Raw genomic sequence first — 70,829 nt, 5'->3', positions numbered from 1 at the left:
AGAAAACAAAAACACTAGATTTAGGGGCGCCTGGGTGGCTCAGTCAGTTAAGCATCTGCCTTCGGCTCTGGTGTGATCCCAGGCTCCTGGGATCAAGGCCCGCATGGGACTCCCTGTTCAGCGGGGAGTCTGCTTGTCCCCCTGCCTCTGCTTCTCCCTGCCAGCTCATGCTCGATCTCTCTCTCTCTGTCTCAAATAAATAAAATCTTTTTAAAAAACACTAGACTTATATTCAAATAGATATATTCACCATTATGTTTATTGCAGCTTTATTTACAATAGTAAAGATATGGAAGCAACCCAAGTGCCCATCCATAGATGAATGGATAAAGAAGATGTTTCACTCATATGTGGAATCTAAAAAACAAAACAAATAACAAACAAACAACCAAAACACCAGACTCTTAAAAACAGAGAACAGACTCATGGTTGCCAGAGGGAAGGTGGGTGGGTAGATGGATGAAAGAGAAGAAGGGTAAAATTAAGAGGTACAAACTTCCAGTTATAAAATAAATAAGTCACTGAAATGAAAAGAGTAGCGTACGGAATATAATAACAATATTGTAATAATGTTCTATGGTGACAGATTGTGACTACACTTAACATGGTGAGCACTGAGTAATATATAGTAATGTATTACTGAATCAATATGTTGTATACCTGAAACTAATATAAGATTGTATGTTAATTATACTTCAATATTTTAAAAAGGCAAAAAAAAAAACCCTGATATGCCACAAACCATGATAACTAATCATAATTTATTAAAATTAGAAATCAATAATAAATATGGTTTTTTTTGGTTTTTTGTTTTTAAAAACACATATATCTAGAAATTTAAAAGTATACGTCTAAATATCATTGGCCCAATAGAAAAGCATAATGAAAGCTTTGAAATATTTCTAACTTAACAGAAAGAACTGTATTTTTAAAAACTTGTGGAAAACCCTTAATGCAGGATGTAAAGGGAATTTATACCTTATATGCATTTATGTAAAAACATGAAAGATTAAAAATAAGCACAATAAACTGTGGAAAGGACAAGAGAACAAATGCAAAGAAAGCATTAGGAAGAGCGCCTGGGTGGCTCAGTTGGTTAAGCAACTGCCTTCGTCTCAGGTCATGTTCCTGAAGTCCGGGGATCCAGTCCCACGTCTGGCTCCCTGCTCGGCAGGGAGTCTGCTTCTCCCTCTGACCTTCCCCCCTCTCGTGCTCTCTCTCTCTCTCTCTCTCTCTCTCACATTTTCTCTCTCTCTCTCAAATAAATAAAATCTTTAAAAAAAAAGTAGTAGGAAGAAAGTAATATAGATAAGGGTAAAAGTAATGAAATAAAGAATGTAAAAACCATAGACAATCAACCCAATAAAAGCTGGTTCTTCACAAGGACTATAAAATAGACAAACTCCTTGCAAAATTGATAAGAAAAGAAAAACAAGTTACAAATAGGCAAATTTAGAATGAAAAGCATGACATACCTACATATTCAGTAAAGTTGTTTAAATCCTAGGAGAATACTACAATTTTTATATCATTAAATCTGGAAACTTCAGTGGAATAGAATAATTCTTAGGTATAACTTACCAAAATTGACCAACGAATGAATAGAAAGAATGGAAGAAAAACAGAAGAAATTGACTCAGTACTTGTAAATATTCCACCTAATAATGATATCAGGGAATAAATGAATAAATGGGGAAAATAGATAAATCTCCCATACAGAAGCCTTTCAAATAATTTATGTAGCTACTCCATCCTCAGGAAAATGAAGCATAACTCCTCACTCCTTAAGTGCAGGCTGTACATAGTGATTTTCTTTCAAAGAGTACAAAATGGGGTGCCTGGGTGGCTCAGTTGGTTAAGCGACTGCCTTCGGCTCAGGTCATGATCCTGGAGTCCCGGGATCGAGTCCCACATCGGGCTCCCTGCTCGGCAGGGAGTCTGCTTCTCCCTCTGACCCTCCCCGCTCTCATGTGCTCTCTCTCATTCTCTCTCTCTCAAATAAACAAATAAAATCTTAAAAAAAAAAAAAAAAGAGTACAAAATGGATTGCACGGGTGTGAGTGGGGAGAGTAGCCTTCCCATGGACAAATCTAGCAAGCACTCCCTCAGCCAAGTGAGAAAGGTCAGTATCAACAATGATAAATCATACTGAATGTATATACATTTGATTTGATATGATGAGAACAGCAATTCACCTTTATGGTCTTCTTCCCCAAAACCCATAACCCAATATAATAATAAGAAAAACAGGGGCACCTGGGTGGCTCAGTCGTTAAGCATCTGCCTTCGGCTCAGGTCATGATCCCAGGTACTGGGATCGAGCCCCGCATCAGGCTCCCTGCTCTGCAGCAGGCCTGCTTCTCCCTCCCCCACTCCCCCTGCTTGTGTTCCCTCTCTCGCTGCGTCTCTCTCTGTCAAATAAATAAATAAAGATCTTTTAAAAAAGAAAAACATCAAAGGGAACCCTCATGCACTGTTGGTGGGAATGCAAGCTGGTGCAGCCACTGTGGAAAACAGTATGGAGGTTTCTCAAAAAGTTAAAAATAGAGCTACCCTACGATCCAGCAATTCCACTTCTGGGTGTTTATTCAAAATGATGAAAACACTAACTCAAAATGACCGCACTTATATGTGGAATCAAAAAACAAAAACAAAGCAAAACAAAAACCCAAACTCATAGATACAAAGAATAGATTGGTAGTTGCCAGAAGCAGGTTGGGAGGTGAGTAAAATGAGTGAAAGGGGTCAAAAGTACAAACTTTCAGTTAAAAAATAAGTAAGTCCTGAGGATATATTGTACAGGATGGTGACTACAGCTATTAAGACTGCATTATAGGGCGCCTGGGGTGGCTCAGTCGGTTAAGCGTCTGCCTTCGGCTCAGGTCACGATCCCAGAGTCCTGGGATCAAGTCCGCATCGGGCTCCCTGCTCTGTGGGGAGCCTGCCTCTCCCTCTCCTCCCCACTTGTGCTCTCTCTCTCACTCTCTGTCTGTCTCTCTCAAACAAATAAAATCAAAAAAAAAAAAAAAAAAAGACTGCGTTATATATTTGAAAATTGCTGAGAGTAGATCGTAAAAGTGCTCATCAGAAGAAAAAAAAAATTTTAACTGTGAGCGGTGATGGATATTAACTACTCATGGTGGTGATCATTTCAAAATATATACACATAAAAACCACTCTGTTGTACACCTGAAATTAATATAATGCTATATGTCAATTTTATCTCAATTTTTAAAATAAATAAATAAGTAAATATTTTTTAAGAAGAAAAGCATCGGATGGATTCCAACCGAGGGACATTTTGCAAAATACCTCGCCAGTGTGCCTCCGAACTGCCAAGTCCATTAAAAACAAGAAAAGCCTGAGAAACTGTCATAGCAAAGAGGAGCCAAAAGAGACCGGATAAGTCCGTGCAATCTGGTTTCCTGGGAAGGGATCCTGGAACAGTGAAAGGACATTAGGGAAAAACTAAGGAGATTCAAGTAAAGTATGGCTGTTAGTCAATAATAATGTATCAATATTGGTTCATTAATTCCAGCAAATGTACCACACTAATGTAGATATTAATAATAGGGCAAAGTGCATGTGGGGGGTGCTGGGTTATATGGGAACTCTCTGGACTATATCATCTGCTCAATTTTTAAAAATAGGTTTATTTATTTATTTGGGGGAGAGAGAGAGTACGGGGATGGGGGGAGTGCAGGCAGAGGGAGAGGGAGAAAAATCCTCAGGCAGTCTCCCTACTGAGCAGGGATCCCAGCATGGGGCTCGATCCCAGGACACCAAGAGCATGACCTGATCTGAAACCAGGAGTTGGTGCTTAACCGACTGAGCCACCTGGCACCTCTGATCTGCTCAATTTTTCTGTAAACCTTGAGGCTTCTAAAAAATTGTCTACTAACAAAAAAGCAGAAAAATAATTAAAAGTCAACAATTGTTCATTATTTGTTAGTTTCTGCTTATTGGAATATTATTGAATACATAAATAAATAATTTTTTAAAAAGCTCATGGCAAATGTGGAATAAACAAGAATTTCCTTAACCTGATAAAGGGCATCTACTAAAAACATCAAACTTTACTGTGCAGCATCAGAAGTAGTCCATTTAAAGTCGGAGGCAAGGCAAAGGTGCCTACTCTCACCAACCTATTCAACGTTATCCCGGAGGCTAAGTCAGTGCAGTAAGAAAAGAAGCAAAAGATGTTAGGATTGGAAATAAGTGGGGGAAAATCATTATTTGCGAATGATAAATTTTACCAAATATATGGAAGTGAATCCACAGAGCAGCTCTTAGAGCCCCACTCTGTCACCTGCCTCTGACTGAGCTGCGTCTCTGAGGAGGGGCCTCAAGGAAAATGGAGGCTGTGGGTCAGGTCCTTCTCTCCAGTTTATACATTTTCAAACCGTCTCCGTCTCCTGTTCTTCCTAACAGGAACCTCTGTGCAGCTGTCCACTGTGAGACGAGAAGAGAATTGAACAGATCCGTTGCACAGCTTCCCCGAAGCTGGCTTGGCCCAGTTGGAGGCAAGTCAAATGTCACAGTATGTAGTACCATGGAAGCTGGGAGTGCAGCCTCCCCACCAAGCTCCTAATGCTTAACGTTTCACAGTTTGAGTTTGCTGTCTCCCACATCAGACCAACAGCAGTTTTGTCCCTCTAGGAGATAGAAAACTCCAGGGACAGAAGGGTCTCTCGCCAAACACCTTGAACTACATAAGCCCTCTGTACCACACAGACCCAACCCTCGGGACAGCTGGGGTGACCTCCATCACAGCAAAGCTGACTTTATACCACCTGGCAAATCGAATTTGAAATAGAAATTAAACTTAAGTTATAGAAAAACAAAATTCTATTTCTCACACTCTCAAGTTTGTTATCTGAGTCTCATTCCCTCTACATGAACATTACTGATGCTCAAAAATGTTTAGGGGTCATGACTCAACCTAAGTCACATGTGCTGCAGCTTGGGTGATCTCGATAAGTGACAGAAACTATCTTCCCCAGCAAGCTGTTAAGATAATGACTTCTGAGAACAAAGATGGAGGGAAGGCAGCAGAGACGCCTTCATGCTTACATTATGCCGTGCTACATTACTTTTGTAATTAAAAAAATAGTTTAAAAAAGAACTGATCAATTATATCTCAATTTTAAGAAAAGAAAAAATAAAATACATTTATAGTATACCTAGCACATAGTAAGCTCTCAGTAAATGATAGCTACCAATGAGAAGATCAATGTAAAACAATTCTTGGAAGGCAACTGTCCACAAGCCATGAAATTATGTCCTTTCCCATGAGGATTTGTCCTTATTACTATTGTTTATTCTGCCCAATCTTTATTTTTTTAAGATTTTTATTTATTTATTTGAGAGAGTGAGAGTGAGCACAAGCAAGCAGAGGGTCAGAGGAAGAAGGAGAAACAGACTCACTGCTGAGCAGGGAGCCCAGCGTGAGGCTCGATCCCAGGACCCTGAAATCATGACCTGAACCTAGGAGAGACGCTTAACCAACTGAGCCACCCAGGCACCCCACTGCCCAATCTTTAAATAGAATATTTTGACTCACTGATCAAGCATTTAACCAAATGAATTACTGCAAATATAAAAAAATTCTAAACAACAGAACATAGTACATAAATTCAAATAAAATTTGATATTTAAACAAGTATTCCCCAAAATTACGCATGTATGTCTTACTTTATGGAAAAATTAATTTTTAATAACATGATCTCTAAAATTATTCCCTTACTAATTTCCCACTGTTTTCTATTTTATAGAGGAAGGAGTAGATGAAAGAATATACCAGTCTGAAATTTTTTGTCTAAGGCCATTAGAATGCTCATAGTCATTGAAATCAAACAATTGAACACTAACTGATGATTCTGGTCACCTGTTAGTTCACATTTCCCATATAGCAGCAACCTGAGCCTCTTTTGACTGCTATCAGCTACCCACTTCCTTCCGAACCACAGAATTTACCATAATCCCTAGCTTTATACCCACTGCTTCTATTGTCATGATTTTGCCTTCCCTTGTTGCCTCGTAAGGCTGGACATTACTTTCACTGCTCCAGTCTAACACACGGCATTTTAGTTTTGAGGATGGAGAATGCATAAAATGAGTTATTTCCCTGTTTTATTAGGCTTAGCACATTGTATGCTGTGTTTACTTAAAGAGAGGATTACTCACACTATATATAACATCCGAAGATGTCATATAAAGGCCATTATTGGATTCATAAAGCTTTCCTTATATAGCCAGGATCATCGTAAGGTGTATTTGTGGAGTGTAAATGGAAGAACATTTCCTATATCTAGTCAGTGCTGTTCCCAATCTCTGCCAGGCTTAAAAAAAAAAAAAAATCTGCATTAAACACATACACACATACACACACATATCAGTATTCCTCATTAGCAAATAATTCTTTGTTCATCAGTGATTGATACTACCAAAAGGATTACTTAAGAGCCACGGATTTTTTTCAGCTTTTACATTTTAGTGAATCATCAGATAGCTTAACTTAAAAGTTATCTCACTAACTACCTGAGTCCCCAAAAGCTATGAAAATAGTGTAGATTCAATCACCTTCATATACTTGCCGAGACAGAGAAAGAGCCATGCTCACCATAAAACTAAATTCTTTTTTTAAAGAAAGATGATGCTCATCACCAAATTACAAGACTAACTAAAGTATTTTGAAATTATCTAAACAAGTCCTCCGAGACCATTTAGAAAAGGAACACTACTTAAACAGTTGCTCAGTTGTGTGTTATTTAAAAGTTACATCATGGGTTCTATATATTGGCTTGCACAGGATTCCTTTCTATTTTCAATAAAACAAAAGCAACTCAGCTTCTGCTGCTGCTATAATTGGTACTTCAAAAAATAAAGAAAAGAATATCTACCCTTCCATCCTTCCTGGTCTCTTGCTCCCCAAATGAGGGGATTACTTGAGGAAACTGAATCCTTTGCTCCAATCACACATCGACCTTGAAGATGTAATCTCCAACATACATTAGGATCTACATTTACACAGACTTTATGAGAACACGGATGAGAATTTTATTTTTAGAAACAAGGAAACTACAAAGTTTATTCCAAGTAAATATATCTGGGGAGTGCTCTCTCTCTACTTAAGCACAGGAGATTTTTCTAGTTTGGGAGGGAGCTATCCTCTGCCCTGAAGGATAAATTTTGTTCCTCATTACATACAAACTCATTTTTCCTGGAAGGAATTTTTTAAGACTTCCTTGTGTATCTCCCTGTCTCCTGAGAAAATGAATTTTTCAGGTTTCTAAGAAAAAAATGCTACATATTGTGGGAGAAAGTATTCTACACTCCTTCCTCCCCTTGTCCTCGGGTCTGTGGCTGCCATCTTCAATCCAGTGAAGTATATAGACTGTGGGCACCAAAATTCCTGTGTGCCCATGAGATGGGAAGTGAGTTCACTCAGCTGCAATGGTTGGGTCACCTTAGAATCCCTTTTTGCCAAAAAAAAAAAAAATAATAAAAAAAATAAAAAAAAAAGAAAGGGGCGCCTGGGTGGCTCAGTTGGTTAAGCGACTGCCTTCGGCTCGGGTCATGATCCTGGAGTCCCGGGATCGAGTCCCACATCGGGCTCCCTGCTCGGCAGGGAGTCTGCTTCTCCCTCTGACCCTCCTCCCTCTCATGCTCTCTGTCTCTCATTCTCTCTCTCGCAAATAAATAAAATCTTAAAAAAAATAAAAATAAAAATAAAAAAAAATAAAAAAAAAAAAAGAATCCCTTTTTGCCACCCCTTCTTGAAACACTGCCTGTCAAGTCCCCATGACCCCTCAGGGGGCTACCTGTGCCTGCCTTCAGCACTTTGAAGGGGAGAAGCAGAAAAATGGATCCATATCCCAGGAAGTTCTAGAAGAGCCTGTGCTATTCTTAGAGTCTAAAGAAGGGAAACACCTAGCCAAATAGTTTCTCGCATTTCAAAGAAAGGCTTCCTGCTTCTCTCAATTCTCATACAACTTTCTGTGGAACTTTACAGAGAATGTTCAATAAATTCTCCCTTCCTTTTTGCCCAGAGTCAGAAAAATGAAGAGGTTACATAGCAGAAATGACTCCAGGCTGCAGTCCTGGATCTGATCCTTGCACTGTCACTCACTTGCTCTGTGATATTGTGAAAGCCACTTACCCAAAGGAATTTCCACCTGCCCACCTGCAAAGTGCTTGTGGCAACTGTATCAATCTGAGTTCCACCAGAGAAACAAAACCTGGAGGAGATAGATAGTGAGAAACTGATTACAAAGAATTGACTTACACAATTCTCAGGGCTGGTGAGGCAGGTCTGAAGGCTATCAGGAAGTGGGGCTGGACCTCTGGATGAGAGCTGAGCCTTCTGGAATTTCATGTTCAGGGGACCTTCAGTTCTGCTCTTAAGGCCTTCACCTTTTTGGATTGTGCCCACGCAGATTCTAGCACAGTCTCCCTTGCTTAAAGACAACTGATTGGAGACTTGAGTCCCATCTTCAAAATACCCCACAATACTTAAATGAGCATTTGATTGAATAACTGGGGACTGTAGCCTCACCAAGTGGACACATCAAACTGACCTTCACATGAATGTTTGTCCTTGCCGAGCCCCAGGCCTGTGAAATGATGAGCCACACTTCCCATACCTGGGAGGTTTGAAACTTGCTCTCTCTCTCTCTTTTTAAATTTAATTTAGTTGTATTTAAATTCAATTAACAGATAGTGTATTATTAGTTACAGAGGTAGAGTTCAGGGATTCATCAGTTGCATATAACACCCAGTGCTCATCACATTACATGCCATCCTTAATACACAAACCCCCCACCCACCTCCCCTCCAGCAACCCTCAGTTTGTTTCCTAGAATTATAGTTCCCCTTTCTCCACATCCTCGCCAACATCTGTCATTTGCTGACTTGTTAATTTTAGTCATTCTGACTGGTGTGAGGTGGTATCTCATTGTGGTTTTGATTTGGATTTCACTGATGATGAGTGATGTTGAAATTTTTTCATGTGTCTGTTGGCCATTTGTATGTTTTCTTTGGAGAAATGTCTGTTCATGTCTTCTGCCCATGTCTTGACTGGATTTTTTTTTCTTGGGTGTTGAATTTGATAAGTTCTTTCTAGATCTTGGATACTAGTCCTTTATCTGATAAGATATTTGCAAATATCTTCTGCCATTCCATAGGTTGCTTTTTAGTTTAGTTGACCGTTTCCTTTGCTGTGTAAAAGCTTTTCATCTTGATGAAGTCCCAATAGTTCATTTTTGCTTTAGTTCTCTTGTATTTGGAGACGTGTCTAGCAAGAAGTTGCTGTGGCCGAGGTCAAAGAGGTGGCTGCCTATGTTCTCCTCTAGGATTCTGATGGATTCCTTCCTCACATTTAGGTCTGTTATGAATTTTGAGTTTATTTTTGTGTGTGGTGTAAGAAAATGGCCTAGTTTCATTCTTCTGCATGTGGTTGTCCAATTTTCCCAGCACCATTTGTTGAAAAGACTGTCTTTTTTCCATTGGATATTCTTTCCTGCTTTGTTGAAGATTAGTTGACCATAGAGTTGAGGGTCATTTCTGGGTTTTCTATTCTGTTCCATTGATCTATGTGTCTGTTTTTGTGCCAGTACCATACTGTCTTGATGATTCCAGCTTTGTAATATAGCTTGAAGTCTGGCATTGTGTGCCACCAGCTTTATTTTTCTTTTTCCAACATTCCTCTGGCTATTCAGGGTCTTTTCTGGTTCCATACAAATTTTAGGATTATTTGTTTTAGCTCTGTGAAAAATGTTGATGGTATTTTGATAGGGATTGCATTGAATGTGTAGATTACTCTGGGTAGCATAGACACTTTAACAATATTTGTTCTTCCAATCCATGAGCATGGAATGTTTTTCCATTTCTTTGTGTCTCCTTAATTTCTTTCATAAGTGTTCGGTAGTTTTTAGAGTACAGATTCTTTACTCTTTGGTTAGGTTTATTCCTAGGTATCTTATGGTTTTTTGGTGCAATTGTAAATGGGATCAATTCCATTAATTTCTCTTTCTTCAGGGGCGCCTGTGTGGCTCAGTCGTTATGCGTCTGCCTTCGGCTCAGGTCATGATCCCAGGGTCCTGGGATCAAGCCCCACATCAGGCTCCCTCCTCGGCGGGAAGCCTGCTCCTCTCTCCCCCTGCTTGTGTTCCTGCTCTCGCTGCCTCTCTCTCTCTGTCAAATAAATAAATAAAATCTTTAAAAAAAAAAATTTCTCTTTCTTCAGTCACTTTGTTAGTGTACAGAAATGCAACTGATTTCTGCACATTGATTTTATATCCTACCACTTTGCTGAATTCCTGTATGAGACCTAGCAATTTTGGGGTAGAGTCTTTTGGGTTTTCCACTTACAGTATCATGTCATCTGCAAAGAGTGAGAGTGACTTCTTCTTTGCCAATTTGGATGATTTTATTGATTTTTATTCTCTGATTACTGAGGCTAGGACTTCTAGTACTATGTTGAACAATAGCAGTGAGAGTGGACATCCCTGCCATGTTACTGACTGTAGGGGGGAAAGCTCTCAGTTTTTTTCTGATGGGGATGATATTTGCTGTGGTCTTTCATGATATTGAGGTATTTTCTTCTTTCCGTACATGGCGGATTGTTTTTATCAAGAAAGGATGCTGTATTTTGTTGAATGCTTTTTCTGCGTCTATTCACAGGATCATATGGTACTTGTCCTTTCTTTTAATTAATGTAGTGTATCACATTGATTGATTTGCAGATGTTGAACCACCCTTGCAGCCCAGGAATAAATCCCACTTAGTCGTGGTGAATAATCCTTTTAATGTACTGTTGGATCCTATTGGCTAGTATCTTGGTGAGAATTTTGGCATCCATGTTCATCGGGGATATTGGTCTGTAATCTCCTTTTTGATGGGGTCTTTGTCTGGTATTGGGATCAAGGTAATACTGACCTCATAGAATGAGTTTGGAAGTTTTCCTTCCATTTCAATTTTTTGAAACAGCTTCAGAAGAATAGGTAGTAATTTTTCTTTAAATGTTTGGTAGGATTCCCCTGGAAAGCCATCTAGATTTGGACTCTTATTTGTTGGGTGATTTTTTATTACTGCTTCAATTTCCTTGCTGGTTATGGGTCTGTTCAGGTTTTCTCTTTCTTCCTGTTTCAGTTTTGGGAGTTTATATGTTTCTCTGAATGCATCCATTTCTTCCAGATTGCCTAATTTGTTGGCATATAGTTTCTCATAATATATTCTTATAATTGTTTGTATTTCTTTCGTGTTGGTTGTAATCTCTCCTCTTTCATTCATGATTTAATGTATTTGGGTCCTTTCTCTTTTCTTTTTGATAAGTCTGTGTAGGGGTTTATTGATCTGATAAATTCTTTCAAGGAACCAGCTTCTAGTTTTGTTGATGGGTTCTACTGTTCTTTTGGTTTCTATTTCATTGATTTCTGCTCTAATCTTTATTATTTCTCTTCTCCTGCTTGTTTTAGTCTTTATCTGCTGTTCTTTCTCCAGGTTGTATATTTGAGACTTTTCTTGTTTCTTGAGAAAGACCTGTATTGCTATATACTTCCCTCTTAGGATTGCCTTTGCTGCATCCCAAAGGTTTTAAACAGTTGTGTCTTCATGTTCATTTGTTTCCGTGAATTTTTAAAATTCTTCTTTAATTTCCTGGTTGATCCATTCATTCTTTAGCAGGATGTTCTTTAGCCTCCATGTATTTGAGTTCCTTTCAAATTTCTTCTTGTGATTGAGCTCAAGTTTTAAAGCTTTGTGGTCTGGGAATATGCAGGGAATAATCCCAATCTTTTGGTATAGGTTGAGACCGATTTGTGACCCAGTATGTGATCTATTCTGGAGAATATTCCATGTGCACTTGAGAAGAATGTGTATTCTGTTGCTTTAGGATGAAATGCTCTGAATACACCTGTGAAGTCCATATGGTCCAGTATGTCATTCAAAGTCCTTGTTTCCTTGTTGATCTTCTGCTTAGATGATCTGTCCATTGCAGTGAGTGGGTGTTAAAGTCCCCTACTATTATTGTATTATTATCCATGTGTTTCTTTAATTTTGTTATTAATTGGTTTATATAATTGGCTGTTCCCCAGTTAGAAGCATAAATATTTATAATTGTTAGTTCTTCTTGTGGGATAGGCCCTTTAAATATGATACAGTGTCCCTCTTCACCTCTTATCACAGTCTTTGGTTTAAAATCTAATTTGTCTGATATAAGGATTGATACACCTGCTTTCTTTTGATGTCTATTAGAATGATAAATGGTTCTCCGCCCCCTTACTTTCAATCTGGGGGTGTCTTTGGGTCTAAAATGAGTCTTTTGTAGACAGCATATCAATGGGTCTTGTTTTTTTAATCCAATCTGATACCCTATGTCTTTTGATTGGAGGATTCAGCCCACTTACTTTCAGAGTAACTAGTGAAAGATATGAATTTAGTGCCATTGTATTACCTGTAAAGTCAGTGTTTCTGTATATTGACTCTGTTCCTTTCTGGTCTATGTTACTTTGGGGCTCTCTCTTCACTTAAAGGATCCCCTTTAATATTTCTTGCAGGGCTGGTTTAGTGATCACAGATTCTTTTAGTTTCTGTTTCTCCTGAAGCTTTATCTCTCCTTCTATTCTGAATGATAGCCTTGCTGGATAAAGTATTCTGGGCTGCATATTTTTCTCATTTAGCACCCTGAACATATCATACCAGCCCTTTCTAGCCTGCCACATCTCTGTGGATAGGTCTGCTGCCAGTCTTATGTTTCTACCCTTGTAGGGTAAGGACCTCTTGTCCCAAGCTGCTTTCAGGATTTTCTCTTTGTCTCTGAAATTTGCAAGCTTCACTATTCTATGTTAAGGTGTTGACCTATTTTTATTTATTTTGAGGGGGGTTGTCTGTGCCTCCTGGACTTGGATGCCTGTTTCCTTCCCCAGATTAGGGAAGTTCTTAGCTATAATTTGCTCAAATAAACTTTCTGCCCCTGTCTCTCTCTTTCCTCTTCCTCTGGGACCCCAACTATTCTAATATTGTTTTGCTTTATGGTATCACTGATCTCTTGAATCCTCTCCTCATAATCCAGTAATTGTTTATCTCTCTTTTTCTCAGTTTCTTTATTCTCCATCATTTTGTCTTCTATTCTTCTATATCACTGCCTCTCTCTTCTGTGTTGTTTATCCTAGCAGTTAGAACCTCCATTTTTTATTGTATCTCAGTAATAGCCTTTTTGATTTTCACCTGATTAGATTTCAGTTCTTTCATTTCTCCAATAAAGGATTCTCTAGTGTCTTCTATGCTTTTTTCAAGCCCAGCTACTATGTTTATTTCACTTAGCATAGTACCTTCTAGGTCCATCTGTGTTGTCACAAATGGCAAAATATCATCCTTTTTTTATGCCACATAACATTCCATTGTGTATATATACTACCTCTTTCTTATCCATTTACCAGTCAAAGGACATTTGGGTTGCTTCCATATCTTGGCTCTTGTAAATAATGCATATATCTTTTTAAAATTAGTGTTATCATTTTCTTTGGGCAAATACCCAGCAGTGGAATTATTGGATCATAGGGTAGTTTTATTTTTACTTTTTTGAGTAACCTCCATACTGTTTCCACAGTGGCTGCACCAGTTTGCATTCCCAGCAGCAGTGCACAAGTGTTCCTTTTTCTCCACATCCTCGCCAGCACTTGTTATTTCTTGTCTTTTTTATTTTAGCCATTCTGACAGGTGTGAGGTGATATCTCATTGTGGTTTTGATTTGCATTTCCCTTTAAGATGAGTGAAGTTGAGCATCTTTCCATGTGTCTGTTGGCCATCTGTATGTCTTCTTTGGAAAAATGTCTATTCAGTTCCTCTGCCCATTTTTTTTTAATTTAATTTAATTTAATTATGTTATATTAGTCACCATACAATACATCATTAGTTTTTGATGTAGTGACCCACGATTCATTGTTTTTGCATAACACCCAGTGCTCCATGCTGTACGTGCCCACCTTAATACCCATCACCGGGCTAATCCAAACCCCCATGCCCGTCCCCTCTAAACCCTCAGTTTGTTTCTCAGAGTCCATAGTCTCTCATGGTTTGTCTCTCCCTCTGATTTCCCCCCCTTCATTTTTTCCTTCCTTCTCCTAATGTCCTCCATGCTATTCCTTATGTTCCACAAATAAGTGAAACCATATGATAATTGACTTTCTCTCCTTGACTTATTTCACTTAGCATAATCTCCTCCAGTCCCATCCATGTTGATGTAAAAGTTGGGTATTCATCCTTTCTGATGGCTGAATAATATTCCATTGTATATATGGACCACATCTTCTTTATCCATTCATCTGTTGAAGGGCATCTTGGCTCCTTCCACAGTTTGGCTATTGCGGACATTGCTGCTATGAACAATGGGGTGCATATGGCCCTTCTTTTCACTACATCTGTGTCTTTGGGGCAAATACCCGGTAGTGCAATTGCTGGTCATAGGGTAGCTCTATTTTTAAATTTTTGAGGAACCTGCACACTGTTTTCCAAAGTGGCTGTACCAACTTGCATTCCCACCAACAGTGTCAGAGGGTTCCCCTTTCTCCACAACCTCTCCAACATTTGTTGTTTCTTTCCCTGCCCATTTTTGCAATTTTAACTGGTGTAAGGTGGTATCTCAATGTGGTTTTGATTTGGATTTCCCTGATGGCTAATGATGATGAACATTTTTTCATGTGTCTGTTAGCTATATGTATGTCTTCTTCAGAGAAGTGTCTTTTCATATCTTCTGCCCACTTTTTGACTTGATTATTTGTTTTTGGGGTGTTGAGTTTGAGAAGTTCTTTATAGATCGTGGATACCAGCCCTTTATCTGTAGTGTCATTTGCAAACATCTTCTCCCATTCTGTGGGTTGCCTCTTTGTTTTGTTGACTGTTTCCTTTGCTATGCAGAAGCTTTTTATCTTGATGAAGTCCCAAAAGTTCATTTTTGCTTTGTTTCACTAGCCTTTGGAGATGTATCTTGAAAGAAGTTGCTGTGGGCGATGCCAAAGAGGTTACTGCCTATGTTCTCCTCTAGGATTTTGATGGATTCCTGTCTCACATTGAGGTCTTTCAGCCACTTTGAGTTTATCTTTGTGAATGGTGTTAGAGAATGGTCGAGTTTCATTCTTCTGCATGTGGCTGTTCAATTTTCCCAGCACCATTTATTGAAGAGACTGTCTTTTTTCCATTGCAAGTTTTTTCCTGCTTTGTCAAAGATTATTTGACCATAGAGTTGAGGGTCCATATCGGGGTTCTCTATTCTGTTCCATTGGTCTATATGTCTGTTTTTGTGCCAGTACCATGCTGTCTTGGTGATCACAGCTTTGTAATATAGATTGAAATCGGGCAACGTGATGCCCCCAGCTTTGTTTTTCTTTTTCAACATTTCCTTGGCGATTTGGGGTCTTTTCTGATTCCATACAAATTTTAGGATTGTTTGTTCCAGCACTTTGAAAAATGTCATTGGAATTTTGATCGGGATGGCATTGAAGGTATAGATTGCTCTGGACAGCAGAGACATTTTAACAATGTTTATTCTTCCGATCCATGAGCATGGAATATTTTTCCATCTTTTTATGTCTTCTTCAATTTCTTTCATGAGTATTTTGTAGTTCCTAGAGTATAGATCCTTTACCTCTTTGGTTAGGTTTATTCCGAGGTATCTTACGGTTTTTGGTGCTATTGTAAATGGAATCGTTTCTCTAATTTCTCTTTCTACAGTGTATAAGAAGGCAACCGATTACTGTGCATTGATTTTTGTATCCTGCCACATTACTGAATTGCTGTATGAGTTTTAGTAATTTGGGGGTGGAGTCTTTTGGGTTTTCCACATAAAGTATCATGTCGTCTGTGAAAAGAGAGAGTTTGACTTCTTTGCCAATTTGAATACCTTTTATTTCTTTTTGCTGTCTGATTGCTGTTGCTAGGACTTCTAGTACTATGTTGAACAATAGTGGCGAGAGTGGGCATCTTTGACGTGTTCCTGATCTTAAGGGAAAGGCTCTCAGCTTTTCCCCATTGAGGATGATATTCGCTGTGGGTTTTTCATAGATGGAATTTATCAACTTGAGGAATGTTCCCTCTACTCCTCTTATTAATGTGTTCTATCACATTGATCGATTTGCAAATGTTGAACCACCCTTGCATCCCGGGGATAAATCCCACTTGGTCGTGGTGGATGATCCTTTTAATGTATTGTTGGATCCTATTAGCTAGGATTTTGTTGAGGATTTTGGAATCCATATTCATCAGGGATATCGGTCTGAAATTCTCCTTTTTGATGGGGTCTTTGCCTAGTTTGGGGATTAAGATGCTGGCCTCATAGAATGAGTTTGGAAGTTTTCCTTCTGTTTCTATTTTTTGAAACAGCTTCAGTAGAATAGGTATTATTTCCTCTTTGAATGTTTGGTAGAATTCCCCAGGGAATCCATCAGGCCCTGGACTCTTGTTTTTTGGGAGGTTTTTGATCACGACTTCAATCTCGTTACTGGTTATTAGCCTATTCAGGTTGTCAATTTCTTCCTGTTTCAGTCTTGGCAGCTTATAGGTTTCCAGGAAGGCCTCCATTTCATCCAGATTGCTCAGTTTATTGGCATATAGTTGTTGATAATAATTTCTAATAACTGTTACTATTTCCTTGGTGTTAGTCATGATCTCTCCCCTATAATTCATAATTTTATTAATTTGGGTCCTTTCTCTTTTCTTTTGGATAAGTCTGGCCAGTGGTTTATTGATCTTATTAATTTTTTCAAAGAACAAACTTCTAGTTTTGTTGATCTGATGTACTGTGTTTCTGGTTTCTAATTCATTGAGTTCTGCTCTAATTTTAATTATTTCTCTTCTAATGCGTGGCTTAGGTGTCATTTGTTGCTTTTTCTCTAGTTCTTTAAGGTGTAGAGTTAGTTGGTGAATTCGGGATTTTTCTATTTTTTTGAGTGAGGCTTGGATGGTTATGTATTTCCCCCTTAGGACCGCCTTTGCAGTATCCCATAGGTTTTGGACTGATGTGTTTTCGTTCTCATTGATTTCCATGAATTGTTTAAGTTCTTTTTTGATTTCCTGGTTGACCCAAACATTCTTGAGCAGAGTGGTCTTTAGCTTCCAAGTGTTTGAATTTCTGCCAAATTTTTTCTTGTGATTGAGTTCCAGTTTTAGAGCATTGTGGTCTGAGAATATGCAGGGAATAATCTCAATCTTTTGGTATCAGTTGAGACCTGATTTGTGACCCAGTATATGGTCTATTCTGGAGAAAGTTCCATGTGCACTCGAGAAGAATGAATATTCTGTTGTTTTAGGGTGGAATGTTCTGTAAATATCTATGAGGTCCATCTGGTCCAGTGTATCTTTCAAAGCTCTTGTTTCCTTGTTGATTTTCTGCTTAGATGATCTGTCCATTGCTGGGAGTGGGGTATTGAAGTCTCCTACAATTAACATATTGTTATCAATATGACTCTTTATTTTGGTTAAAAGTTGGCTTACGTAGATGGCTGCTCCCATGTTGGGGGCATAGATATTTACAATTGTTAGATCTTCTTGTTGGATAAACCCTTTAAAAATGATATAGCGTCCTTCTATGTCTCTTATTACAGACTTTAGTTTAAAATCTAATTTGTCTGATATAAGAATTGCTACCCCAGCTTTCTTTTGAGGTCCGCTGGCATGGAAGATGGATCTCCATCCCTTCACTTTCAGTCTGGATGTATCTTTAGGTTCAAAATGATTCTCTTGTAGACAGCGTATGGATGGGTCCTGTCTTTTTATCCAATCTGCAACCCTGTGCTGTTTTATGGGAGTGTTTAGGCCATTCACGTTGAGAGTGATTATTGAAAGATATGAATTAATTGTCATCATGTTGCCTGTGAAGACGTTGTTTTTATAGATTGTCCCTGTAAACTGCTGTTGTATATCACTCTTGGGGTCTTTCTCCTTTTATAGAACCCCCCTTAATATTTCTTGCAGGGCCAGCTTAGTGGTCACAGATTCTTTCAGTTTCTGCTGGTCATGGAAGCTCTGCATCTCTCCATCCATTCTAAATGAAAGTCTTGCCGGATAAAGTATTCTTGGCTGCATGTTCTTCTCATTTAGTACCCTGAATATGTCTTGCCAGGCCCTTCTGGCTTGCCAGGTCTCTGTGGATAGGTCTGACGTTATTCTGATGTTCCTCCCTCTGTAAGTAAGGAATTTCTTCCCCCTAACTGCCCTTAAGATGGTTTCCTTGGTTCTAAGATTTGCAAGTTTTACTATTACATGCCTGCGTGTTGGCCTGTTTTCCTTGATCTTAGGAGGGGTCCTCTCTGCCTCTAGACTCGAATGTTTGTTTCATTCCCCAGATTAGGGAAGTTCTCAGGTACGATTTGCTCAAATCCATCTTCTAGTCCTCTCTCTCTCTCCACTCCCTCCAGGATTCCAATTATTCTGACATTGGAATGCCTCATTGTGTCACTTACTTTTCTGATTCTATATTCATGGATTCTGAGTTGTTTTTCCCTGGCCTCCTCTTTTCCCTTTTTATCTATTATATTGTCTTCCAGGTCGCTTATTCTCTCTTCTGCCTCAGTTACCCTAGCTGTTAGATTATCTAGATTGGATTGGATCTCATTGATAGCATTTTTACGTTCTGCCAATTCACCTTTTATTTCTGCCCTTAGAGACTCTATGTTGCCATTAATTGATTTCTCCATTCTAGCCATTGTCTTCACAGTTGCTAGCCTGAATTCCATCTCTGACATCTTGGTTATATCTGCATCCATTTGTAAATCTGCAGCATAAGTCATAATCTCTGAGTCTTTTCTGTTTTGGGGGCTCCTCCTCCTAGTCATTCTGTTGATGGGTGTTTGAGGGAATGTATAGAGTCCAAATTATTGACAGGAACCCAAGCAAGATGCACCTGTTTTCTTGGGACCTTAGGGTTGCTGGCCTCTTGTTTTCCCAGCCTGTCTACTGGGAGAGGGGCCTGCCATGCTGTTACTTGGGCAACACTGTTGGGGCGGAGTTGCCCTGCACCCCTGTGGTGGTGGATGGGCTCAGCAGGAATCAGTTTTGAGGGCTTTTGTTCTCTGGCAGCTTTCCCTGGCGGCTTTCCGTGTCTCTTCCGTGAGTCAGAGCAAAAGAGACCATTTCCAGTCCTCTGCCTTGGAGCAGAGAGACCGCAATCTGTTCTTCAGTGAGCTCTCCAGGCCACACTTTCTCCATTTCTGTCCGTGCTGTTATAAGCTGCTGCGTCCTGGGTTGTGCTCCCAGTCCTGCCTCCAGGTCGGGGCACGTCTCTGCCTTTTGTGCTTCTAAAACCGCCAGCCGCTCCCAGTTTGTTCACGTGCGACCCACCCCCTGTTTCCTTCGGGGGGCTGCAGTTCCCAGGCATGACCCTGCCACTCCGGGTTTCCACCCTGGGGGCTGCCCTAAAGTCCTTTCCCCGCTGCTACCGGTCTGCGAGTCTGTGCCCGTCCTCATTGCGCAAGGCTGTCACTCACCGGTGGTGTAGGATCCCCATGGCCAGGCTCCCTCCCGCTGCCATTTATCCTCCAATATCTGCCCGCAGAATCACAGCTCCCCGCTTCGTACCTCAAAACCAACCGCCTGCGATATTCTGTTTGTAGAGATCCAGATCTTCTTACATCTCAGGCTGGTTTCATGGGTGCTCAGAGTGGTCTGGTAGATATCCAGCTCAATTCTGGGGACCAGTGGGAATAGGGTCCCCTACTCCTCCACCATCTTTCCCCTTCTCTCACTTGTAAACAATTTAATTTGCTGCTTTTGTATTCCATTTTTTCTTTCTACCCACCCTGCTACTTATAGGTTATATGGAAGATGGAACCTCCATTCAATGTCATGTTCCTTTGCCCACTCTTGCATGTCATGACTTTTGAAATGTGACCCCTAATGATCATCTAGTCAAGGAGGATATCCATATGTGGTAATTAGCTTCTCTAATTCTAACGGTGGCAGCCTGGTTTGCATAGAAACAGTGGAAAGCTTTGGGTCAGGCCAGACGTAGTGTCCACACAAACCAAGGCATATTTAGAACCTCGTTCAGAGGGAGGGAGCCAACATAAGCAATTTGCCAATCCCTCATTGGTTGGGAACTTCAGTGAATGGTCCCAGATTCTTTTGACATCTTCCTTGGGCATTGTTTAAAATACATAGGACAAGCTGTTATTGTATTAACCAAGTCATTATACCTCAAAGGCAATCCAGCATCCTTGGCAATATGCCATCCTACTCAGGCATTGTGATGACCACTCTTTCTACACACCCAACCTGCTGTATCTACTGAAGAGTTGGTAATAGGGCTTGTACCTGAGCTAGGACATCAGCTTCCTGATTGCCAAGGGGTATAAGTGTCTTATGAGCTGGAGGATGAAAAACAGTGAAGGCTACCTTAGGCTCTTGCAGGTGTACCCAAATGTCTTGCCACATATTTTGCTCCCACAAAGGGTATTTATGATCATCTACCACTTAGCTTTCCATTGTCCAAGCCGTAAGGTTAATCCTTTTAGAACAAACTGTCAGTGCAAAAGATTAATGGCCAGAGTTCATGAGTAATCACCAGCCAGACCACTCTGCATCCATCCCACTGGCTGCTGCACTGGCTGCTATGTGGGAGGTTGACCTGGAGGAGCACGATGTACACTGCCAGGAGCGGGTGCTCTGTGAGGGTATATGGCTCTCTGCCCCCTAGGGGCACTCTCCCATTTTGTTGTCTCTGTCACAGTGTTTGACACATACCTTCCAGGGTAGTATTTTTGCCTTCTCAAAGGCAGCTTGCTGCTTTGATCACAGGTCCCACACATGCCTTTCTTTACCAGGTGGCATAAGGGATGGAGGCACTGTGCCAGGTAAGGAATTAAAGTCCTCCAAACTCCCAAAACCCCTCGTAGGGCTTGCACCTTATTAATCACAGCTTATCAGGCCAAACAACTCCCAAAACAACCTTACAGCAGTGTCTGGGCATTGAACTTTCTGTGGGTTCATTGCCCATCCTCTCCCTCATAGGTGTTCCAGCAAAGACTGTAGGGTGTCCTGCAGCAAAGGCAAATCTTTACAGGTTAACATGATATCATCAGTGTAAAGGGCCCGTTATACGGATGTAGGGAAGAACAGGGACAGGTCTCAGGCTACCATCCCATGACATATTGTGGGGCTATGAAGGTAGCCTTGGGGAAGCACTTGAAAGGTTGATTATTATCTCTCCCACAAGAAGGCAAATCGATGTTAGCTATCAGAAACCTGTACTTGTCAAAGATCTTTTTCATGAATTTCCTTGAAGTGAAGCACTTTTGTAGGAACACTTTTTGCCAAAGCATCAGAGCAAAATAACCGTCTGTGAATGACAAAAGGCTTAAAAATGGCCATGGTTAAAGATCTGATGAGACATTATTATTTATGACAGTATTATTTATGATAGTTATTATTTATGACTACAGCAGTCTGTATTTTGAAAAGGCTTCCTCCTATCCTTTTTTTCCTTCAGTGTCCCTGGGCAATGTTTTGGCTATCCTCTAGGGTGCTTACATTTCAAAGACATGATAAGATTTTCAACTTTCACAGGACAGAGAAAGAATGCAAGTTTTCTCCTAGGAGTTTTGGGGTAACTGACATTTAAAATTTTCCTCAACATAGGGGCCAGAAGACATGGGGCATTTTATCTGTCTTTTCATCAATTACCATAACATCCTCCTCTTCATTTTCATCACTTTGTCAGAGATCCTACCTCTTAGCATCCTAACCTTGTCACAGATACCCAGGTCTTCATCTGATGAATCCTAGGCCCTCCTAGGTTTGGAGAACACATGTCAAGGCCTCTCACTCCTTATCCTGCTCTCCCACTGTCTGCCAGCCGTGAAGCCGATACCAGAGTATCGGACATTCACACATCCTTCTCTAATCTCAGCTGTTCTAATTTTCTTTTATTTATTTTTATCTTTATTTATTTATTTAGAGAGAGGGCACGCAAGCGGGGGTGAGGGGAGGGGCAGAGGGAGAGAGAAAATGTTAAGCAGGCTCCACGCTCAGCATGGAGCCCATCCTGGGCTTGATCTCACAACCCTGAGATCATGATCTGAGCCAAAATCAAGAGTTAGATGCTTAACCAACTGAGCCATGCAGGCACCCCTCAGCTGTTCTAATTTTCTACTTCAAGCTTCAGTCTCTAGTTGGGCACAGTGACCACCAAACTGCCTACAGTAGAAACCAGCCCACTGTAGCAACTATGAGCTTCCTTTCTCTTCTGCATTTTCCAGGTGTCCCCATACTTACACAGTGGTCCACAAGCATCTGACATACAGGCCACCCCTCCCCACATAGAGACCTATGTCCAACTTGGGATTTTCCCAAGGATGCCTCACTCTCAAAGCTCATTTCCTCCACCTTCTGGCTGGTTAACTAATTGTTGGGTCACAACCAGCTCAGAGCTTCCTGTGTATAATATGAAATTCTCCCCCCATATGTAGACCAAAGAAAGAGGAGGCCACTCCAGGTTGGTAGGTGGCTGTTTTAATAAGTAAAGGGAACTTACATATAAGGCTTATCTTGGGCAACATCAAGATGAGTGGATCCCTACCTCTGCTTGCCAAATTTTAAAAGGTTATTAAGAGGCCCTAACTAAAGAACCTGTATGTCCATCAACAGATGAATGGATAAAGATGATGTGAGACACACACACACACACACACACACAGGAATATCACTCAGCCATCAAAAAGAATGAAATCTTGCCATTTGCAATGACATGGATGGAACTCTATAGAGGGTATTATGCTAAGCGAAATAAGTCAGTCAGAAAAGGACAAATACCATATGATTTCACTCATATGTAGAATTTAAGAAACAAAACAGATGAACATAGGGGAAGAGAAGGAAAAATAAGATAAAAACAGAGAGGGAGGCAAAATATAGGAGACTCAACTCTAAGAAACAAACTGAAGGTTGCTGGAGGGGTGGGGGGTAGGAGGATGGGGTAACTGAGTGATGGGCATTAAGGAGGGCACTTGATGTAATGAGCACTTGGGTGTTATATGCAACTGATGAATCATGAAATTCTACCCCTGAAACTAATAGTACAGTATATATATATTTTATTTTTTTTATTAACATAATGTATTATTTGTTTCAGAGGTACAGGTCTGTGATTCAACAGTCTTATACAATTCACAGCGCTCACCATAGCACATACCCTCCCCAGTGTCCATCACCCAGCCACCCCATCCCTCCCACCCCCCACCACTCCAGCAACCCCCAGTTTGTTTCCTGAGATTAAGAGTCTCTTATGGTTTGTCTCCCCCTCCAGTTTTGTCTTGTTTCATTTTTCCCTCCCTTCCCCTGTGATCCTCTGTCTTGTTTCTCAAGTTCCTCTTAACAGTGAGATCATATGATAATTGTCTTTCTCTGATTGACTTATTTCGCTTAGCATAATACCCTCGGGTCCATCCACATCATTGCAAAAGTACAGTATATTTTAACTAAATTGAATTTAAATAAATTAAAAAAAAAAAAAAGAGGCCCTAACTGGTTTCAGTCATGTATGCAGTGCAGGTATTCTCAGCGCCACATTACATCTCAATCCTATGTTCTTGGAACGGCCTCTGGGATCAGGAAAGGCAAGTGAAACCCACATTCCAGGACAGCCAAGGGGATGAGGAGTCTCTGAGGGCCCAGGTTCAGCTCACAGGTGAAGCAGCAGCCATTTCTTTTGAATGATTTTCCCTACCACCCTCTGAAGGAGGTTAATGGGGTCTTAGTACCTTCTGAATGCTAATAACATGGCAACTCTCCTAAGGATGAGAAGATTCCAAACATTGTTGAATGTATTTGTCCGTATGATCATGTTGCAGAACTAAGAGTCCATGGCACACATTTGGGGAACTACGAATAAGATAAATAGAATCTTCAAGAAATCACCTTTCTGTGTTTCCCCTTCTCATACATTAATAATCAGAGCTGAATAATTGATTCACTAAGACCAAAGAAGCCAAGAACACAAGAGTATTTAGGCAACTGTTTGGATCTTTCCAGTTCCCAAACCTCCAAATCTAGGTGATCCTGTGAGCCGCAGACTTGATGTCTAATGCTGTTTAAATCCACCAGAAAGTTACTGGGTGCCCTTTTTCCTTTTATTTTGTAGAAATAGTTTACATGCTGCATTTTAAAACAGAGCTTATAACCAGCATGAGATTTAGCAGAAATAGCTTGATTTCTCTGAGTTCCTAGGAAAACTAAGAATTCAAATCACTTCATCACAGCCTCTCAAATATTTCACAACCAGAGCCTCTACTCCATGGTTCTCTTACTTGAAGGTGATTGTTCATTGTCTGCCTCCCGACTGCTACCCAGACACCCCAAGATTAGTTAAGTGGCTTTAGAACAAATCACAAGGAAATCTGTTCTAAATAGTGCCTTTGAAAATGGTGCAGTTGATGGTAATATCTAGTTATGAGAACATTAATAGATTTTTTATAAAAACCCCATCCTAAAAGGTGGTCAATCCTACAGGTCTCCTTTAGGTTGTAGATGAATGACAGAAAACTGCCTTTGGCATCTGATTTCTTTTCTATATGCTAAAAGTTCTCTGTGTGGTTTACTGGGCTGAGCTTAAAGAACTCTCGTTAGCTTGTATTAGTTCAGGATTCTCCAGAGACACAGAACCCATAGGATGTTTAAATATAAAGAGATATATTTTAAAGAATTAGCTCACAAAGTTGTCAGGGCTGGCAAGTCCAAAATCTAGAAAGCAGGCCAGCAGGCTGGTGACCCAGGGAAGACTTAAGATTACAGCTTGAGTCCAAAGCGGTCTGGAGGCAGAATTCGCTCTTCCTTGGAGAACCTTAGTCTGTTTTCTCTTAAGTCCTTCAACTGATTGGATGAGGCTCATCTGCATTATGGAAGATAATCTACTTTACTCAAAGTCTATTGATTTAACTGTTAATCACATTGGAAAAAAAAAAAAGCTTTCACAGCAACATCTAGACTGGTGTTTGACCAAAAACTGGGTAGCATGGCCTAGCCAAGTTGACATATAAAGTCAACCATCACAGACCTTTAGTCAGAATTTTCTAAGAGCTGAAAGGTTGCATCAGAAGTAAGATGGAGTGATTGAACTGAGACCAGCTTTTTTTGCTTCTGTGTAGCATGTCTTTCATTGTTTGCTGAAGTGGAGCTGAGGGATGCCCCTGGCAGAGGATCTGGCTCACAATCCGTGTCAGGACCAACTCCTTGGGAAAGCAGAGGCTCCAGGACACAGCCCGGGGTCTGGCTACTCTATTCTAAGCCCCACCCCGCTCATCCTTCCTGGCCACACAGGGAGGGAAAGAAGTAGAAGAGAGGTGCCTCCAAGTTGCCGCCGAGGTGCTGATAAGCTTCCACAGGCGTTCTGAGAAGAGGGAGTCAGTGTTAGAGATTCAAATGGCCTGTAATCACCTAGACTAGTAGGATTTCCAGTCACTTGCTCACCACAGAAACAATGCTATTCTTACTGCAGATAAGCCATCTCTTACACACTCTTGACATCAAGACTGAGTAACTCATCACAGGAGTGGAGAACAACTGACAAAGCCTAGCATTTGCTGAACTGAACTAGAAAATCTCCCAAAGAGATCACAGGTGCTTGAGTCCTAGACTGGGTCTCTGGGAGTTAGAAACTGGCAGTATGATGTAAAGTGTGTTCTGTCGGCCCTCATTCCATTCTGCTAATGCAGAACCCCGACATCTACAGAGGCCTGGGATGCTGGGAGAGGTCAAGTCTCCCTCCTATCCTCCCTCTACTCTAGCCCTGTCACACTCCACTGCTAACTCCCTGTCCACCAGGCACCAAGGATCATCACCACTTCCTGCAAGTTCCTGCTGAACCTGAGTTTTTATGAAGCATGGCCACTGTGAACACACAGAACTTATAGGTGCCAAACCCCAGAGTTTCACAGGTGTGGGGAACAGACTTCTGAGCTTTTACTCTAGTCCTCTCTCTTCCTTGGGCCAGAAGTGCATCATAAGCTGGGTCAAGAGGCAAATTAAAATGACAACACTTTGTACTGTCCTTCCAATGACTAAGGTTTTTGTACTGGACCAACCTTTGCACACCTTGCTCTTTCTTCCCTGCAAGGAGATGCCTCCACCCAACCTCCTTTTTTTGGCCTGCCCCACCAGTTAACCAGACCTGCCCAGGCAGGTCCTACTTTTGGACACAATTTAGGCTCGAGGTGGAAGCCCTGTCATGCTCCCAATGTGTTCATCAGTTACATTTAAAAATATAGAAGATATTAGAAATGTGGTTACCTTGAGGTCATCACAATTCAATACATTGATTGTAGAATGAGTCTATATCCCTGTTCATGAAAAGCTCTACTTGGATATCAATACTCACACATTACTGGAAGCCAGCACATGGCTGGGACACTCAACTTACTGTTGGTGAATGTGCACTTCAGGTGTCTGCCTTATAGTATAACTGGCCTGTGCTTACTCACCCACACTCCCACATCCCCTTCTTCCTGGGAACAAGAGTGACCCTTTGTAGAGGGGTGGCTATGAGACCTTTGCCCTTTAATCTACAGATCTAAGCCACAATAGGAAGGCACCCATTTTAATTAAATGCAATAAAACTACCGCATAAGTACTTATAAAGGCAAGGTAAATGTTCTCGGACCATACAGTGTTAGAGTCAGAAGGGATCTTATTGAACATCTAGTCCAGGGCCCTTGACCTTGATTGCACGTTAGACCCACCTGGGGACACAGCTCACACTAGACCACCGAAGTCACTCTCTGGAGGTCCAGGCATGGACATATGCAGGAGGGCCAGTGATCTGGTCCAATGGTTCTCAAGCCCATTTGTTCATAAGAATCACTTAGGGAACTTTATAAAAATAAACTTCTAGGACTTACCCCAGACTTACTTGGGTGTGGGGTTTTTAAAGCTCCCAGGATATTTGGTGATCAGTCAGGTTTGGGAACCATTGATCTACCCAGCTCTAACACTGTCCTGAAGCCACAGACATGTTAAATGTCTTGCCCCAGCAAATGCAGTCAGCAGACAAGAAAGCCAGGACTAGAATTCAGTTGTACAGGTTCTCAATTCAGCACTATTTATGAAGAAATTATGAAGTCTTTCTCTCTTTCAAGCTGGAAAGAAATATCTACTTTCATATTTAGTCTCACAAAAATTTTAAACCATGTTTTGTTTTGGTTTTTTTTCTATTTCATCAACAGCTCCTTACATCTAGAAAATCCAGCTTCAACATGAGTTTTTTTCAGTAGTTATAAGGAAGGTGCTTTCCTAATTCCAAGAGTCAATCACAAAATCAAGGGTGATGAAGGAAGATTGTGGACTCTCCTTTAAAAATATTCTTTTGGGGCACCTGGGTAGTTCAGTTAGTTAAGTGCCTACTCTTGAGCTCAGCTCAGGTTTTGATCTCAGGGTTGTGAGTTCAAGCCCCACATTGGGCTCTACACTGGGCGTGGAGTCTACTTAAAAAAAAATTTTTTTTAATATGCTTTCATTTTCCAAGATAATTGAGATATAGAGGCACCTACTACGTGCCAATCACCATGGCCATATTTTTGAGAGACGTAAAGTATAAGACATGCCGCAAAGAGCCTATTTCTTTGATGGGGAGACAAGCAAATGAAAGGAAGCAGTGGGGCTATAGGGCCAAGACTATGATAATGTGTTAGTCCTTTGGAGCAGGTAGAGTGTGAAATGGGATCTTACTCAGAGAATACCTCACAGAAGAAGCAAGTCTTGAGAAGTTGAACATGATGTTTCCAAATCCCATCCAGCCCTAGGCATAGGGAAACATTCACCGTTTTTTCATATAATCTTTTTTTTTTAAGATTTTATTTATATATTTGACAAAGACAGCACAAGTGGGGGGTGGGGGGGGGAGCCGCAGAGGGAGAGGGAGAAGCAGGCTTCCTGCTGAGCAGGGAGCCCGATGTGGGGCTCCATCCCACGACCCTGGGATCATGACCTGAGCCAAAGGCAGACGCTTAACCAACTGACCCACCCAGGCGCCCTTGTTTTTTCATATAATCGTGTGGTTTGTTGTTTCTTTGCGCTAATTACCATTGGAGTTTTTTGTTGTTATTGTTACTTCTTTACTTTTACTGGTGGTTTTTTTCCTGGTTTGTTTGTTTGGGGTTTGTCTTTTACCCAAGTTGTCCTTTGCTCGGTCAGATATGAAATATTTGGCACATAGTTGCAAAGCCTGCGGGGGTTCTATAAATTCCTGGTGCCTGAGTGATGCCAGGTGGCCCCAACAGTAAGGATCTCATCCAGGTAGCCTGAGCCTAGTGTGTTGTTTTGGAATGTGCTCCCCCTGCTGGTCACCTCTAAAAGTGAACATTAGTTTTAAGAAAGGCACTGAATTCCTGTAGCGCTCCTCTCAGAAGAATGTGACCTCTGCAGAGTGGTAAAATTTTCTGGCTGAAAAGATATCTGATTTAAAAAGAAAAAGAAAAAAAAACTTACTCCCACATGCATTCAAATTGACTGGCTTAAAGCAAATCTGGTTCAGATGGGCTCTTGGGAGGGACGGGCAAAAAGAGAAAATGCGAATCTGTTTTACTTTCATGTTTGCCCTCTCAATAAGAAGACCAGTAGAGCTTAGGCCAATGTCCCAAAATGTGCCTGCTGACAAGCAACAAAGGATTGACCCCCAAGGCCTCTACAGGGAATAGGGTTGCCAGAGTTAGGAAATAACAATATCCAGTTAAATTTGCATTTGAGCTAAACAACGAGTATGTCCTTTTTTTTTTTTTTTTTAGCAAGCATGTCCTATGCAATATTTAAGACATACAAAAAAATTATTCGTTGCTTACCTGAAATGCAACACTAATGGGAGCCCTGTGTTTTATCTGGCAACTCTAAGCAGGAAGAAAAAGTGAGATGAGGAGAAACGTCAGTCCGGAGTCAAAGAAATCTCTTAGATGAATACTGCCCAAATGTAGTGGTGGCTGAAGCTGGGGACAGTTGAACCGTTAGACCAGACCTGCCAAGACCCTTTTTAATTCAATTTTCTCTCCCTAGAGCTGGAGACAGGCCCTGCACTATTGCATCTGTCAATTAACTAATGCAGTTTGTCCTGTTTTTCTGACTCCGCCTGTTTTCCAGGCTATCATCATGCTGGTCTCATGTTAATTAACACATATGGCACTTCAGCAGCCCAGCCAGTGGCTTTATTTCCTAAGGGGATACGTTGGCAGCCACAGTAAGATGGCCTATAAAGGTACTAAGTGTTTTCTCTTGTCCTTCTCACTTCTGGCCTCCCCCAGCACCCAGATGCACTTTACAGAGCAGATCTGACCCTTTGCTGTCTCCTCTGAGTGATGGCAGGCAAAACTTCAGAACCTCCACGACCAGCTCACCTCTTAGGGGAACTTCCCAGGAGAATTTGCAAGCAAGCATCTGCCAGTTTTCTCCTCATTGTCCCTTGAAAGCAGTTTCTCATTCCTTTACTCATTTTTTATTTCCCTTCATTTACATGCAAAATGCCTAAAGTCTCAAGCCATGCTTTGGACTCTTTACTGGTTTGTGGCATGGTCCATTCTTGTGCACCTTTCTGGGTCAGCAAGAGCTAAGTTGGCCTTGCTGTGAATGAGACCAGGAATTCAGGCTGTGTTCCTTTTCTTTTTTCCCCTTTATTTCTTCATGAATTTTTGTTATTTTGAAGTGCTGATCCCAGAACAGATGTGAGCATAGAGCTAGACATGCTGACTTAAGATGTGGGGTTATCACAGACAATTATATAAAGTACATCAGAGAGAAAGAGAGAGACGATCAAGTAAGAAAGTGATTGTTATTTGTGCCTGACTTATATAGAACACTGACTCCATAAGGACAAGGGCATTCTCATGTAACCCAACACCAAACCTGTCATCTCACAAGGGACATATCAGACCCGAAAGCTGAGGGAGATGAACATAGCTGTATTGACTTCACTGAAAAAAGGTCAAACTTAGATCATCATAAAGAATGAAGCACCTCATCATTATTACTAAATTGAAGCTGATCTTTGTGGATGAAACAGACTGTGTCTCCTGTGATGTCCTTTAATTCTATAGCTTCTCTTCCCCAGCTCTTAGAACAGCTCAGTTCACCCTGGAAACACAGGATAAATATAAATTTATTGGGGCATGGAGAGGGGAAAGTCCTCTAAGCTTCTCTAACGTAGATTGTGTGACGACCATTTGCTCCCTCCCTGGTTTCATTCCAAAGACTCTTGATAGAACAAATAAATTTTGCCTAAAATAACAGTTGCTTAGAGACTAGACATGCTTAGGGTGTCAGGGTGCTAAAGTACACTGGACAAAAGCAGTAAGACCCTGTTTAGAACCTGCTCACTGACAGGAACCTACAATAAAGAGAATAGGGTTCAAGACTCATGTTGGGACAGTTGTCAACCCAGTAACTTCAGAGTCAGAAGGGCTCTCAGTTTTTGCCCTAGAACTGCTCATCTTTCCCAAAATGTTGTTTCCATTAGACTACTCTCATCCTCAAGGGCTCCCTAAGGCACAGTGATAAAGTCCAGCCCCTGCACAGTCCCACCTTGAGAGCTGGACCACCTGCTACTCCGAGAGAACCTGTCCGCTCCGGCTACCAGGCTCCTTTCTCTCCCTGGAATGCTGTCATTTTCATTCCCATAAACTCATAAACTTCTTCTTTCTTCCTCTCCTACAGCATGCATGGCCCTACTCCTCCCTAGTTGTCTCAGGTTACATAGCCTTCAAAATCCACTTGCACTTGCCCCCCTTCGAGAATCACCCATTATTCCGCTGTCTAGAGCTCACTTCTTCCTTGGCTCCTCTGGAATTCTGGTGTCTGTCCACTGACTCAGGGGTGGACCAGATGTAGCCTTTTTTTTTTTTTTTTAAAGATCTTATTTATTTTTCGGGGTGGAGCACAAGCAGGAGGAGTGGCAGGCAGAGGGAGAAGCAGGCTCCCCACTGAGCAGGGAGCCTAACACGGATCTCTATCCCAGGACCTGGGATCATGACCTGAGCGGAAGGCAGATGCTTAACCCACTGAGCCAGCCAGGTATTGTCCCTCAGGTATAGCCTTTGATGTGTCTTTATATTAATATTCTAACCCAGGGTGATGTATCTTACCTCCTTAATCAAGTTGAAAGCTCTTTCAGAGGAAGGACCTAGTATGGCCCTACACATGTATCCCAGGCCTCCAGTAAATATTTCAGAATAAATAAATATTGGAGTATCTGCTTTTGTCTCCCTACCTCTGAAGAATGTGGAAGCTGGTGACCAAGAGAGTATCACCTGACTCATGAGAGGCAAATGCCTACAAAGTTGACTGAGCTGATTTGTATGAATAATATCCTTCATGTCATATGTGTTATATGTCATATATGTTACACATATATATGGTATAACTTCCATGATAAAGGTGAAAATGATTCAAATGGGAAGAATCTGTTTCGCCCTCAGATTCAAAAACAAATTTAAAACCTTCAGGATGCAGTCAATTTTTTTCAATCACCTAATAAAAGGAAAATGATAATTTTTTGAAAAAGGATCTTAGTACCCAAAATAAGTCACAGAGAATTAAACGTTGTAGTAACCTAAAATTTGGGGGAGCTACATTCACAAGGGGAGAAAGCATGCCCTGTGGCATGACCCCACCTAAGCCCCATGCGGGCCTTTTATCTACTTCTGGAATCACCCCTGTCCACTCTGGTCATGGTCTTTAACAGCCTCAGGCGGGGCAATTATCGTGGTATTGGTGCTTATTTCTGAAAGCAGGTTTCCTTCCTGCACGTTGTTCATCTGCCAATCTCAGGGTTTCTTATACGTGAAGAAACGAGGAAACAGCGTAGCGGTGTGCTTGGCTGCAGTTTTGTTTTGTTTTGTTTTTGCATCTTCACTCCAGGCGCCCTTGTCGGTGGAGAAATGCAGCCTAGTCAGAGCCTGGCACGATGAGTGAGCACAGGTGTGTGGGGCCTGCCCGTGTGCGTGGGACAGGAATCCAGGAGAGGAAGAAGATAGTGGGTAACAGTGGCACTGGCTGATCCAGATGTGAGGCAGGAAGCGAAACTTCCTCTTCCCATTAGCGCCTGGATCCCCTTCTCTGGGGTACTGAATCTTCACACTCACACTCTTGAGCCGGCTGCTGGATGTCCCTTCACCCAGGACTCTGCAGCAGGACAGGGGCCTTCAGGGCAGCAAGAGTGGTCCATAAACAGAAGGCCCTAACTCTGCCACTCTCTCTGCCTCTCTCCCACCTTTCATGGAAAAATCGGAATAATTAATTCTAAGAAAGAAAAATCTCGCCATCTCCCTCGTCTTGCCCTTAAACTTTTAAAGCACTCAGGGCCTATACCATTTAAGCGCTAAATTCTTTTCTGGCTCGGGGCATTCACTATCGTCTCTTCGTTCATTTTGCCTCTCCAATTCATCGCTTCTCGGCCTTTTGGCTAAGACCAAGTGTTGCCTCTCCAATTCGTTCGTTAATTTTGCCTCTCCAACTCAGCGTAGCTTTCTTGAGGGCAGAGAATGACACAATTTGAGCACCATTTCTCCCCAACAGCCCCTATGTCTGGTACAGTTTCACAGACATTGTGTGCATTAATTGATTAAAATAAGCTAGGGGTAGTTACAGATATCATGACAGCCTATCCCAAATATGTAATATTCACCAATGGGAACAGTCCCAGAAGAGATTCGTGGCATGGATAGGCTTTTTTTGAAAGACAGGAAAACCCAGCTTTAAGCAGAAGCTGCTACTAGAGTATTTGGGCTGAGAAGGTGTCCCAAGTTGTACCCTGGCCTTTCCGGCCAGTTCAAGAGAGGTCATAGAATTGGGTGGAATTCAGGGTACACTGCCCAGAAAAGGATGGGGGATAGTTCCTGGGGCCACAAAGAGGTGAGTCTGTGTTTCTGAGGGGAAATTCAGTCCATAGTTCTATCAGGTGAGGACCAGTGCAGGTACCTGCCTCACAGATACCTGGAGGACCTTCTCCTCAAGAAATATTGGGATGTCTGGACTCTGGGGCAAGAGGACCAGCAACAGCAAAGCAGTAACTGGAGTTAGGGTGTGTGTGTGTGGAGTGGCCCCATTTGTCCTCTTTGGTAGAAGTCGCTGTCCAGGATACCTGATGGCATCAGAAGCTGCCATGTGGGCCACAGCAGTAGTTGCCAAGGCTGACCCCTGGCAGGAACCAGAAACTCTGCAGGACCAGAGAGGTGCTAGAGTATCTGACAGCGTTCTCTTTTGTCCAATTTGGCAGTAACTAACACTTTCCCAAACTTGACACCAACAAGAATAAACAGCAATCTTCTCTAGCAGGAGTTGTTACAATTTGCTGACTTTAAAATCTGCTATCACCTCTCCATTAGCCCATTCCTCTCCCTACATCACTCTCTCCTATTCCCCTAATTAAGTAAGTGTGACTCTGACTTTGCTTTTGAAGCTTGAACTAGACTTGAGTTCAGGGGCATTTCTCTAGCCATCCTGCTTCTCTAGTCTCTCTGACCAAAAAGGTAGAGCAGGAGCTCGAAGAGTGGAAGGTGAGCAAGCAGCCACTTGTAACTGCAAAATCCCTTCTCTTGGATTCCCAGCAAACAGTGGGAGCATGAGTTGCATGCAAATTTTTTCTCCTTAGCCCTGTCTTCAAATTTTCCTTTGAAGAGCATTCTCCAGGGGAGAAGGAGAGGGAAGAACACAACACAGACTTAGCCAGGGGTCCGCTGTTGCTTAAGTCTGGACTAGAATTTAATGTCCCCTCCAACTCCAAAGAACCTGTGATCTGTATCTGCAAACCAAATGTCACCCGGAATTTTCCTGTCCCTTACCGTTTAGTTAAGGAGTAATCACTGGTTTTGCCCAGCCCCACAGTGGGGAGGGGGGGGCGGGGGGGGGCGGTCTGACTTCAAATTCTGCCATTTTGGAAAGAAAAGAAGAAAGGAAGGGCGGACGACGGAAGGCAAGAGGAAAGGAAGGAAGGGATTTATAGCATTGGCGGGAGAAGGAGATGTCCATCCCAATTAGGGGATGAGGGTGTTTATCCGACCCCAGCCTACAGCTTCGGTTCTGCCCACGAGGCAGCCTCATTCCTGAGTCCTCTGACTGCACAGCTTCCTCCCATCTCTCCTCTCCACTCCCCCCTCCACAATTATTTTAGAACTCCAATTTTTTTTTTAAGATTTTATTTATTTATTTGAGAGAGAGAGAATGAGAGAGAGCACATGAGAGCGGGGAGGGTCAGAGGGAGAAGCAGACTCCCTGCCGAGCAGGGAGCCCGATGTGGGACTCGATCCCGGGACTCCAGGATCATGACCTGAGCCGAAGGCAGTCGCTTAACCAACTGAGCCACCCAGGCGCCCTAGAACTCCAATTTTTATCCGGATCCCGCAAGGTAATTCAGCTACTCCTCAGATCTCTCTGGTAATTCCCAAATTCACTCCGACACCACATTGGCCTGTGGAAATCCAACCTCCGATAATAAGGTTGCCTTTTATGGCCAGGACACCCTAGAGAGCAGTTGCCGGTAGGAGCCGCAATTCTCCCGCTCTGCTTAGTACTTTTACGAATTCCTTTATTAGCAAAGCAAATTTTAAAAGCAAAGCGGGTGAGGATCCCACCAAAGCTGGGATGAGGGCGTGCGATCGTCGGGGGCTCGCCCCGAGGCAGGCTGCGGCGGTTCGCGGGCGCTGCCCTTGGGGACCCCCAAGTCCCCGGCCGGGGCCCGCGCCGCGCCCCGCTCCCTGGCTGGAGGCCCCGCCGCGGGCTTCCGCGCCCGGGTCCGCGCCTGCGGGCTTCCCGCCTCCCGGGGCGTCGTGAGGCCCGGCAACCTGCTCGCGGGTAGGTACGTGGGCGGGGCAGGCGGCATTTAAGGCGGGCACCGCCTCGGCGGGCCAGCGGCTGGAGCTCGGCCGCGGGAGGTGCGCCTAGGGCTCGCGCCGCCGCCGCCGCCCGATCGGACCCCCGCCCCGCGCGCGCTGCCACCCAGAGGCCGGACCCCGAGCCCGCCTGCCGGCGGCACCACCACCCGCGCCATGACCGAGGTGCGTGCGGGCCCCCCGCGCCGACCCGGACCCGCGCAGAGCGGGTGGAAGACGAGGCGAAGGAGGAACGACTGGCCGTCTGGATTCTGCGCTCCTGACCAATGCACGGCTCCTCTCCCTTCCCGGAGCTGGCTGGGGTGAAGACCCGAATCCAGACGCTGTGGGAAGGGGCCCCAGGGGTCCTAGGCCGGCTCCGATGTGGCGCGTGGCGCCGGCCTGGGGGTTACACGGCCGCCCTGCCCGGGATTGGGATTCAGTGGGCACGTTCCACCCAAGAAGCGGGACACACGCCGTGTGTCCTGGAGGGAGCAAGATACTAGGGAGACCCTGGGGCTTGGAGGGGTCTTGTCTCGAGTTGGAGGAGGTAACTTCCCCCACCTTCCCCAACCCCAGGGTGGGGTCACCCTGAGGAGATGCCGGCAGGGCTGTGCTACCCAGCCTTCCCTCTACACTGGAGGGGAAGAAAGGAGAGAAAGGCCTGGGAGTTGCTGTTTGAAGGTGGGGAAGAGAGAGCCTCTCCACATCGTGCGACTTGCTCTCTCTAGAGGAGAGAATGAAGGGGGGGGGGGGCTCCCTTCCCTGTAGGTCCCTGACCCACAGAGAGAAGCGCTCGACACCTCTTCAGAAAACCCATCTTGGACCAATATTGTACCTCTGCTTTCCTTTCAGAAAACACTAGAAATTTACTCTGTGGAGCTCAGTGGAATGAAAGACATCGAACAAACAGACAAGGGGAACGGCAAGGAGAAGTACAGAGGCCTGAAGAACTGCTTCCAACCCAAAAAGAATCACCGTAAGGAGGAGCTTACGAAAGAACTGGATCTGGTCAGTTGATTTGGTCCTTAAGCCAAATGGGTCCACTGCCCTTCCCCCTGGAGAACTTGCCCCTATAACCTACCTCTTAACAAAAGAAAGATCAGTCTTAAGGATTTGAAAATCCCATGAGATTTGTTTCCTAGTTTAAAATGAATGGTGTGATAATATCTGCCCAGGGGTCAGAGGCCTTCTGCAGGATTCCTGCATTCTAGTTGTAGGCACTCCCAGGTAGAACTCTGAGGGAAGCGCCTCAGATTCCAGTCCCCACAGGCACAGCCCAGACCTCTCTCCTTCCTAGCTGTTTCACTGAGATATCCCTAACCAACTGCCAGTTTTTAGCTGATAAGGGAAAACTACTGGAGCTGGAACCATGCAGGAGGAAAACAAAACCACTAAACCTTGCTAGGTTTCTGGCTATGTATGCCCCATGAGAAAGAATAATTTCACTGTTAAGAATATTGGGCTTGGATTCAGAGGACCTTAGGCTCAATTAAGTTCCACTTCAGTGATTGGTAACTGGGAGCAAACTACCTAGCTTCAGTGAAGCTCCATTTTCTTTATGTAAAGTGGGAAATAAACAATTTGCATGGATGAGGGAGGGGGAAAAGTGAGACAAGAGTAAGACTATTTTGTAATTTATGCAATTTATAATTAAATTATAATTTATAATTAGTAATTTTGTAATTTATGGAAGCACAATATTATTCCTGTTAAGGAAGAACTTTAGAGTTATTAAAGCTGGCCACCATGGGCAAGATCTGCCTCAGAACTGAAACGTGACAGGTTATGTTTCAGGAATGTCAAGGGGGGAACTTCTACACCAAGCTTGAAGTTTTATAGATCGTCCCTGCAGTTCACTGCAGACTTGAAAACTGTCACTGTTGGAGCAGACAGCAGTGGTGTGAGTTCACGTGGGCTACAGAGCCCATTGTTAAATATTCAGGAATTTGGCAAGTTGATTGACACTGAGTTAGCAGCTTGGAACTTGGTTATGGTGAAAAATCGGTAAATGCTACAAATCAGAGTTTTGTATTTATTTTTCCTGGAGAGCTTGTTAGACATTTAGCAGCACAACACTAGGCATTTGCCTATGTATGTTCTGACAGACAGTTAAGAACACAGCCCTGAAATAGGACTGACCTGAATTCAGATCCCAGTTTCATTGACATTCAGTTCCTACTTCAAAAAATAAGAATTAAAGACAGTGCCTACCTGTTGGAGTTGTTAAAAAGGTTAAATGAAATAAAACTGGAGAAAGACTTAGCACAGAGCCAGGTAATAGTCGTTCTTATTTCCTACGAATCTCTGGCATTTAGGATTGAAGACATATCTAGTCTTCCTTGAAATTGCTACTTATAACATGAATATATATCCATTCTATCATAAGCCTGTTTATTATGAAGAGAATCTCCCTTCTTTGAGCATTCTGTGAAGATATATAATATAGAAAGATAGTTTTCATAGTGTTAGCTAGTGTTCCCCTGCTTCCCGGCTGAGAGAGAACCATCTGTCCTTCTTCTTTCCCAACATTCTCACAAGAATCCTATAATTTGATTTGTGAACGCCTACTGGGATGCCCTCTGGCACATTAGAACCTTGACAAGAATGAAAGGATCCCTGGCTGCTGAATGAACAGGCTGATAATGTCAGAAGCCTGAGCCACAGGATGCCGCCCCGAGCTATTCTAGTGCTGGCCAGCAGAGGGCGCCACAGGCACCCACCATGCCTCCTGCCCCAGGCTCTCCTCACCAAAGCCAGGGCTGAAGAAGGAAAGAGTCTGCCTCCTTCTGCCTCACGTACAGGCCCCTTAAAGTCTGAGGTCCAGCCATGCAAACAATGGCTCTAATCACCTGTTACTTGTATCTGCCCAGAATTTAGCACACTGCACAAAACTGTGTCTTAATCCTTTGAATCCCCAGCAATATCTTTCAATCAATATTGGTACAATGACTAAATGAATAAAGCAGAATCTGGCTGAGGAGAAGACAAAATAATTTTTTAATTGGAAAATCTAATCTCTTAACACAACAGGTAACCTTTTTTGCATATACTTAAGAAAAGAGTTGGTTCTAGTACCCAAAGATTCACAGTATAAATCTTTGTTTCAGATGATCAGAGCTTGAAGAATCCTGAGTGCTAGGTTTTCTAGGTGGGGTAAAGAAGGCTTACTTACCCCTGGGTTTTCAGAGACAGGAAGAGGCTTCTAATCCTGTAGCCCAATGGCTCTCAAGGGACAAGATAGGAAGAATTTGGCCCCCATGGGACATTTAGCGAGGTCTGGAGACATTTCTGCTTATCACTACTCCAAGGAGGGTGCTAGTAGGTGGCCTATAGTGGGTGGAAGCCGCCTCCCCCCCAACAAGGAGTTATTGGCCCAAATGTCAATAATGCCAAGGTTGAGAAACTCTGCTTTAGTCTAATGATTCTATAACAAAATTAGCAAGTGTGGGCCATACTGGTATTTATTTGGCAGTTTTAAACCTGCAGGGCTTCTCTAACTAGTGAACTCCTTGAGTCTCAAGTACTTGATTAAGGAAAGGCTTGCTTCTCTCTACCAGACACTACCTGCCCAATGGAGGGCTCCCTGGGTAAGGAGCTGTCAGATGGGTCTGGTCTGGTTTGGTATTGCTCATCACCATCAACTAATCCCAGAACTCAGGTCTGAACTAAGTATCCAGATCACTAGCACCCGGACAGCAGGCAGGTATGCTAGAACTTGCATGTGCTGGAGATCAGATTGAGATGAAATGCATTGCTTTTTGTTCGTAAAAACTAAAGACAGCTAATATGTAGTAAATGACAAATTCAGTCTGAACTCAAGGGATGGCCAGAAAATCCCCTGGCCGGTGAATCAGAAGAGTTTCTCCTGTAGCAAGACTCTCTCTTCCCTCAATGCAATAACCACCTGGCACAGAGGCTTTTCTCGTTCTCTCCCTCACTCTCTGGCCCCCTCCTATCATCAGTGCTTCTCTCAGTTTTCCTGGGCTGGGCCAAGCTTAGGGTTTGAGTATTTTGGAATTATTAATGCACTCTCTTCTTCCTTTCATGGACTTTAGGATGACCACAAACTCAGCATTAAGGAACTGGAAAAGAAATATGGTACAAACATCATTACAGTAAGTCATCAAGGGATTGGGGACTGGGAAGAGAAGCCCTGGGACTATGCAAAGGACTGTACAAAGCTGTGTGCTTAGGGTGTATGGAAAATTCAATGGCATCTTTAGGATGAAGCAGCAACCTTGAGAATGCCAGTCACCCACACGCCCAGCACGTGAGAGAGGGCTGGTTGACCTCAAGAGCTGGCGTGTCTGAACTAAAGCCCAGAGTCAAGCCCCTCTGCTGAGCTGGACGCCTGGCTATCAACATTTCTTTTGATTGTAACTGCAGGAAAGCCGTGGTATCCCCAGAAATGCTCAGACACTTCCTTATGGTCATGGTCAGAGGTTGCTTTAGATCCCAATGTCCAGGAAGTATAATGGTCTTATCAAAGAATGGGGAAAACCAATGTTAAAAAGCAACCATCCACTACATCTAAAACCAATGATGTAATGTATGGGGATTAACATAAGAATAAAACAAAATTAAAAAAAGCGCAACCATCCAGAGTGACAGTCTTATAACCCTGCTCGTCCATCTCTTCCTGTGAAAAGGCGCGATGACTCCAGGACATCCTGGTGTGCTCTCAGGTGTCTGGCAAATTCCCCCACCACAGAAGGACTGCTTTCTTGTGTGAATTCAAACTCAAATTAAATCTCAAAAGTTTTGGTGTCTTGACATCAGGAGATTTGGATACATCTGTCCAAGTCAACAAAAAGACTTACTGTGAGCAACGCACAAGACTGGCAGTGAGAGGGCCAAAGAGAGGCAGGTGATCCCTGGTCTTAAGGAGGAAGCATTTCAGCAGCGGAGGCAGGGATGTACGAGAGTAGCATAACATCCAGTCTGTTTGACTTAGACGGCCAAGAGAGGTCTAAATGGTGTCCTGAGTGAGTGACAGAGTCTGACCAGAGGAGCCAGAATGGGCTCCCTGGATCATGCAGTGTTCGAATCAGGACATAAGAGGAGGATTTGGGTTTAAGCTAGCAGAGTACCCAGGAGACCGGAGAGGACAGTCTGGGGTTTCTGGGAGCTAATGTGTGTGGAAAGGGGAAGGAGTGGATAGAAAATGAGACCAAGGAGAGGTAATTTGGGTGAAACCATCAAGTACTTCCATATTAAACTAAGGAATAAGGACTATATTAGTTACACACAATTTCTAAACAGGGAAGTGATTTAAATAAGATTGGCTTTCAAAAGGTATTTCTGGTAGAAGATATATACAGATACAGGTAGTAGGTAGGTGGATAGATTTTTTTTTAAGTGGGAGATGGAAGGGTCTAGAAGAATGAGACAATAACCCAGGAATATAAAATGAGGAACTGAAACAAGGCAGCAGCAGTAAGATGGGAAGGGAAGGGGACAAGATTCCAGAGATGTTTCAGAGAAATAACTGGTAGGACTTTGTTTCACTGGGGTATTTGAACAAATTCCTGATCCCAGTTACCAAGGTAGAGAAGCAAGAGGAGGAGATTTGGTCAGGTGGTCAACAGGGCCATGGCGGGACATGGGGCTGAGAGATTAGAGAAAACAGCAGGAAGGAGATGGTGATGAATTTTATTTTGACTACAAGTTAGTGACTTCAAATCCAGTTATTCAGCAAATATTTGAGCCTGTATTACAGAACAAGCAGGACACCTTATAAAGGACACGAAAATCAACAAGGATAGACTCTTTTTTAAAAAAAAATATTTTATTTATTCATTTGTCAGAGAGAGGGAGAGAGAGCACGAGCAAAGGGAGTGGCAGGCAGAGGGAGAAGTAGGCTCCCCGCGGAGCAAGGAGCCGGATGCGGGACTCGACCCCAGGACCCTGGGATCATGACCTGAGCCAAAAGCAGCCACTTAACCAACTGAGACACCCAGGCGTCCCAGAGTCTTTTTTTTTTTTAATTAAAGATTTATTTTACTTACTTTAGAGAGCACACATGAGTGGGGGGTGGGGCAGAGAGAAAGGATCTCAAGCTGACTCCTCACTGAACGTGGAGCCCAACACGGGGGTTGATCTCACGATCTCAAACAACCATAAAGTAAGGCCTGAGATCATGACCTGAGCTGAAATCAAGAGTAGGAAGCTTAACCAACTGAGCCACCCAGGCGCCCCAAGGATATAGTCTTTAAGCTGTCCTTTAAGTAGCTTACAACATGATTAGGAAGAAAAAATAATGACAAGACTTTCTCCATATAGGATAGTTTGTGGGGGAAAAAACCTTATGAGTCACAATAGAGGATTTCAAGGGCGGTGGAGGGGCCTCTGTACCCCGTGGAGGGCACGCTTACCAGGGAGGGCTTCTGGCAAGAAGTGACCACACGTGGGCTTCAGAGTTGGGTAGAATTTATAACTCTTCAGATGAACAAGAACTTAGAACTTGGAGTGGATATAGAGAAAAGCAGAAAGACACCAGACTTAAGGATGAAAAATTAGCCGGTGCAATATGTAGAAGTTCCAGAACAGAATATTTTCTGGATAGTTACCACATTGCCCTTAACCTTGGCGATTAGCTTTTGTATTTCGAATCCTCCTTAGCCAAGTTACTCCTACCTCTAGATGAATCTCCAAGAAACTAAAATGCCTTAGTAGAGTCTAATACAGTGGCTCTGGAGCCAGGTTGCCTGGTCCCATTTACTAGCTGGATGATTTAACCTCCATCTGCCTCAAATTTCGTATCTGTAAGATGAGGATAATAATTGCACCTTCTTCAGAAGGTTATTTTGAAGAGGAAATAAGCAAATGTACAGAGTACATTGCCTGGCTGATACGAAGCATTAATATTAAATGCTCTTTTTAAAAAAGTGCGAGTTGGGAGAGGTGAGGCATCATCCACTTTTCCCAGGCCCTTCTTGGGCATGGTAACTCCTACCCACAACCTGCAGAAAAATGACATCCAATCTGAGGGAAGAGAAATGTCTAATCCCTGTTTGTTTTTGTCTGGCTTTCTCAGGGTCTCTCCAGTGCCCAAGCTGCTGAGCTCCTGGCTCGGAATGGGCCCAATGCCCTCACTCTTCCCAAGGAAACACCGGAGATCATCAAGTTCTTCAAGCAGATGGTGGGGGGGTTCTCCATCCTTCTGTGGATAGGAGCCATCCTGTGCTGGATTGCATATGGGATCCAGTACTCCATGAATACATCCTCATCCCTAAACAATGTAAGGGGGACTCCTTCCAGGGTTTGCTAAACTAGTAATGGGAAAACAACCATAAAGTAAGGCCATTAGTGGGCAGAGCAGTGGGCTGCAATCAGGAGTCTACACTGATCAATCACTGTGCAGGTTTGGGAAAATCGCCAGCTGTAAAATACAAACCATAGCTGACTTTCTGATGTCTCAGAGGCAGTATGAGCATGAATTTTAAAGGGAGAGAGAGACGCACTGTAAGTTCCTAAGGGGACAAAAAACATCTAGATCCATGTGAAACATTTTGGGTTTCTCTCTCCTCAAAGCTAATTGTGTCCCTTTGACATGGGGAGCATCTCTGCCTGCTGCTAACAGTACCAAAACCAAAAAACTGACCTGGCCAGCATGGGACTAAGAGAAAGAAGCCAGATGCAAAAGGCCACATACTCTTTGATTCCATTGATAAGAAATGTCCAGAACAGTCACACCCTAGAGACAGAAAGCAGATCAGAGGTGGTTAGGGCTGGGGGCAGGAGTGGGAAATGACAGCCACTGGGCAGTAGCGGTCTTATTGGGATGATGGAAATGTCCTAAAACTAGCTTGTGATGATTGTTGCGAAATTGTGTAAATTCATCAAAAATCACTGAATTATACACTTTAAATGGGTAAATTTTGTGACCTGTAAATGACACCAGAATACCACTGCCATGTCTCTCACCTTCCCATGGAGAGCTCCAGCCCTAGGACCTGGCTCATTCCTGATGCCTGTTCTTCTGATTGATGCTTCTTCTCCTTACCCAGGTATACTTGGGCTGCGTGCTTGCCTCGGTCATTATTTTAACAGGGATCTTCGCTTACTACCAAGAGGCAAAAAGCACCAACATCATGGCCACCTTCAATAAGATGATCCTGCAGGTGAGTGGCAGCCATCCCTCTCTGGTCTCCACATGACTTCAGATGAGGAAGCATCAGATAAGGAGGAGAATGGGGCCTCTGAGGCAGCGGGTCAGTGCTCCACCCATTGCTGTCTGAGAAGTCTTAGGCAATCTTTCTGAAGCCCCCTTTCCTCACAGAGTTTTGAGATAATCAGGGAAGTAAGATACAGGAAAATGCTTAGTCAAGAGCAAAACAGGACAGAAACATCAGTCATCGCACAACATCTTCTATTACTGCTCTTGAGCTTTGGTGAACTGTTCAAACAAAAGTAATTCAGGTGCTTCCAAAAGTGAGTTGTAGAAGTTCGGGAGTATTCCCTGGTAGCCAAGGAGGTCAACCTACAATTCTTTATCTGTGACCATTTTTGCACCCATTTTGGAGTCTCTCTGCATGTTGCCCCAAACTGCTGTCAGTGAGGGACGCCCACTGCTCCTGTCTTCCCACAGGACCCCACGTTAGGAGTCCTCTAGGGAGATCACACACCACTATCAGCACAGTGGGAACACCACGCTGCCCCTGGCCCACAGAGCTGCCAGCTGGAGAAGGTTCTGGATGGAATCGTCCATGCTAAGAAGTGGGAGATCTGCCTTCTACTCTGTTAAAGTCTTCCTGACCCGAGCAAGAGTATTAAACCCTTTGGCTCAGCCATCGGCGTTCTTCCTGGACATCCCAGCCAAGATCATTCATCCTTAATTGTCCCTCTCTCTGTCATGCTTGGGGCTGTCAATTTGCTATATCTGCCCACAGCAGCGTTTTCTGGTTCCAAGAATATCTCTAAGAGTTCCTCCTCAAGAAAAGATAGTTCTTAGTGTCTTCAGGCCCCAAGTAAAAGTCTTTTGTTGCATTTTTGCCATTCTGACAGCTGTGCCTTCCAGTGCCTCCATTCCGGAGATGTGGGGAGATGAGGATGGAGGAGAGTTGGCATCACTCCAGGATCTGAGGCATCTGTCACTGTTTTCTTTCACAGCAAGCTCTTGTCATTCGAGATTCAGAGAAGAAGACAATCCCTGCAGAGCAACTGGTGGTGGGAGACATAGTGGAGATTAGAGGAGGAGACCAGATCCCTGCAGACATCAGGTTGTTGTCTGTTCAGGGCTGTAAGGTAAGCGCCACAGGGCACCCCAAAGATCACGCCGATAACTAGCTGCCATTCTGTTGTCTTTCTAGATCTCAGTGTGACTGGGACAGGGAACAAGATGCCCAGTCTTGAACTTTTTCCAAAATTTCTTCTAGGTAGATAACTCATCTCTCACTGGAGAATCTGAACCCCAGCCCCGCTCCTCTGAGTTTACCCACGATAGTCCCCTGGAAACAAAGAACATTGGCTTCTATTCTACAACCTGTCTGGAAGGTAAGTCTGCCTGGTTCCCATGACTCCATGCACCACCCATATCACCTCTCCCCTGCAGGCTTTATGCTCTTGTCTCTTTACCATCTCTTGCTACAAAGCTTTTCAAGGACAAAACATGGAACTGAAGAGCCCAGAGAACTTTGTAATGTTGTGTGCTAATTGATCATGTAAACCAGCAAAGAGAAGACTATAAGCAGGCTATGGTCCCCTCGTAGCTGAGGATCCCCGGAATAAAATGTCTACTTCACCTGTAGGCACAGCGACTGGCATGGTCATCAACACGGGCGACCGCACCATCATTGGTCAGATCGCCTCACTGGCTTCAGGAGTCGGAAATGAGAAGACACCCATTGCCATTGAGATCCAGCACTTTGTTCATATCGTGGCCGGAGTGGCCGTCTCCATCGGCATCCTTTTCTTCATCACCGCAGTATCCCTGAAGTATCAGGTCCTGGACTCCATCATCTTCCTCATTGGCACATTGTGGCCAATGTGCCTGAGGGTCTCCTGGCCACTGTCACTGTGAGTCCGTGCTGCTAGGTGGCCTGTCCCCTGACCCTGTTAACACATGGCATTCTGCTGTGCTGGGTGTGCGCCCACCGTAAACTGCAAGTCTCCTTCATCTTCAGAACAACACTCCCTCCCTGTCAGGGGACACCATGGGACATTCTGAGGAGACTGTTTCTTAGAGAGACAAACAGAATTGTGATATTGTTAACATTTTTAACACTGTCCTAGAAAACTTTATATTTTCATTTTTAGGAGCTCTATCTGCAAATTGCATATTATCTTTCTCCTTAAAAGCTCGGTAAGATAAAAAAAAAAAAGTAAGATCTAGATAAGACAGACACAAACCACCACTTACAGATTTTCAGGAAGCCTGACACCTTCTCTACATTTTCACATTTCTTAAAAAGAAAAAAGAATCCTTGGCAGTTTCTACAACTGAGGAACTTAGGCACATTGTTTACCTCCTACATTTAATAAAAGGATTATGGCATAAAAATAGGGCTTTATGTGGTTTATCAGCCACTGGGTCAGCTTTGCCGCATCTGTAACTATACCTCTGTCCTGAAATCAGTTCGGCTCCAGCTGCTTCTACGTTATGGAGCCTGAGTTCAAAATGATGATTTTTCTCAAAGCTTCTTCCCCTCTCTCTCTCTCTCTCTCTCTCTCTCCTGTCTAGGTGACTCTGTCGCTGACAGCTAAACGGATGGCCAAGAAGAACTGCTTGGTGAAGAACCTGGAAGCAGTGGAGACCCTCGGCTCCACCTCTATCATTTGCTCAGACAAGACTGGGACTCTGACCCAGAACAGGATGACTGTGGCCCATCTGTGGTTCGACAATCAGATCTTCATAGCTGACACCAGTGAAGACAATTCAAGTAAGTCTTCTGGAACATTCAGTGTGGCCCGAAGCTATGGACTCTAGCAGAGGGGGCCGCGCAGAACATGGCAGCATTGGTGTGCAGTCTCAGAGAATTGGTTGAATAGTATGGATATTAGGTCCAGGACCCACAGCATCACTGTTCTGTTTTCCAGACCAAGTCTTTGATCAAAGCTCTGGAACCTGGGCCTCCTTATCAAAGATAATAACATTGTGTAACAGAGCTGAGTTCAGACCAGGACAAGAAAGCGTCCCCATCATGAAGGTAAAGCTTCAGTATATATTCGGTCTTAAATCATAGCCAGTTTGAAGTCACTTCCTCTGTTCTGATTTGGTACTTGATTTAAATCTCTTCCACTGAGTGAAGTTTGTACTAGTAAGAGGAAGTCTGACTCACAAGACCTGCAGAAAATTTTCTTCACCCTAACTTGCTTCGAGAAATCACCGAGATGTCTAAAAGTCCTCAGAACAGTGGTTTAGGTCTATTGAAAAATCTGTCTCATTCCTGAAAATGAATGTACCTTTAAGTTACTTTCCTTTACAAGCAAGTAGATATAATCAAAGTTCCTTTATTACATAAGTGCCATTCACTGACGTTTAAAATATAATTGGAAGGAAATAGAAGCCTTGACCCTAGAACGTATTCCTCTTGGCAGCAGAAGCGGTGCTAAGGGGCCCTGAAATGTTAGCATATACAAAAACAAACTTTTCTTTCTCCCCCTTCCTCTTCCCCTTCCTCTCTCTTCTCCCCCTGTCCTCTCCTTCTGAGTGAGTCAATCAATCTGTCTTCTCCTGGCTTTTCTATTTGCCATCTGTTTCCTTCATTGACTCTTTCTTTCTTGTACTTTTTGTTTGGTTGCTTTTCTTTGTCAGACAGCTCATCAATTCTCTTCTTGGCCCATCACTTCTCTGTCCGTATCTTTCAAATCCTTATCTCCAGTTCTGATTTTTCACCCAAACTCCATGGATCTCCAATTAGCTGTGTGTTCCCACTTGAAAGTTTTGCCATGTTAGACTCTGAACAAATTACACTTGCCACCTTCCACCTGTACCCAACCTGGCTCTAAATCACTATCTTGTCCCTTTTCTATTTTTCTAGGACATAACCATTTTAATTTATCATCCAGTCCAAAATTTTTGGAAGTCATCTTTAACTTTCTTCTTTCCTAATATCTAGTGAATCACCAAGTCCTATTATTCTTGCTTCAAATAAATATATAATTTTACTTTTCTTTTATCACCAGTACCTTACATCTAATTAATTATACCAACCTCTTGATTGGCCTCCATGATTCCAGTTTATCCCTTCCCCCAGTCTTTCTTGCATACCAGTAATCTTCCTTAAATACTTCTTTAGATGAACTGCTTCACCTAACTTGGCTCAAAAACTTTCCATGCATCTGTTTTCTGCTGCTCGAGTTTTGGACCTTGCCTGCCTTTCAGGGCCCTCTGAATCTCTCTGCATCCTCCATATCCACCTGTACACTCAGCACTTACAGTGGAACTCTTCCACTTCATGCCTTCATTCATGGCATTCTGATTTCCAGAAGGCTTTCTTTTGTTCCTTTGTCTGCCAGTTATCCACCCGTCTTTCAAGACTAGTTCATAGCTGGTTTTTTCATGGAACCCTCCAGGTCTCACAGAGCTCAAACTGTTTCGAATTTCCTTAATGCCAGTAAGCAGCACCATTCAGTTTAACACCTCCACCATGGTTCGGTCAGTGGCTCATTGTGGTGTAATCGTTTGTTAGATACTGAGCTTAGTCAGGCCGTCTGCTGGCTCATTGAAAATAATCACAAAAGAATCAGATTATGTGCTACAAATATTTGTTTTCTCTTGATTCTCAGAGAGTTGTGGCTGGAGATGCCTCAGAAACTGCTCTTTTGAAGTTCTCAGAGGTCATTTTGGGTGATGTGATGGAAATTAGAAAAAGAAACCACAAAGTAGCTGAAATTCCTTTTAACTCAACCAACAAATTTCAGGTGAGTTTTTCCTCACAACTGAATCTTTGTTATCATAAGAATGGCATTTCTACCTGTAAGTGTCCTTTGGTTAGTATGTATTTTGAATGATATTTGGCTTCAAAAATTGCCTTCAGGGATGGAGGGCCTGGGCATCTGGTAAGCCCAGAACAGGTTTTCCTTGCTGGCCTCTTTCCTTTGCCAGAAATAGGTAGAGAAAAAAGAAAAGTGAAGATCTTGTCAGGGCCTGGCTGTCCCTATGAATGATTGATCTATATTATACCCCCCCCACCCCCCCACCCCCACACACACGCCACCTCCACCCCCACCAGGTAACTTGCACAGGTGAGGGGCAAAAGCCATATCCTAAAGGATAAATGAAAAGTGGGGGATTGGGGAGAACTAACATTTACTGCTCCCTTAATCTGTATCTGGTTCTCTCACTTAATCCTCACGATAAACCTGAGGTAGGATTACTTAATCTCAATTTCTAGGTGAGGAACCAGGTCCTTAGGAAATGTTGATGTGACCAGAGTTCCCAAGCACCTAAGTGGCACAACAAATTTTCACATATATTTTCAACTCCCAAGGCCATGCTTTTTCTACCACCACACAGAACAGTTTAGCTTGGGCCTTGTGAGTAAACCTTGCCCTTACCAGCCCCATATGCAGTTGACAGGGACCTCCTTTCTACCCATTGCTCAGGAAGAAAATGGCCATCATTGCCTATCTGTCTTCCCTCATTCCAGGCTGGCCAACGGTCAACTAGCTCCATCCTCCGCAGGGTGGGACAAATGACAGTTTGTAGCCCAGTTTACTGCTGCAGGTGGGACTTCCCATAGACTCCAAAGCCCTGAGAGCAGGGCCTTGTGACTTGGTCTTGGCGTAACAGGAAAGTATATAAATAAGATAACCATGTTTGTGTAAAAGTTTCTGGTGTTTACCCACACATTTCGTTTGGATGGCATTTAGGATTGGGAAATAACTGTTGCAAACATCTCTGTGGATAACAAGCCAATGAAGAATTGCAGTTAGCCAAATAGACAACTAAAAAATGTATGAAGTAAAATATTAAAGCCAGTAAATCAGGTCTCTTGTTCAAAACAGACGTGAAAATAGAATGAGTAATGATCCTAAAATAACAACAGTAATGATAGTTATTATATGCTAATTTCTACATGTATGGAACCACTCAATTCTCTCAACTCTACAAGGTAGGGAATGAGGAAACTGAGGTACAGGGCATTATCACACAGCTAGTAAGGACCAGAGCCAGGATTCAAGCAGACCCAGGGAGTCTGTGCTCTTAAGGAGTAGATCGAATTGTCTTCTAATCAGGAACAAGACTCAGAATCCTGCTGGGGCCCCATCTACTCTAGTAAAGACTTCTCTCATCATGTGAGAAATGAGAAAAAGCAGGCTCCATGAGGCTTCATATACTAAATGTTGAAGTGGAGAATAGGCTACCCAGAGTTGGGACTAGATAGGAGGACCTCTGCGGGTTCCTACAGAAGAGGTCAAAGAGCCTCTCTGGAGGCTGTTAGTGCCATTTTATATCTACACATGAGCAACACTCAAAAAAGAGTCTTTGATGTTGTGACCTTGGAAGGTCTCTGGGGTATCATTAACCAAAGGCAACAAAGTGGAAAGTCTGTGTCTTATTGATTTTAGAATAGCAATTCCCCAAACTGAGACCAGCCCATAAAAATATTTCCAATAGTTTGTGGCAAACTGGAAAATTAGGACAGTATTTTATAAAGTTCTGTATAAGGATGAGTGTATTTAATTCAAAAGATTATCCTTTATATGGTACCTGACTAAGGCAGGGACTCTGGAGCCTACTAGCCTGAATTCAAATCCCAGTTCAGCCACCTCTTAGGGCGTGACCTTGTTCATGCCAGTTAACCCCTCTGTGCCTCAGTTTCCTTCCTTGTAAAAGGTGATAATAATAGTACCCATAGCCGTAGGGTAGTTTCGAGAATTAAATGAGTCAATGTGTGAAGCACTTAGAAGAGTACACACTATGAAAGTGTTTATTGTTTCTACTTTTTAAATGTTAAAATATCCTATCTTCGAGAAGATGATAGTGATAATAGATGGGAGGTTTTGCTTTGGTTTTGGTCAGTTAGTTGGGGTTTTTTTAATGTGTTTACTTGGCCATTAAAAACAACAGCAATAAGAACAACAACAAGAACAAAAAAACTATGTTTGCCCTCTACTTTTTTATTTTTTATTGTGCTCCTCTCTGGTATCCAGAAGGCTAAGAACTACTGATTTAGAATCAACTGATAGACCCAAAATGGTAGGGTTTTTTGTTTTGTTATGTTTTTTTGTAACTTACTCATTCTCTTTCAAACACTCCAGCTTCCTGAAATTCCTTTTGAAGGCTTACCTGGTATATAACAGCTTCCATAAGACTTAGCCATTTTATATAACTTTTTTTTAGATTTTTCCTGATTACCTTATTAGGATGAATCTGGAAATAGAATCAGTAGATGAGAGGATATTGATATGAAAATTGTGTTACTTAACTGTCCTGAAAGCCTGTACGTGAGAGTGTCTACTTCCTCCACCCCCACCATTTTCCTTCACCTCCAGGCAGTAAAACTGGGTTAATTTGGAGCTGAAGAGGCATAGGAACTCCTGCTGCCCTCATGCCTGCCTGAGCTCAGAATAGCTTGGGACCCAAAGGCTGCTACCCATGATAGGGAGGTAGAGACAAGAAGCAAGAAGAGGTGGCTCACAGTCCTCGGACCCCTACGGGCACCACAGGAGATCTGGTTCAATACACAAGACTTCACAGGGCAACAACCACATCTGGCCTCCCTAAAGCAACTAGTTTCTGTTTGAAAGATGAGATCTACTTACTTTCAATTCAAATTCAGGGTGCCGCTCTGAGCAGGACCAAGTCTAGATCTCTGCATATTACTTGACCACAAAATAAAAAGGATAGAACATGCCTGTAGTGAACACTCCATTTCATGCCAAGGATAAGTAGCCTAAGGAGAGAAAGGGATGTCTTTAATTTTCTTGTCATGTTGCTACTTAAGAGATCTGTCCAGTTCAGGCCCTTATGAGTAAAGATGGTGTCATTATTTAATGGCAGGGAATACGTAACACACTCAATTCCTTCCTTCCCAGCTCTCCATACACAAAACGGATGACCCCAATGACAAGCGCTTCCTCATGGTGATGAAAGGGGCCCCTGAGAGGATCTTAGAGAAGTGCAGCACCATCATGGTCAACGGCCAGGAGCAGCCCCTGGACAAGAACACAGCCGAGGCCTTCCACACAGCATACATGGAGTTGGGAGGCCAGGGGGAGCGTGTGCTGGGTGAGCTCTTGGTGGCAGAACCCTTACCTGTCACCTGTTGGGTGTGAGGCTCTATGCCAGGTCAGGGCACAAGAGGAGACAGGCTTATTGTTTAGCTGAGTAGCTATGCATCCACATGAATCATAGAAAGAAGAATATGATAAACATACGAGAATATTATGTGGTAGTACTGAGGAGGGTGGGGTGGCTTCCAGATAAAGAAAATCTGGGAAGATTTTATGGAAGGAGTTACATTTTAAACTGGACCTTGCACAGCAATTCTTGAAGGGAGGTGAGGAAAAATATTTGAAGTAGAGGGAACAACATAGGCCAAAGCACAGAGATAGAAATGGATGGGGTGTGTGCTCACATTATGAGTGAGCCAGTCTGTGTGGAGTGTTGCAGATAGATGAGACGGCATAATCCTAGGGAATGGGCAGGAAAGATAGATTGGAGGGCATAATATAGAGTGCCTTATGTGGGTGAGGAACTGGGATTTCATTCCACAATCAGAGAGAGTCACAGAAGGCTTTGGGGTGAGTGAACCAATCAGAATTAGAGTTTAATTCTTGGCAGGAGCAGGGAGAGGAGAGGCATGGGTGTCAGGAGGAGGTGGCTGCCCTTGTTCAGGTAAAAGAGGGTGGGAATTTGATCCAAGGCACTAGGAAGGTGACGGAGGGGGCAGATGCAAGAGACTTCATGGAGGCAGAACTGGTAAGACTTAGCAACTAGTTAGAGGAGAAAAATAAGTTTAAAATAATGTTGAAGTTTCTCACTTGCCTATTAGGGAGAAAACACTGCCAGTAATAGAGACAGGGGTTGTCAGAGGTGGAAGGAACCATAGAAATACAGCCACTGGTAGGAACCTAATTGTGGTAACTTAAGTGGTATCACAGGGTATGTTCTGTCCTGAGAATCTGGGTTGACAGAATGGCACCTGTGAACTACAGAATATGAATTCAAGGTAACAGAAGTTCACAGTTGATGATAAAGCTCATTAAACATCATAAAAGTTCTTGCCAATAGAGATGGAGTCTGTGGAATGTGTGTTTCTAAAGGATATTTGAGCTTGTAAAGCAAATGAAATAATTAAATGAGGTGATAATGCTTTAAGCATGTCTTAAATAGCCCACAGCACCAGGTAGTGTTTTCAATGCAGGATTGATACCCATCTGACAAGAATCGCTCTAGGAACCTTGTGTTTGACCTCTCAGACTCTGTGCTTTACTGAAATGTGTGAGGCAGTGGGGCATGCTGAGAATAAATTTGATATAAAAGCTGATGAGAAAGTCACATGATCTTAGGAGTCCCACCAGACACAGGAATCCCTTCTACCTTAACTCAGATGCCTTCTGAGTAACAAAAGGTTCTCCATTCCTAATGGCCTTTCTCTCACACTTACCTTGATTAAAGAAAGACCAAGCTTCATACCATTCTCCTGGTGGTCCAGATTCTTTCCCCAGTTTATGCAGCAGCATGTGCTGTTTTCTCGCCTCAAATGGCCATCCCATCCCTAACCCTCCCTTCTCCCTGGAAAACTTCTAACTCCTCTCTCAAGAGTCAACTCACATGTGACCTCCTTGGGCGAGTCTTTCCTAATTCCCCAGGTGGCTGTTCTCTATAACACTCACTATGGTGGGATTTTTGTTGTTGTTGTTTTTTGTTTTTTAAAGATTTTATTTATTTATTTGACAGAGACACAGTGAGAGAGGGAACACAAGCAGGGGGAGTGGGAGACGGAGACGCAGGCTCCCTGCTGAGCAGGGAGCCTGATGTGGGGCTTGATTCCAGGATCCTGGAATCATGACCTGAGCCGAAGGCAGACGCTTAACAACTGAGTCACCCAGGCGCCCTCACTATGCTTTTTTATGCTTTACCTCTTTATGTCTCTGTCCCCACACTAAACTGAGACATCTTCAGAAGCAAAGGCCACCCCCTCTTGGTTTCTGTATCCCTAGAACATACCAGAAAATCCAGTGGGCACACAGTAAATTACTTTTGGATGAAATATGTCCTTCCTAATTACAGCGTGCATTTCGGAATTGAAAGAATAAAACGATTCTGGTATACTCTCAAATATTAGTAAAATAGTAAAGGAGTGTGTGAAAATGTTCCTCCTTTTCTTTTATTTCTTATCCTAATTTCATTGACTCCCAAATTCATGTGCATTCCTGGTTTCTGTCATCTCTACCTGCCAGCAGACGAGTTTCCAGAAACTTACACATTTGATATAGACACCATGAACTTTCCCACATCTAACTTCTGTTTTGTGGGGCTCTTATCTATGATTGATCCCCCTCGCTCCACTGTACCTGACGCAGTCACCAAATGTCAGAGTGCGGGGATCAAGGTGGGAGTTATTTTCTTGACTTAAGAAGTCCTCCATTTATGTTGTCTAAGAATGTTTGCCATCAGAGATAGTATTTAAGTCTCAAATATCATAATCCCCCACTCCCTTTTTATCTCAACTTTCACTATACTAAGATTCTAGTAACTGTCCCAGTCAAGGCAAAATACTGTGTCAATGTGGAACAAACCACAATAGTGACTGCAGTGAGAAGGCCATGAATTGACTTCATCTTGCCCTAGATTATGATAGACAATAAAAGGTTTTATTACTTAATCTTAAGGTTCAGCCTCCAAAATCCATTTGCCTTCATATTATCAAAGCCAAATATTAATTCCATTACCATGTTAATATCAAGACTGTTGGAGCAACATGAGGCTGTCTCAAGTACACATCCCCTAGCCCTTTCACAAGTAAGGTAACATCCAAGGGAAAGGGCCTCCTCTAATGTCAGAGTAGGACATGTAAGAAGCTTAGAAGCAAGGATAGATCCAATGAGATCAGTGTGTTCTTCAGAGACAGTTTTGTCTTTGATCTAAAGATCAAGAACTGCCCATAAGGGCAAATCACTATAATCCCTAGTTACATTCTACCAGGTCATGGTAGAGTAGGTGATACTGTCTGGCCAGCCGAGTTTCTCATTGTCCACATGCCTTTCTCATTGTTTGTGTTCTAGGTTATTATGGTTACAGGTGATCTTCCAATCACAGCCAAAGCTATTGCCAAGAGTGTGGGTATCATTTCGGCCAACAGTGAGACGGTGGAAGACATTGCAAAACGCCTCCACATTGCTGTGGAGCAAGTTAACAAGCGGTAAGCACAGAACCAATGTAGCTGAAACTCAAGTTCTTATCCAAGTCCTTATCCTTGTTAGTTCTAAAGAGCTGTGCTATCTGGAGCAAATCCCCTTTTTGCCAGACACTCTCTCAGAGTAATGCTAGGCTGTATTGGTACCATGAAAATTACCCGTGATGTCTTCCTTATATGAAATTGAAAAACCCAGTGGAGTAGATCTGAAAACTTCAGTGCCACATCTAGAGTGAGAAAAACTGAAACAAAATTTATATGAAATTACTTGCCATTGATCCAGTTGTATAATCAGGAATATTAAGAACCCTCTGTGTTTGGTGCACTCCCTTAGTGCTTATTTTGAGTATTTATTCAGATGCTTCATAATGTGTAGCTATGTGAACATACGGTAGCAAATAGAATGAAAGCTTCCTAATGAAAGACTTAGTTTTTCCTTCTGTCTCCTAATTCTTGTAATCATGTCTGTCCTTTAGTCCATTCACCCATTCATTCGCTCATGTATTAATTCTTTCAACAATTGTTTTTTTTTCTTGTTGTTTTAAAGATTTTATTTATTCATTTATTTATTTGAGAGAGAGAAAGAGAGAGTGAGCACAAGCAGAGGGACAGGAAGAAGCAGACTCCCCACTGAGCAGGGAGCCCGATGCGGGGCTCGATCCCAGGACCCTGGGATCATGACCTGAGCTGAAGGCAGACGCTTAACCAACTGAGTCACACCAGTGTCCCTCAACAATTAATTGTTGAGTGCCAACAATATACCAGGCACTGTCCTGGACACTGGAACTGTAGTAGCAAACAGACTAGACACTATCCCTGCCCTTGGGGAGCTTTCCATCTAGGCAGAGGGACAGAAAAATAAAAGCTACTTGTGATGTGGTAAGTACAGTGGTGTGATAAGTACAGTGAAGGACACACAGAGGACAGGGTTCAAACAGTGGGAGGAGTCCAGAGTCACCTGGACTGTTGACAATTTAAACGATCAAAGACTCCAAAGTCTCAGTGTAAAAGTAAATGCCACTGGCTTTATTATAATATCGTATTATAATAAAGGGGAAGGGAGAGACCAGTGAACCTCTTCTAGTTTACCCAAGCATTTATACCTTTTAGAATACAGAGCTGTCGGACGCCTGGGTGGCTCAGTCGTTAAGCATCTGCCTTCGGCTCAGGTCATGATCCCAGGGTCCTGGGATCGAGCCCCACATCGGGCTCCCTGCTCAGCGGGGAGTCTGGTTCTCCCTCTCCCTCTGCTGCTCCCCCTGCTTGTGTGCTCTCTCTCTGACAAATAAATAAATAAATAAATAAATAAATAAATAAATAAATAAATAAATAAATAAAAATCTTAAAAAAAAAAAAAAAAAGAATACAGAGCTGTCAGTTAATAAATTATTACCTGGGCAACAGTTACCAGTTAAGACTACCACACAGAATCGTAGCCTCTGGGCACAATAACAGTATCTGAAGTCTAAGAGTATTCCAACATTCCTTTGTGTAAACAGCATTCATCGACAAAAGCTTTTTGGAACTTTTCTTAATTTGTTTTATTTATTTATTTATTTAAATCCAATTGGCCAACATATAGTACATCATCAGTTTTTGATATAATGTTCAGTGATTCATTAGTTGTGTATAACAGCCAGTGCTCATCACATCACACGCCCTCCTTAATGCCAAAAATAATAGGATTATACATATCCATGCAACTCACCTCACTGAACAGGAGATGGGATAGATAAATTTGTTAATGTTTTTAGCTATCCACTTTATCAGCTGTACTTTTATGATCATACACTAACTGTACTTTTGCAGTTGTGGGGAGAAAGGACAAACCCTTTTCTTTTTATCTTACTTTTATATATATATATTTTTTACCAGAACATAAGAACACCTATAGTTTGAGTCAAGTGCTAGGATTCCGGTATTTAGCACCAACAGGAAAACACAAACCTAAAAAAGCTCAAAACAAACATGTATAGAAAAAGGCATGCAGTGTTTTGTGAGTAGGGGTATAACATAAGATTTGAAAGCTAAAATGTGGAGTGTTAGCTAAGGGAAGGTGAGGTGAGAGATGCCCGTTCCTGGCAAAGGGGAAAGACGGGTGAAGGCCCAAGGGCACTGGAGGGGGTTGGAGGCTCAGGGCTGGGAGTCCCACGGGCTGCAGGGGGAGAGCCAAAGGGGAGGTGAAGCTGCAGCTGGCCTTGCAGACCAAGTGAGGGGCTCTGGGGTCTGCTTTAAGTGCAGTGGAAAGCCTCTGAAATGTTTTAGCAGGGAACAACACAATCAGATCTGCATCATTAATAGTTTCTAGAACCTTACTTTCATCAGCAGCAGACAATAGTTTTCCTCAAAGAGGACCTCAATAAATTGTTCTCCCTACGCGGCTCATTGCACAGTAGACACTATAAATCTGAAATAAGCAACAACACAGAATTGTTACCCATGTGTGTTGGCATAAGCTGAATTCAAGGACCCAAAACATTTGAACAGGAAGTTTTTTACCCTCTTTTTATTCCTTAAGTAAAACATTGCCCCACAGGTGTTCCCACCCATTCCCACAAGCAAAAGGCTTATTCCTATTGTATGATATCAGAAAAGGGGCCTTAACTGTTTCGCCTCAGTTTACTGTCTTGAAATGGAGAACAAAGTGTCCCCAGAACTCATAGCCCCTGTCATCCCACTAGAGTATTAGTGTCAAGGACATTGGGCTCCCGGTAAAGTCAAAGAGGCGTCAGCCCACTTCCTGCCCAGAGCAGTGTTTCAGCCTAAGATCCAACCTTTGGCCTCACTCAGTTCCTTCTGGCCCTTCTAGGGACGCGAAAGCTGCGGTGGTGACTGGCATGGAGCTGAAGGACATGAGCCCGGAACAGCTGGATGAGCTTTTAACCAACTACCCAGAGATCGTCTTTGCCTGGACATCCCCCCAGCAGAAGCTGATCATCGTGGAGGGCTGTCAAATGCAGGTGGGTGGACAGCAGCACCCAGAGAAACTGTCACTGTCCTGGGGAAATGCAGGGCTGAGATCTGGATCCCAGATCAGGCCTATGACACTTTCTAAACCTCTTCAGAGACAATTCTTTGCCCGTCTTCATCACTTTACATTTCTACCCTCTCAGGGGGCTGACCCCCCACCCTCCTTTGAGATCATCCTGCATGCAGGGCTTTCTGACAATGAAACATTTGGTCCTGTGGTAGGTGTGCATATAGAAAGTTTTGAAAATGTAAGATATAGAAGAAAAAATGTAAAGACACAAGATATAAAAGATCCACTTTAGCCTGCCACACACAATGGTTTTAATTACGGAACGCATCTTGTTTGGAGTTTGCTGTTCTTGCTTCTGGGATTTCCCGGCTTTATCTTTTCCCCAAAACAGACCGTTCATTTCAGCTCCAGTTGGCCCACATCCTCCAGGGGAAAGGGAGACTATGTTGATTTTGTCCTACCTGTGACCCCTTAGATCTGCTGACTCCCATTTTCTCATGTGTCCCCATAGAATGCAGTTGTCGCCGTGACAGGGGATGGCGTTAACGACTCTCCAGCTCTAAAGAAGGCAGATATTGGGATTGCCATGGGGATAACAGGTTCTGATGCAGCCAAAAATGCAGCTGACATGATCTTGCTGGATGACACCTTTGCATCTATAGTCACAGGGGTGGAGGAAGGTGAGTGAGGTCTCAAGTGGCCTTATCAAGACAGCGGTCACCTGGGGGATCAAAAGCAAGTCCTATGAGAGCAACATCTTTGCCTAGGTCGCCTGATCTTCGACAACCTAAAGAAGACTATTGCTTACACCCTGACCAAGAACATTGCTGAGCTGTGCCCCTTTCTGATCTACACCACTGTTGGGCTTCCCCTGCCCATTGGCACCATTACTATCTTGTTCATCGACTTGGGCACAGACATAGTAAGTAGCACTAAAGGGAACAGGATCTGATAACTGCCCCAAGTGATGGCAACTTCAGGGACATTACCTGCAAGGGCAAGGAGATGGACTAAATCAGTGCTCCTTAAACTTCGATGTGATGGGGCCGGAAGGTCTACATTTCTAACATGCTCTTAAGTGATGCCAATTCTGCTGGTCCACCAGCCGCACTTCAAAGCAAAGGACTAAAGAGATCTGTCAAATGTTTGGAAGTTAAAACCACTTCACTTCCTAGAAGAGCTTTTCAAGACATGAGCTCTTTACCCTCCCCCCAAAATAGGCCATTGGTCAGTTTCAGCTCACATGCCTCCCTTCCCTCTTGAGAAGATAGAGCTATCACTAAATAGCCCGTGTAACACCGGGGCCCAGTGGCCAATGTGATAACCCACAACTGCTCCTTGTCAAGTAAAAGAATCTGTGATCTAGAAGCCCCTCACCTGCACTCAGTTAGAAGTAGCAGGTATTAACACACGATCAGGCCTCATATTGACCTACAATAATGTCACTAAACCCTCCCCTCTTCTGGTACGTGTCCATTTAAGAAATTATCATGACAGTTACCCATATGGCTCCAGCTTACACAGGCAAAGGGGGAAAGAGGCGGGCGCCTGGGTGGCTCAGTCGTTAAGCGTCTGCCTTCGGCTCAGGTCATGATCCCAGGGTCCTGGGATCGAGTCCCACATCGGGCTCCCTGCTCGGCGGGAAGCCTGCTTCTCCCTCTCCCACTCCCCCTGCTTGTGTTCCTGCTCTCGCTATCTCTCTCTGTCAAATAAATAAATAAAAATCTTTAAAAAAAAAAAAAGTAATCCTTAAAAAAAAAAGGGGGGGGGAAGGCAATGGAGCGAGCTGAATTCACAATGAGAATGCAGCAAATGGCGCCTCCTACCCTCTTGTTTGGTAAAATACCCAGGCAGTCAACACATTGCAGAGAGACTAAAGATATCTTTGCCTTAGAGGGGAACCGGGGTCCTCATGCTTTACAGTCAGATCATTTTCCAGGCTCTTTCAATTCACTTCTTTTTCTCCACTGCAGTGCTTCTTGCATCACCTGGGAACTTGTTAGAAACGCAGATGCTCTGGCCCCAGCTCAGACCTTGGGAGAGACTGGAGGTGGGAGGTGGGGCCCAGCGATCTGACCTTTAACAGGTCTTCCAGGTGGGAGGACCTGTGAGAGAACCGCTGTGATCCAGTGGCATGCCTAAGGAGGAGAGGATGGTAGGGAAAATCTGCCCCAGAGGAGAAAAGTTTTTAGAGCTAGTTTAGAACTGCCAGCACATGGTGATAAAAAAGCAGACTGATTTTTAAAGCCAGCCGTTTTTAAATTCTCTAGAAACCATGAACCCCCATTGCCTACACCCTGGACAGACCGGTTCCATAACCGTACCACCCCCGCAGTCTGCCAGCCCCCCGCCCACCCTGAGGCCCCCGGCTATGCCACTGCCATTATCACTCTCTTGGTACAGCAGTTTTGGGGGGCTAGGCCTCACGGACTGTCTCCCCCTCTAGATCCCCTCCATCGCCTTGGCTTATGAGAAAGCTGAAAGTGACGTCATGAACAGGAAGCCTCGCCACAAGAAGAAGGACAGACTGGTGAACGAGCAACTTGCCATGTACTCTTACCTGCACATTGGTATGACGGAGGCATCGCTGACCTGTCAGACAGGGACCACCCGAGAATTCATTCCAGTCAGAAACTGGTTTTCCTTGTGGGGCAGGCTTGCAATGGGAGGAGGAACCGAAAGGAAAGTGAGCACAGGCGCAATTCCGAAGTCATTTATAGAACCTCTGCCCTTATTTCTTTTGTGCTTTTAGGCCTCATGCAAGCCGTGGGAGCTTTCGTGGTGTATTTCACTGTGTATGCGCAGGAGGGCTTCAAACCCAGCGCGCTCATTAACGTCCGGGTGGAATGGGAAAATAGCGATGTGGATGGCTTGGAAGACAGCTATGGACAACAGTGGGTAAGGGCAGGAGGCTCTGCCTTCAAAGTCCTGCAACGTCCTGCTTCTCCCCTCCTCTCACTGTCTTGCCCAGACTGATGCAGAACTTCCATTTCCCTGGACAGCCTTAATGAGACAGAGAAGGTGAAAGTTTTCTCAGTTAATAGGGCCTGTGGGCCCCTCTGTTACATTGGTTTGGCCTTTGCCAGGACTCGGCCTCCTCTCTCGAATTAGATACCTTGAGCTCGCTTTCTTACATTGGCTTTGCAATTGATATGGAAGAGTAGCCAGTCCCACAATACCCATGGTGGGGCCAAATCAATTAAGTTAGCATCTTTCCCTACTCAACCGAGTAAAGAAAAAAAAGGTTCTTTCCAAACACAAGGAGGTGATCCTCCGTCAATCTTGGTGAGGTGGGGAGAGAGTAAAACTTTACAGAACTACGTTGATATCGTCCTGAACTTTTCCCTCTGGGGTTTCATGGTCTCCTTTTTGTCTGTTGACAGACATGGTACCAGAGGAAATACTTAGAATGGATGGGCTATACGGCTTTCTTTGTTGGCATCATGGTCCAGCAAACAGCAGATCTAATCATCAGGAAAACCAGGAGGAACTCCATCTTCCAGCAGGGTCTCTTCAGGTACTGCCCACATCCAACCTCATAGTTCAACCCTGGGCCTTTGATGCAGGAATGCTGAGGGTTAGGCCTATAATACATGAGGCCTTGACTCCACTGGGTGTGTGGGCCTGTCGCCATGTGAATTCAGAATCTGTTTGCTTTTATGTGTCTTGCAGAAGTAAAAGTCATCTGGGTGGGGATTGCCTCACAGATTATCATTGCATTAATCCTCTCCTATGGGCTTGGAAGTGTCACAGCCCTGAGTTTCACAATGCTCCGGTGAGTTCCTCTTCAACAGTGGACAGGAAAGAGCCAGCCGTGTTCTGAGCTGTCACAGGCTAAGTAAACATTTAGAATTCCAGTGGGTTATTTCCCCTCCAGGCTTTCAAATGAGACAAAACCAAATCAATTCTATCTTAGTCTATCTTAGATTTTGACCTGCTAGTTTTCCCAGAAGAGGAAATGGGTTTTCTAAACTTCACCATCCCATCTCCACCTTCAGCCAATAGGCCACATCAAAGGCAGATATTGCTTCTACCAGTCGCAGTCCAGTTTAAATAAGAAGCTTTCCAGTTTTATGTTGTATGACCCAATGGATGTGTTGTTCTTTCCAGTAGGGCAGAGAAAATGACCAAGAAGCTCTCTGTCCATTGGCAGGGGGCTTGGCCCTTTCTTTGGATGCATTCCGACTTACCTTCCTCCCTTCTGCTTCCAGGCCTCAGTATTGGTTTGTGGCTGTGCCATTTGCCATTCTGATTTGGGTGTATGATGAGGTGCGGAAACTTTTCATTAGACTCTACCCTGGAAGTAAGTAGTAATGTGATTTTTGAGACTCTGTTTATCTACTTCAACACACTACTGATTTCTCAGTAACTTTTTTCTACCTCCACAGGCTGGTGGGATAAGAACATGTATTATTAAGCCCACCTGACTTCCCAAGCCTCCCAGTTGCACACTGGGGATGTTCTTCATCTTCTGGCTGCATCTGGGAGACTGCTGCAGTAGGGACTTACCAAAATGCAGAAAGAGAAGGCAGAAAAGAGTATGAAAGATACCCACTGAGGTTTTGTACTTTCAAGCAGATATTCAACTGTTTATATACGATTTGCTTCTCTATATCCATCTCCTTGTTCAAAAATATGTGAATTTCAAGGGAAGAATGACATGTTTATATGTATATAAAGTTCACTCACGTTAAGTAGTCTTGGGTAATCCGGCCACCTGCTCAGATCTTCCTGCTAGATAAGATTGCTCAAACCTCCATTCCATACCCTATTAAAAGTCCAGTGACCTTCCTAGATTCTGTGAATTCCCAGAGAGCTTATAATTTCATAGTCACCTTGCTTAAAAAGGGTTAATTCAGCTGAAGGTTTGCAAGAGGTAGAAGTGATGGCAGGTTTACATCACAGCAACATGGACAACCTCAGTTTTGACTCTCAGACATCCTTCTTTACGGTCCCCAGTCACCTAGCCGCATCCCTGCTCATCCCATCCCTCACCACCTCACCAGTCCTTTGGCGCCCTCCCTCCTCCCAGCTGGACTCCTCCCTCCCTCCCACGTTGCTCTCCACCCCACCACCAACTCCAAAACTGAGCTCCACGTCCATTTTGCACATCCCAGCTCCAGATGCTCTCCCATCCCAAAGAGATTTTCATTTACCAGGATTCAGCCTCAATAGAGAAGCACTGGGGTTTAAAACAATAATACTTATTTCATGTAAAACGGTTGCAAAGCACTCTCCGGCACTAATTTTATGCCAGTTATGTTTCAGGCTTTAACTTCGCTTTATTCACATGTGACACATACATCCATGTTGACAGCCCCTAGGAGGCCTCATTTTTAAGTAAAAGATGTTTTATAAAACCCAGTCTAATTGTTGTATTTTAATTAATTTGAGTTTTTCAACATTTTAAAAAATTTTTTTTAAAGATTTTATTTATTTATTTGACAGAGAGAGAGAGAGACACAGCGAGAGAGGGAACACAAGCAGGGGGAGCAGGAGAGGGAGAAGCAGGCCTCCCGCGGAGCAGGGAGCCCGATGTAGGGCTCGATCCCAGGACCCCGGGATCATGACCTGAGCCGAAGGCAGACGCTTAACAACTGAGCCACCAAGGCGCCCCTAATTTGAGTTTTTCTAGAATGCATAGCATAGGGCACAAAAAAATGAGATGTGATTTCAATTTTTTGTTTGTTTGTTTTTTTGCTTCTTTCAGTCATTTTGCTTTTCTATGGAAGGTCTAAAGATATAAGATATAAGATTTACCTTCTGAACTCCCCTCACCAACACCCCTGCTCTGTATCCTGAATCTGATGTGCCTTCATTTTTAAGTCAGTATTTCTGGGGGAGGATACACCTTTCATCAGCAGCTCTGGGGAAAGCAGTTTCACAGCAGTTGACCTGACAGAACCTAAAAATTGCATTTGGTTAAACTTTCCCATTCCCTGGCCTACCCTATCACCTCTCCTCCATTGTGCCTTTAGACAAGGACATTCTGCTGCTGATGGCTCTAGGCTGGTGTCTCTGGAACAGGAAGAGGGAGCCACAGAACCTCAGTTCTGTGGCATTTTCTCAGGGGTCACATTGAGAAGCATGAAAGAGGTCAGGGGCCACCATTGTAACTTTATGTGAATAGATTATGATGTACAATGTGTACTGTATGTGTATATTTAAGTGAACCGTATTGGGTCCTCAAGGTCTTGCATCTCTGTTTTCAACCACAGTTATCACTGGGCTAATCTCACATCAGTAGTAGCAATGAACTGGAAACCCTTTCCAGGCAGCAACATCATGGCCTTCTCATTCCAGTCTTGACAAGGCAGCTAATGCTTTCTAAACTTCAACTAAGAATAATTTGTCCTCACTCTGTTTCCTGCCAGGCTGTCTGAGCACTCCTGGCTGTAATGGTTGGTAGCTCTTGGTCCTGCCAGAGCCAGCCAGGAAAGGCTATAAATCTAACACAAACCTCTAAGGGACTTAACTTGAGGTTGAAAGGAGTAACATTTGAAATAGAAGTCTCCTCACAGAAGGAGTCCTGTCTGGAATAACTCTCATATTGTACATACCTACTCTTATAAAAGTTGACACTCAAATATTGTAAAATGAACATATAACTAATTTAAGAAATCCCAGAAATGAGACTCACATATCAAGTAGCTTTATGAAATTGTAGACAGAATAAGGCAATAAAGTGCCATATCAGAGAAATGTTTTTTTGGAGGGACTACTTCATTGACCTGCTAAGGAAGGTCTAGATACGTTTTAGAAACAATAATAAAGTTGACTTTAATTGGTGTGGCACAGTAACCCAGGGATATGAGGATGAGGCTGGATTTACTGAGTCTTTATTTTTGTATTTCTGGGTTTTTTTAAAGATTTATTTACTTGAGAGAGAGAGAGAGAGCATGAGCAGCGGGAGAGGGAGAAGTAGGCTCCCCCATGAGCAGGGAGCCCAGTGCGGGGCTCGATCCCAGGATCCCGGGATCATGACCAGGGCCGAAGCCAGATGCTTAACCAACTGAGCCACCCAGGTGCCCCAAGTCTTTATTTTTTTAAATAATCTATGTTTGGAGCATTTTTAAGCCTCTTGATACACATTACCAAGTTTATTTTCAGATAAGCTGTATCAATTTACATTCCTGCTAGCAATAATAAAGTGAGTACTTATTTTGCCTGTCATAAAAGATATGAAGGATCGGTCAACTATAAGAGATTTTTATTCATTCAGCGAAGATGTATGGAGTATCTGTCACGCAGTCTGATCATACAGCAGAGAATGAGACAGAAATATGGAGCTGATACTCCAATGGAGGGGCAGGAAAAAATATAAATGGCAAAAAGGCTTTAAAAGACATAATGAGGCTTAGATAGTAAGCTGTAGGTTGGGGAGGTATGGTGAGCCTACTTTAAATAGGTGGTCAGGAAAATCCTTTCTGAGGAGGTGAGTGAGAAGAAGCAGTCATTGTCACCAGCAGAGAGAAGAAAATTCCAGAAGAGGGGGCACAGTGAGGTGTGAAGGGACAGGGACAGCAACAGGAAGACTGGTTCATCAGGCAGTTGGAGAAGTAGGCAAGAATCATATTGGGTCTCATAGTCCCTGTGAAAGAGGTTGAATTTCATTACAAATACAGAGTCGCACTATTGGAGATTATTAATAAAGGCAGTGACTTGCTCCAGTTTACATGTTATGATCACTTTGACTTCTGCATAGAGGACAGGAAGAGGGGGGCCAGGGAAGAATGGATGCAAGAAGATGAGTTAGGCAAGGAAAGCTATGATTTAGACTAGGCAGGTAGTGACCGGTACGAGAACACCTGAATGTGAAGCACCTGGCCCCTGTGAGTGTGTGTGTACCTTTAAGTAGATAAACAGACTTCCATGGAAGAATTTTGTAAGGGACGTTACCTGTAGATGCTCCAAATCAGGCCACTAGAAAGGCCACCAATTTCCCTGGCTGACTCCATGATTATCAAGATGGGGGAAAGGAGAGATTGAGGCAAGGATCGCCCTCCCAGGAGACTGAAGCAGAACAAGATACACATTTAAATGCACATACGCTAGTTGCTCCTGACTCTACCTTTATAAAGAGTATAAGGTCTCCACATTCACTCATTCTGCCATCACCACTCTACTTGTGGAGTTTAATGTCACTTAACAGGACAGTAACAACCGCTGAAATTTATTAAATACCTATTACGTCTGGGCACTGTGATATCTTCCTAAAGGCATTATCTTATTAATGGTCACGACGACCAGACCAGTGAATAGTGCCAACTTCACATTACAAATAAGGCAACGGAGACTCAGGTTAAGTGACTTGCCCAGCACTGTGGATTTCTTCTGTTCTGCTAAGTAGCTCAATTTTAGAATCTGTGAAGTGATGGAGGGAGAATTTGTGCTTCCATGGAAAACACCCTTCAGGTGTTATCCAAAGTTATCAAGAACTGACAGCAATTCAAAATATTCCTTGTCTATAGATACGTAAATGAATCCCATCCCATGAGGGACAGTCCTGCTTCCTCTGGAAAAGCCAGGTTTACTCCTTTTGCATAATCTTCTGACATTCTTTGACTACAAATAAACATGTGTTTTTTTGTCCTTTGAAACAGTTCTAAAAACCAGTCCTAAGTCCCCTCATCTAAATAATGGGCCAATAAAATCTTTAACCCTTGTTCATTCTATAGTTGTGGAAGAGCCATGATTTTACCTTTTCTTTGAAAAATACTCTTTCACAATGAAAAGAGAGGAAGAAAGCCGTCATTCACTCCTCTCAGGGGCTTGTAGCCTTGGTGCAGTTCACATCTACCAACTGCAGGTGGGCTAATCTCACTCAGCCAGCTACCCAAACAAGCTCCAGGGCCTGTCTTCCATTTTCCACTTCGCTTCATTGATGCTGTTTTTTCTGCTTCAGACCAGATCTCTGGGCAGGCTCCTTCCTCCAGTCTGACATACCAGAACCAACTCAGGATTTTATCTTCTTGGTCTAGAGGCTCTAAGATAAAGTTCAATGGAAATTTAAGACAAAAGCCTGATTCATTTTAAAGGGATAGAAGCTCCCCTCTACAGAGTTGTTATAGAGAGAAGTTGAGATACTGTGGAGAAAAGCACTCTGTAAGCCTGAAAGTATGAGAATTTATTAGAGGGTCTTGTTTTTCCTTTTTTGCATTTCATAGTTATAACATGGAATTTCTCCCTCTTGCTTTCATTTTTCAACAAAATCAAGCACCTGCTAGGTAGAGAGCGGCAGGCTAAACAAGGTGAGGAAACTAGGATTGATCAGTGTGGTGCTAGCCTCAGAGGAGCGAATAATACACCAGGAAGGGCATGTTCGTATATAAGCTGTGGCTCGAGGGCAGGGTTTGGCGCGGGCAGCAGAAGCACAGTGTTGTAAGTATTCAGGAGACCGCCCTCAGCAGGCCCACTGAGTCAGGAGGTGGGATTTCAATGGCAGAGATGAGGGAAAGCACCACAGCAAGGGAAAGGAAGGGGCAGGGGCAAGTGATGTGTCCCAGTGGGTCACAATGTGTCCCGGAAGCCAGCTCCCTTGAAGGTAGGTACATCCCGGCACCAGAATGCCCACACCTTGCCCAGGACATGCCTACTGCCCAACTGGTAAGCCCAGGAGCCCTCAAGTCCCCATGCCTCCCGGGCCCTCATCTTTCTCCCCAACATCCCCATCTTTCATTCGTTTGTTCATTCATTCATTCATTCTTTCATCCATCATTCATTCATCATTCAAACTCCTTAGAGAGCCTACTGCATGCCAGGCACTATATTCACCCTAAGAATGCCAATGACAAAGACCACCTGCAGAGATTCCATCCTTCTCTCATCCCTACCCCAAGCCCATCCCACCCCACTCTGTTGCTTTTCTTTTCTTCAGCTGTTGACTCATGCGTGATCAATGTCCTGCCCCTTCCTTACACTCAGCCTGGGGGTCCAGGGTGAGCACCTGGACCAGGATGATGGCAAACAGGTGTCATCGCCTGTGCCAGTCTTGGTCAACAATCTGGGAACAGCTTCCTGAACACCACATGGAGAAGGGCTCCGCAGTGGTGGTGGGGCGCTGGAAGTGGAACCCAAAGATCAGAATGCGGTGCCCCAGCGACCACAAGTTTGCTCTCCTCGAGTCTGAGTCCAGTCGTCCTGAACACACCGTGCATGAGCCCAGCCTCACACCAACTCGTGTGTGCACGTGTGAATACACACACACATGCACAGGTGTACTCACAGTACACACACACAAACTCACTCGTGTGCACTCACGTCCAGATGCACAAACATGCACACACACAAATGCTCGCACATACATGCCTGTGCGGTCCCCAGGCAGCCAGGCAAACAAATAGGAATCCACAAAAGTTCAGAGTCCCTTACATGGCTTACATCAATTTGGGCAAATCTTCTGCCAATTTGAGGAGCTGTAACTATTTATACTTTGCAAGTGTTTGATTCACAGGTGATGCCTACATTTGTTCTTCCTGTGACTATGGTGTGAAAGGTATAGATGCCCCTTTAAAATGAGTGACCTCTTACCCCCGAATATTTACATTTCGAGTCCAAAGAACTTTGCCTGTGGTCCCCGTGATTACATGTTGTATTAGTCACACACACACACACACACACACACACACACACAAGACAGCTGGTCTCTGGAGAAGCACTGTTCTGCCTTCCCAGCCCCACCCCCCGGGCCCCCAGCCCACTCTCGCCGAAGCGCTGACTCTTAGGTTAACCTGCCCTAACTGAATTCACACCTTTCAGCTTCGCACTCCCCCTCCTGGTCAGAAAGTTTTTTTCAGTAGACCCAGCTGCTCCCTTTAAATTTTCTCGCTGTCGGGGGACTTCTCTTATTTCCCGCCCCAGATGTGCACACTGGGGTGCGCCTGGCACATACAGCACAGCCCGTGTGCACAAGAAAATGTTGAGGTGGCAAAGCCAGAGGATGGCCCCCAGGACAAGGGCCACTGATGCAATGGGGCTGTGGGGTGACCTGAGTTGGAGAGGAGGGGACCACACAGGCACACCCCACCCAACCAGGCCGGGCATCAGGACACTGTGGAAGGGGTGGCTGGGAGGAGAAGGCAGCTCCGAAGAGAGATGTGCTTAGTGTGGACGGCCTGGTTCCAGCTCAGTCCCAGAGAACCCAGCGTCTGACGCACAGAGCGCAAACCCCCCGAGCCTATGGGTTAGATTAAAGGCCCTGGCCCCCAAATAGCTTCACTGCTACCTGGAAATCCTTCCCTAGGGAGTTACCCTTTTGTAAGGGGACAAGAATCCTCGGGAGGGAGACTAAAGTCTTGGCCATTTCAGCACTTTGAAGGCTCTGAGAAAGCAGAAAGGAAAAACTCAGTGCCATGAGGGCAGCAGGATGCTGATGGGTGGGGGGCCTGGTCACTAATTAGTCCAAGCATGGAGGAGGTGGGTCCACAGGCACGGATAAGACCTGAGCCCTCAGCTGCCCATCTTCACTGGCTAACCCCCCTCTCCAGGAACGTGGTCCCCTCCTCTGTGTCCTCCAGGGACCTTCACTCCCCAAGGTGTGTCAGGCCTCCGGGAAGACGGTGACTGCTCCGTCTGTCACCCGGGCAGCTACTGCAGGTCAGGAATAGCCCAGAGTCATGCACCTCCCGCACTGCCATCAAAGTGCTCCCTCCGGGCCAAGAGGCCCAACAGGCTATGGGCCTGCCCGGAGGCCCCCACGCTGCTCGTGGGGCAGCTAAGGTGTGAGCGGTCGGGGCCAGCTGTAAGAAGAGCCCCACCTAGCCACACAGGCCTGAACAGGGAAACCTGACAATTAGGGGGAGAGCGGGGACAATGGGCGTAGACTGAGATTTTTTTAAAAAATAATAATAAGTACATTCAAATTGAGGGAGGGCCGATATGAAATACAAATCGCTCTGCTCAGGCCCTGCCTAAAAACACGGGAAAGGTCCTTACAGGCAAAATTTTTTGTGCCTCCAATGAATACCAGAGTTCTGCACATACACTCAAGTACTTCTGAATCTTCTACAATGTGAACAGCTTTTGTAATTGTTGGAGCTAGAAAGACAATAAATACGGTGCCTATTAACAGAATAATCAGAGAGCAGGGCTCAGGACACCCAAATTGTACCTGAATGTCCTACACCTACTTGGTATGAGTAAGACCTGTATTCTCACTGTAGCAGTAGAAGCCACTGGAAGACCGCTGTACTTGGGATTCAGGACTCAGACGCTCTAGGGCTGCATGGGACGGTGGGGGTTCCCCAGCCTCCCCTAAGACCTGGGGACAGGCCCAGCCCTCAAAGTAGCCCTCAGCCCAACTGCCCCAGAGTAGCCAGACCAAAGGAAAGCACACTGGGGGTCTCTGGTCCAGAGAAAGCTCCCAACATTTGCTGAAAACACACACCTCCGACTTCCTGGGACTGGGAAGATGAATCGTCAAAAGAAGTGCTCTGTTTCATGCAGAGGTGAGCCTGCTTCAAAGCAGATTATTTTCTACTTGAAAGGTGATAGTGGAGAGTTCCTCAGATGCTCTTTCTGGAGGATTGTCTCCCCATACTCAGGAAGTTCTTCCTTAGGTCTAGCCTGCTTTCTGCTGCAGAGCTGGAGATCAGACTGGCAGCTCTAGCGCTCAGGTCCAGGGACCCGGCAGGTTGCCAGCACTCCCTGGGGGCAACGCAGGGAGCAGGTAGACCAGCTGCCTGTCCTCTTCCTCCTCAGCTTCACAGTGAGTGCAGCAGGGCCACCAAGTTCCTCCAGGAGGGGCTTGTCCTGCTCTTCGCAGCCTGGAGACCGGCCCTTTAGCCACCGAGCTCCACAAAGTCGGTGGAGGAGATACCCAGGAATCCATCCTTTCCTGAAGGATGCGCAGGGGTGGAGCTTCCAACCCTGCACTATGCCCAGCACCCCTGGGTCTGAGCCTCACGCCCTGTTTTATTGCTGGGTGAAGTATCACATCTTGTTTCTCTCGTATACGTGGCTCTATCCATGTGTTCCCCTGGGAGAGAGGTCAAAAGCCTTTCACGCTGTGGGTCACAATGAAACTGTCTGAAACAAGGGCCTGGATCCCCTCTGGCGCTGGGGCACTGGGCTCGGATCAGCCCCTCCGCCCTGATCTCACTCTTCTCCCCTCTCTGTGTGTTAGAGGTGGACAGGTGTGGGGGAAGTGTCCTGCTGGCTATTTCTGTCCTCTTGGGACCTCCGAACTGACGACACGTGGGACCTCCGAACTGACGACACGAGGTCCCAGGGAGTCTCAGCCCTCATGCCCCCGGGGACAGCTGTGCGCCAAGCAGTGCCCACCAGGTAACCACCCCTGTTTCTTGCCCTTGGAGTGTGAAAGAGGCAGAGAGCAAGGTTGCTCAGCTGCTCCCACAGCACCCACCTGGGGGAAAGGATGTCTTGTTTTGGTCAGAAACAGACCCTAAGAATAGTTGACGCTCACACCTGACTGGCTCAGTCAGTAGAGCCTGTGACTCTTGATTGCAGGGTTGTGAGTTCAAACCGCATGTTGGTCATAGAACTTACTTAAACAAAATCATAAAAAAGAGTTGAGCCCCAGCGCTGTGCATCTAATATGTATGTGCATATGCACGTGTATATAGTTACATACATCAGACGTATGTAATATGAATATACACCTAATGCAATTCAGAAGGTTACTGATTTGACAAACATAAAAGCAAGTGGAGCCGGGACTGGCATCCAGACCTCTCAACTCCTGGGCTAGTAGAA

The 70,829-nt window shown here is 43.8% G+C and overlaps 1 pseudogene; it reads left to right on the top strand.

Annotated features, from left to right (window-relative positions):
* The first annotated feature begins 34,877 nt into the window (after positions 1-34,877).
* Positions 34,878-62,291, top strand: LOC135363859 (potassium-transporting ATPase alpha chain 2-like; annotated as a pseudogene).
* Positions 62,292-70,829: the final 8,538 nt, after the last annotated feature.

The sequence above is a fragment of the Mirounga angustirostris genome, unplaced genomic scaffold (assembly GCF_029215605.1).
Source record: "Mirounga angustirostris isolate CCGP_5_RB_7025 unplaced genomic scaffold, mMirAng1.0.hap1 SCAF_3, whole genome shotgun sequence".
NCBI lineage: Eukaryota > Metazoa > Chordata > Mammalia > Carnivora > Phocidae > Mirounga > Mirounga angustirostris.
Note: the sequence above shows the minus strand (reverse complement) of the source record. Positions and strands in the feature narration are given on the sequence as shown.